Source organism: Podarcis muralis, chromosome 9 (assembly GCF_964188315.1).
Source record: "Podarcis muralis chromosome 9, rPodMur119.hap1.1, whole genome shotgun sequence".
NCBI classification, from domain to species: Eukaryota; Metazoa; Chordata; class Lepidosauria; order Squamata; family Lacertidae; genus Podarcis; species Podarcis muralis.
In genome coordinates this window covers 58,737,717-58,809,397 of record NC_135663.1, presented here as the reverse complement: position 1 = coordinate 58,809,397, position 71,681 = coordinate 58,737,717, and the positions used below count along the sequence as shown (strand labels likewise).

At 43.8% G+C, this 71,681-nt stretch overlaps 2 protein-coding genes across 4 annotated transcripts; one reads left to right on the top strand and one right to left on the bottom strand.

Moving 5' to 3' along the window:
• The first annotated feature begins 38,220 nt into the window (after positions 1-38,220).
• Positions 38,221-44,820, top strand: GNPDA2 (glucosamine-6-phosphate deaminase 2). The gene is made up of 6 exons (XM_028743801.2): positions 38,221-38,468; positions 41,471-41,572; positions 41,709-41,891; positions 42,388-42,572; positions 43,765-43,939; positions 44,479-44,820. The coding sequence occupies exons 1-6, from the start codon at positions 38,345-38,347 to the stop codon at positions 44,538-44,540; spliced, it is 831 nt and encodes a 276-aa protein (XP_028599634.1). The 5' UTR covers positions 38,221-38,344; the 3' UTR covers positions 44,541-44,820.
• A 900-nt stretch (positions 44,821-45,720) lies between these two features.
• GUF1 (GTP binding elongation factor GUF1) lies at positions 45,721-70,513 on the bottom strand. Of its 3 annotated transcripts, none has more exons than XM_028743797.2 (18): positions 70,430-70,513; positions 66,243-66,657; positions 64,660-64,771; positions 62,488-62,636; positions 60,855-60,935; positions 59,399-59,476; positions 57,185-57,268; positions 56,775-56,839; positions 55,055-55,258; positions 53,602-53,741; positions 52,586-52,709; positions 52,265-52,397; positions 52,046-52,189; positions 50,035-50,168; positions 48,936-49,037; positions 47,855-47,974; positions 46,553-46,589; positions 45,721-46,091 (listed from the first exon to the last, which is right to left on the bottom strand). In XM_028743797.2, the coding sequence occupies exons 2-18, from the start codon at positions 66,393-66,395 to the stop codon at positions 45,954-45,956; spliced, it is 1,998 nt and encodes a 665-aa protein (XP_028599630.2). In that variant the 5' UTR covers positions 66,396-66,657; positions 70,430-70,513; the 3' UTR covers positions 45,721-45,953. The 3 variants fall into 3 exon arrangements, with proteins under 3 accessions (XP_028599630.2, XP_028599632.2, XP_028599633.2); XM_028743799.2 differs by lacking the exon at positions 70,430-70,513 and adding an exon at positions 70,016-70,111; XM_028743800.2 differs by lacking the exon at positions 59,399-59,476.
• Between the last annotated feature and the right edge of the window lie 1,168 nt (positions 70,514-71,681).

Below are 71,681 nucleotides of genomic sequence, written 5' to 3'. Positions count from 1 at the left end.
ACACTAGGCGCACACCAGCTCCAGGGCAGCCCAGTCTTCTGCGCAGCTGTCTCCTCTCCGGCGCCCAAGTCCCACTCTGCCCGAACTTGGGTGGCTCTCTGGGCGGTGGGGCCTTGATCCCAGTCTCCCGACTGCCGGCGCTGCGTTGTTTCAAGGCAGCGCCGCTCGGCGGTGGCGCTCTGCTGGAGGGGCGCCCGAGATTATTGGGGGGGCAGAGCCCCCCCCAAACGAATTTTTGAGGGGGCTCGGGCCCCCTCAGGCCCCATGGAGTCGGCGCCTATGCTAATGTCTCTCATTTCTGTCTGAGTGAAACATATGATATGCACACTGCCTTAGGAAATTGTATGATTCCAATTTGTAAGCAACCTTTTCACATGGCACATGCCACACACATGGGAAAGTGGTTTTCTAAATGGATTTCTAAAGGCATCATTAATTATACTAATCTCCATGATTGGGGAACGGTGATGCAAAAGTTACCCCTGGATGCAATCACATTATACACACCTAGAGTTGCAGCCATGCCAGACACCTCTTGTGCTCAGATCGTGAATTGCAGTAAGAAAGCAACTTGCTGTCTGGACACAGGAAGGCCAACTTGGAATTGTTCACGTGTTCAGCAGATTACTTTTGATTATGCTCATGTGCCCTTACCAGATAGCTGGTTTTTCATGTGCAATCAAAGAAGTTGTAACTACATTTCCAGAAATTTATCTGATGCTCAATGCTGCCTCAGCAGACTGACATGGGTCCTGCCTAGTTGCTCAGTTTTAGAAAAGAATAGGCAGAGGTTGTTGAGCACTCCTTTAGGAATGTCTGCTAGACGTCTTTATGTGATACAAGAACACATACATGAACATGAAGAGAACGCAGTACCCCTGCTACCTTAACCTCTACTATTCTAAACTCTTCTTACAAAAACCAACACAGATAAAAAATAAATTTTAAAGAAATAAAAAATGGTGAGATGTAGTGATCAGGTGGGATTGCTATGAGGAATTATAATAAATATAGAGTAAGCCACCTGTGTCAGCAATGAAAGCATTGAGTTGACTGGGTTTAAACTATTTTGATATGATTCTTGATCAATCCACACCTCTAATCCCTGTTCCATTTTTCTTTCTTTACAAGTCACATGCACACTTAGGCAGGCAGGCTCCTGGGTTATCAAAGACAGTGGGCAGTTTCTTTGCTATAGCTTTTCTGATATGTTAATCTTAGGATGTCAATCTTAGGGCCAGGAAACAGGTTTCACATAAAGGTGATAATGATTGCTGTCCTCGTGGCCATCCTTCTTATCATATGTATTGATTGTTTATGACCTCCGGGGTTGCTGAATGCACTCCTTTGTAGTTTTCATTCATTTACCCAAAAGTATGCATGCCTAACTAGTATTTGTAGTTTAACTTTGTCCCCACGTGGGGTTTGTTGAAATGCTAAGAAATCTGATTGGTTCTTATGAACACTCTGTAAAAAGTTATTTTGTGAATAAAACGACCTGGGCTGAGGGGTAGAGGACAGAGATTATTATACGCACCCTTCCCAGAGTCTTGCTGGTTCAAGCCTGTGTGTGTATTCTTATTAATCAGAGTTCAATCCTTCCTTTACTTTGTGAACACCTCATCTATTCATCCAGGGGGGCTTAATTCTGAACTTGATTTTAATTGATTTGTTTAAATATTGCTGTATGCATTATTGTTATATATTTGTCCTGTGTAACTGCTTCTTACGGGTCTACTTTGTATTCATATACTGTACTTGCTATACTGTCTCTTTAAGCATATCGTCATTAGAAATACCTGTGGCTTACTTGATATATCCTATGCAAGTATCAGCATACTTGATATATCCTATGCAAGTATCAGCAGCTACACTCCTAGTGAGCACTGAACTGTAGCATGAATCTTACTTACATATTCTTGTGAAAAATATTGGGTAAGTACCTTTCTTTATACACTTTGTTTTCTATATTCTGGTTGTTTTTTTACAATGTCTATGTGGGTAGCTCAATTCTGTTATCATTCATTGGTTGTATGCTTTATATTGTATTTTCAGCTGATGAAGACTATCACGAAACAGTAGTATTCCGGAAAAACTGCCCTTGAGGCTTTTGGGACGTCTTCCATCGAAACTTTTGAAAAACTATTGAGAAAACTTTACTTTTTAGCCGTCTTCTGTTGAAACCTTTGAATACCCATTGTGAGACTGACCTTTGACGCATATCTTTACCACATGGTCTGCGCCACTAGTCTGTTACATTGTATATATGAACGCTAATAGATTTAATTCTACCTTTTGAATGAGACCATCATTCTATTATATATGTGTCAGGGCCACCCTAGGTCCCAGCTCACAAGAGACCAACGCCAAGTCCAGCTTATGTACAAAAGCTTTTATTGAAGAACATTGTTAGCTCCACATCCGAGGCGCGTGACCCCACGTCTGTTAGGCTTAGACCGCTGAAGTCCCTTCTGAATCAGTCCCGCCTCTACACCAGTTTAAGAGGCTTGCGCTGGACCACCTCTTCCTCTCCTTCCTTTTCCGCAGGGTCTTTCTGCCCCCCTGGGTTCCCTCCCTCCGGGATTCCCCAGAGGCTGAATCCTCTGACGCCCGCTCCCCCCTCCTCCGTGCTTTGGGACCAGGCTCCTCCTCCGGGCTCTCCTCACTTCCACGCGCCTCCACATTTGAACTTGGCGCGCGTACGCTGCTTCTGACCTTCCTTTTGACAGTTACACTGCTCTCGGTACTATTCTCCGCCCCTTCCGGCAGGACGTCTTGCCCCGATCTCCTTCCCCTCTCTGCTTCCTGCTCTGCTCCGTCTGACACACTGGGAACTCCACCCCCTTCACTCCGTTCCGGCGGAGAAGCCGGTCCCGATCTCCAACTCCCACTGGGGGTTCCCCTGCTGCTGCCCTGCTCCTGACTACTCCCCCCTGTGGCTCCCCTTGGCCTGACCAGGGGCGCTCCCTTTTGGGAATCCTCCGATTCACTGGAGAGACCCATGGAACCCCTCGACTCATTGTCATCTTCTTCCTCGTCGCCCTGGGATCCTTCCCCCTTGCTCTCAGTCTCCTCCCTCATCTGCGCCTCTCTCCCTGAACCCCTGACAATATGCTTTAACCGTTATTAGCCTACGTGTTGTGTCTATATTCCTGTGATTGGTTCTTGTTGCAATACAGGGGTTTGGTTTTGGAGCACTAAACACGGCTACACACCGTGTGCATGTTCAGTGTGAGATGGCACTAGTTGTGGGATCCATCTTGGGAAAGCTGGCTGGGAGAGATGCCTTGGACTTCTTGGCTCATTGCTGTGGGGGGCAAGCCCCTCTTGAAACGACCATGCTGTAAGATCTGGACTCCCTCCATGCAGACTGAAATGTGTACATGGGTGAGTAAACCATATTTCTTAAAGCTGCAACAGCCTCTGCTGTGTTTCAGTTCTCCAAAGGAGCGCAGACTGTACCTGAGTGCTTGGGACTGCCCCCCCAGGAGTCTTGCAGAGAGTGGGGGTGATACTTGACCTTTGAAACAGTATTTAGGTACACCGTCTTAAGAACAAATATATTCTCCTGGCTGTAAGCTGTTATTTTAATATTGTATATATATATAAAAAAGGAGAGACATCACCTTGCTGACAAAGGTCCGTATAGTTAAAGCTATGGTTTTCCCAGTAGTGATGTATGGAAGTGAGAGCTGGACCATAAAGAAGGCTGTGATTGCCAAAGAATTGATGCTTTTGAATTATGGTGCTGGAGGAGACTCTTGAGAGTCCCATGGACTGCAAGAAGATCAAACCGAGCCATTCTGAAGGAAATCAGCCCTGAGTGCTTACTGGAAGGACAGATCGTGAAGCTGAGACTCCAATACTTTGGCCACCTCATGGGAAGAGAATACAGTGGTACCTCACAAGACGAATGCCTCGCAAGACAAAAAAACTCGCTAGACGAAAGGGTTGTTTGTTTTTTGAGCTGCTTCGCAAGACGATTTTCCCTATGGGCTTGCTTCGCAAGACAGAAATGTCTTGCAAGTTTGTTTCCTTTTTCTTAACACCGTTAATACAGTTGCGACTTGACTTCGAGGAGCAACTCATAGCCTTTTTTTGAGGTTTTTAAAGCTTTTTGAGGTTTTTGAAGCTTTTCCAAAACTTTCCCGACACCGTGCTTCACAAGACGAAAAAATCGCCAAGATGACAAAACTCGTGGAACGAATTAATTTCGTCTTGCGAGGCACCACTGTACTCCCTGGAAAAGACCCTGATGTTGGGAAAGATGGAGGGCACAAGGAGAAGGGGACGACGGAGGGCGAGATGGTTGGACAGTGTTCTCGAAGCCACCAGCATGAGTTTGACCAAACTGTGGAAGGCAGTGGAAGACAGGAGTGCCTGGCGTGCTCTGGTCCATGGGGTCACGAAGAGTCGGACACAACTAAACAACAAATTAGTAGTATGTACACTTCTGTGAGGTAAGATGAGGGAAAGAGATGTTAAGTTTTCTCTGTCTAGATTGGACCAGAAATGGGAATTTTAATTGTATTTAAACTGAAGGCCATGTAATACCTGTGGTTGTCCTTAAGCTATTTCCAGAAGTACTATTGCTGTCTAGGGTGAAGTAAACAAGTGAAAGGCGCTGCTCCCCTCCTTGCATTTAATCTATCCACAACTTTTTCTGGGTTGAATCACAGGCACTAAAGTCAGACACTTCAACTTACTGTGGGTCACCATGGTTACAATTCAGCAAGTTATTTCTTTTTGTACCCAGAATAGTTAGTGGGTGGTGGGTGGGTTTTTAAAAAATCCTCTTCAGTTGAGATACTCTCAGGCCTAACTTGTGAGACATAAAAAAATAATAATAATCTGGCACGACTATAAGAAATGAAAATCACATGGAAGAAAAGATGAGTGCAAATGTAGGTGTTATGTAGAGAAATGAGTTCAAACTGTGGGAGTCACTGAGCACAGAAAATCTCTCTTTCGGGATTTTGAGAGAACATTTTGTGACCTGCATATCCATCTGTGCAGAAAGCCTGCTTGCTTTCCCAGGGAATTTCCCTTAAAAAAGAAAAAAGCCTTTGAGTAGTTTCCTTCTGTTTGCAATCTGGAGCCTGGGCTTATTTCAGAACTACTGTTCAAATGCATGAAGGAAAATGCCAGAGTTTGTGTTGGACCTCATCCCAATAGCATGGGTGCAAATCTAGGCTTGCTATACATCAGAAAAATTCCTGACATGTCCTGGTATTCGGGTGTAAAAATGGCAGTGGGTTTCTACAATGCAAGAAAAGCTCAAAGGGTGTCAGGAATTTTATAGGCAACCCTATATCTGAAGCTCAACATCAAAAAAACGAAGATTGTGGCCACTGGTCCCATCACCTCCTGGCAAATAGAAGGGGAAGAAATGGAGGCAGTGAGAGATTTTACTTTCTTTGGGCTCCATGATCACTGCAGATGGTGACAGCAGTCACGAAATTAAAAGACGCCTGCTCCTTGGGAGAAATGCGATGGCAAACCTAGACCGCATCTTAAAAAGCAGAGACATCACCTTGCCAACAAAGGTCCATATAGTTAAAGCCATGGTTTTCCCTGTAGTGATGTATGAAAGTGAGAGCTGGACCATAAAGAAGGCTGATCGCTGAAGAATTGATGCTTTTGAATTATGGTGCTGGAGGAGACTCTTGAGAATCCCATGGACTGCAAGAAGATCAAACCTCTCCATTCTTAAGGAAATCAGCCCCGAGTGCTCACTGGAAGGACAGAACGTGAAGCTGAGGCTCCAATACTGTGGCCACCTCATGAGAAGAGAAGACTCCCTGGAAAAGACCCTGATGTTGGGAAAGATGGAGGGCACAAGGAGAAGGGGACGACAGAGGACGAGATGGTTGGACAGTGTTCTCGAAGCTACCAGCAAGAGTTTGACCAAACTGCGGGAGGCAGCAGAGGACAGAAGTGCCTGGCGTGCTCTGGTCCATGGGGTCACGAAGAGTCGGACACGACTAAACAACAACAACAACAAATAAATCTAAATTAGCAATTCACTGTAGCCAAGAAGGCAATTGCTTTCATCCATAGCTGCCAAAGCTTATTTTCAAATTATCCTGTTGTTATAATTTAGCACCCTAAACCATGGTTGTTGCGAGGGGGCGGGAATTATAATGCATATACCTACAAACGTTACATATATGTTCTAATTTTTTAAAAAATCCCTGTGTGTTAGTTATTCTACAAGACATTTTTAAAGTATGTCGGTTGCAGGAATTTCAACATTCTCCAAGTTTGTCTTTGGTCACTGTTAATCCTGCCCCTTTCAGTGACAACTCCCCATTTATAAGATATCCTCCCCAAAGAGGCCAGTCTATACCCTTTTTGTTTTTCCAGAAGGCTTAGCTGATATGCTACCTGTAGCTTCTGGTAGTGAGAGGGCAGGAACAAAGCATGGCGACCAAACACCGAAGCCTCTGCCCCTGATGGTGGTCACCCATGTGTACCTTCCCCTGCCCAGCAGCACTCACCACCACTGGAATTGGGGGAGCAACACAACCACACCCTGCTAACCAGCTACCCAGAAACACTGATGCACCACTGTGCACCCCATATACAGCGGAGAGATTGGGCCACATAATAGTACAACTAAGGCCCAGAACTATACACGTTTCCACAGTCAGTGGATGTTAAATCCCCCCAGTTACAGACACTGATTTTGTTATGTACTGAAGTTCTCACCCTGGGCCAGCAGGGGGATACTGTAGATAGTTTTCACTCAGGTCCACACATGCAAATAAGAGATTGCAAGTGACGTTCAGTGATTAGATAGTTGCAGAAAATGGTTACTGTTGTGTTGTACTGGAGCTCTATATAAGCAGGCTGGCTGAACCAGTTCAATTCAGTTCTGGCCTGTGAATAAACAAGAGCCGTTTGAAGAATCGCTGTGTCGTCTGATATGTTCACCCACAACGTTAACAGAGTTGAACATTTTACCATCTCTTCTGGAAACCTGAATATTTATCTACCTGAAGCGTACCAACCAATGTTTAGTAACTGAAGTTTAAGAAGAGGAGTACCTATAATATTGTGTTTAAACCTGAGACATCTTAGTTACTTTAGTTCTAAGTTGAATTCTACCTGAAAGAACTCGTTTCCCAACCCACTTTTTGTCATAAACTTCCTTTGTTTAATAAAACATTTCCTGTTTGTTTAATCAACTCCTGCTCTTACTTCCGGATAGCCGTGTAATGGCAAACAGAGGGCAAGCCTGATTGCTCCGACGGACTTGAGCTCCGCAGAGGGAAGGGGTAAGTGTGTAGGCGCAGCACACACCCCAAAAAGCCTCAGGGGGTGCTCTGAGGTGTCTAGAGGTCCTGCAACCCACAGAAATGGCTTTCTGGCTGCTGCATCTACCTCTGTACCAAAAGGTGCAGAGTGGGGGTGGTGGCTGTGAGTGCGCCAGCGCACTATGCTCCAACGCAACTCTGCAGAGCGAATCTTCAAATTCCTGCCAACAGCGGACTATCTTTCCAAAAAGCTTTCAATGTAGACTCAGAAGGTAAAGAATTTGAATTTAAATTGGATTTATTAATTAGGCTCTAGATGGGAGGTTAAAACGGAAGTTCACCCCCATTTCTGGATAATTTACCCTGCATGGGAAAACTTTACAAGTGAAAAAGCTTCTGTTCTACTTTTGGATTCAAAGCGTCGTTAATGAAAAGTTTGGAACAAAAGCAGACTGAATCCCTTCTTTAATAAATCTTATTAAGACATGAACTTGACAAGTGATCTTGAGATTTTGGATTAATTAACCCTGAACTTGGTCTCTCTCCACGAGCTTGGAACTTGGAATCCAGATTTTTTCCTCATTTCTATCTCTTTTTATTATTATTTGGAACATGAACTTGAGATCCAGGATTAAAAGCTTACAAACTTGGGAGATGTCAGCTGGAGATCTTGGATTAATACATTGATACTGAACCTAAACTTAAAAGAGTGTCTTCAAGAGTTTGGAACTTGGAACCTATTAGGGCTATTTTTCTCATTTTTATTTCTTTACAGTGGTGCCCCGCAAGACGAATGCCTCGCAAGACGGAAAACCCGCTAGACGAAAGGGTTTTCCGTTTTGGAGGTGCTTCGCAAAACGAATTTCCTATGGGCTTGCTTCGCAAGACGAAAATGTCTTGCGAGTTCCTGCAGGGTTTTTTCCCTCCCCCCCTTTTTCCCAAGCCGCTAAGCCGCTTATCAGCTGATCCGCTAAACTGCTTAACAGCTGATCGCTAAGCCGCTTATCAGCTGATCCACTAAGCCCGCTAATAGTGCTAATCCGCTAAGCGGCTTGCTTCGCAAGACGAAAAAACCGCAAGACGAAGAGACTCGTGGAACGGATTCTTTTCGTCTTGCGAGGCACCACTGTATTTCTACTCTTGGAACTTTAGAGGTGATGCGAGACTCTGTATTTATTACTATATCCTGGATTTACAAGTAAGGCTGGTATCTGATTAAGCTAACTGCAGCAAGCTCAGAGAGCGATTAAAAAGCATATTTACAATCGTATTTGGATACTTATTGGAATTTAAGAGCAATAAAGTGGATCTTAACTGTGGCAAATAATACTGAACTAAAACCAGATGCGGAGACTCAGGAACATTCTACCATATGTGGTGGATATGTAGGAAAATACAGGTATTCTGGGAGAGTATACATGCAGAACTGCAAAAAATGCTAAAGATCTCTTTCAATAAAAAACCAGAGGCCTACCTCCTGGGAATAACAGATTTGGATATCCCACAAAAGAGGAAGGGTATCTTTTTATATGCGACGGCGGCAGCAAGAGTTTTGATCGCAGCAAAATGGAAGAGTAATGAAATCCCCTCTGTACAAGATTGGATCCAAAAGCTGACAGAATATGCTGAATTAAATGGCTTATCAGAAAAGATAAAGAATAAATCTAAACAGGAATTTGTTTCTAAATGGGAGGTTTTTAAAGAATATCTGAAAAATAAATATAGTAGTTTAAATTCTGTTGCAGCATTCGAGGAACTTCAGTAATAGTTGCTAGGTAGATAGAAGAAATTAGATTTATTGAGAATAAGTTTAATTATGAAAATGTGTATTGGCAATAAGTAATATGTATTTGAAATATGGAATAGACGGGAAGTTGGGTCTTTAGTGTTAAGACCAATAGATGTTTTATTGTTTGCCAAGAAAATTATGTGTCTATGGTTATTTTTCTAATTTGTGTGTAATTTTGTATTTGTGTTTTTTGTGTGTGTTTTTGTTATTGTATAAATAAAGATTTTTTAAAAAAAAATTAAAAAAAGACTGAACTAAAACCAGGGACAGACTTGACACTGAAGGAGATCTGTTCCATTTGTCATTATTGGAGACATTAACTGCTATTTTAAAACCTGGTACATTTAAATGGAGATCTGAGTTGTTTTGCAGATTCCTGTGGAACCGAAGAAAAGGAACTGTTGACCCATCTCCTCTGTTACTTTGAATCCTACTGGGAAAAATAGGTGGTTTCTTCTTTCAATTTTTGATTTTATGCGCTTTCTACTGTCTTTAAATTTTTAAGTTAGAGTTTAAGTTTGTGAACATATCAATTCATATTAATACAAATGTCTGATGGGAAGAGGGGACAGATGGTAGAAGATATAAAGGCTCTGTAATTCATGCAAACCAACCTTGGTGGCCTTGAAGTGCAGTGATAAGGTTTAAAATAGCTCTTCTTCCTTTGAGACAGACCTTTTGAGAACTGAGACTGACTGAAGGATTTTGGCAAACTAGAAGACAAAGGGGGAAACATCTAGACCGTTTTTTATATTTGGTGTGAGATTTGTTAACTATTTAAAGAGGCTAGGAAACTTTTAATAGCAATAAGGATAAAAACGTAAGAGGAATTAACCTGGAAACTCAATACTGTAAAATTAAAGCCTTTGCAGATGATGTAATCGTAACCACTGAAAACCTAGTGGAAAGTATCCAAAAAACGCTTGCACAACTGGAAGAATTTGGGAAGGTCTCTGGGTTCAAACTGAATCAAGGAAAATCCAAATTATTAACGAAAAATTTACGTAAGTCGGAACAAGAGGAACTGGAAAATACAACAGGTTTAAAGGTAGCCAATAAGGTAAATTATTTGGGGGTTTGGATCACCAATAAGAATATAAACTTATATAAGGACAATTATGAGAAGTGGAAGGAAATAAAAAAAGAATTTGAGACGGGGAAAATTGAATTTGTCCCTGTGGGGGAGAATATCCACAGTTAAAATGATGGTATTGCCAAAGATGATTTTTATGTTCCAAACAATACCTATAATTAGAGGCGTAAAGTGTTTTAAGAAAGACCTTGCCAAGTTTATTTGGAAAGGGAAAAAACCACGCATAAAATTTAAGCTACTAACAGAGTTGAAGGGAAAAGGAGGCTTTGCGGTCCCTGACCTTTAACTGTACTTTGAGGCAGCGAGCTGGACATGGATTAAGGACTGGATAATAATTAAAAACACAGAAGTCCTAGATCTGGAGGGATTGGATATTGTGTACGGGTGGCATGGCTACATAGGCTATGACAAGGTTAATCCCACAAAGGATTTTTATATTGTGAGAAGGACATTATATGAAGTATGGGAGAGGAGTAAAAAATCAGTAGTAACCAAAACACCATGGTGGCTGTCACCAATGGAATCTATGTCGGTTCACAGGATAAATATGAACAGTGATCGGTTAACATATAAGGATTTAGTAGAAGAAACAAGTAGTGATCCGAAAATAAAGGACCTAAGCGAATTGAAACAGAAGGGAATAACGTGGGTCGAGTACTATCAACTAAAAGCTGCCCTTGAAAAGGATAAAAGAACCAAAGGATTTGAAAAAAAAAATCCTATCTGGAGAAGGATATTTTATATAATAATCAAAAGACACTTTCCAAAATGTACAAACTACTTTTGAATTGGCAAAGAAAGGAGGAAGATATCAAATAAATTACAGTAAAATGGGAGAGGGACCTGGGACATACAATCAAACCCAATATTTGGAATGAATTATGGACTAAAAATATAAAATTCACGGCTTGCTTCCTTATAAGGGAAAATCTTATGAAAATGTACTATAGGTGGTACCTGACCCCTGTAAAACTTGCAAAAATGAATAAATCAAACAATAACAAGTGCTGGCGATGTAAGGAACAGATAGGAACATACTACCATATGTGGTGGTCCTGTCTAGAGATACAAAGATTTTGGAATATGATTTATGAAGAAATAAAAAGATTGATAAAAACTACATTTAGCAAGAAGCCGGAAGAATTTTTACTAGGAATGGTTTCAGATAATATTCCCAAAAACAAAACTAGGCTATTTATATATGCAACATCAGCAGCAAGGGTTATAGTGGCAAAACACTGGAAAGATAAAAATACACCCACTAAAGAGCTGACAGATGCAATAAGAGATAAACCTAAAAAATTGGTGAAATAATGGGAATGTCTAAATAATTATTTAGGGGACAAGGACTTAACAAGAAAGACCTGGCTATGTTTAGAATGATACCGCATAGAGAAATGCTCCCTGATACCAAGATGAGGGATTCCTTTGGAATGCAGATAAGAGAGAATTGGTAAGAATAATGATCTGTTGTGAACCTGACGGAAGTGTACAATAGATGAGCTTTCCTGCTTTGGCTTCCTTTTTCTTTTTTCTCCTATTTTTCTTTTCTTTTATCTTTCCCATAGTTGCTTATGTTCTGTGTCATGTACTTCAGTATTTTTTGTAGTTTTTTTCATTACTATTAAGGAATTTTCCTTTGTAATTTTGGTTGTCTCTATTTATATGTACTTGTTTAAAGCAAAATAAAAGTTTTTTTTAAAAAAGAGGCTAGGAAAGGAGCGAGTAGTACCTTAAGGTGCACAAAAGGTGGATTAATTTTTGCAGTCTATTTGTTTCATCTGAGTGAAAATTAGGAGTGGAAATGGCTGCCAAAAAATCCCCACAAACACCAACCAAGAGCAGAAGGTCTTCAGCTCAGGAGGGGGAATCTAGATCGGAGATGGCGGAGCTTTTAGCAGAACTGAGCATATACATGAAGATATGAAGGAAAATGTGAATGTTTTGGCAACTCAAATCGAAAGTAATACAAAATCGGTTTTGGATTTGACGGGCCAAATTAAAGAATTGACAAATAAAACCTCTGCTCTGTAAGTATTATGTATTCAGACTGGCTGCAGTTCTCACTCTGGGCCACCAGTATGCAAATGAAGGATTGAGAGTTCCTTTCACCAATTGGGTAGTTAGTTGGAATTCATTACTGTTACAAGTTATTGAGCATTATATAAGGCAGCCAGCTTTCACTTTTGTTCAGAGAGACTTAGAGCAGTGCTAACTGCTGTAATAAAGAGCTGTTGCTTAAAAGAGCTGTGTCTGTCGCCCATCTTTCCCACTATACAACACGAAGTATCAGTAAAGGGCATGGAGGATGTTATGTACTGAAGTTCTCACCCTGGGCCAGCAGGGGGATACTGTAGATAGTTTTCACTCAGGTCCACGTCAGTTATTTTAGGCGGGAAACCCTGGGTTGTTGTTGCTACAATGTTGACATCTGGCTGCCTATAAAAGCAGGCCGGCTGAGCTGTTGCTGTTCAGTTTCTGTTCCAGCTTACAAAATAAAGAGCTGCTTTGGAGAAATTGCTGTGTCGTCTGCCATGTCTACCCACTATTCAACACTGGCGACGAAGGTGGGATCGGTGGACATCAGAGCACAGCCAGATGCGGCCATCCTCTGAACTGAGCTGAATCACAGAGCAAAATCACTGAGCAAAATCACTGGACAGAACCAATTCAGAGCTGCCTGTTCTGGCTAGAGCACTGTGTTCCATCCATCACCCTTCACGCCGGCATCGGAATCATGGCTTCACTTGTGCCTCTACCGCCGTTTGCGCCAGCCTCTGAATCATGGGACTCCTACCTCGCTCGGTTTGATTGCTACCTCCAAGCCAACGAACTGACAGCAGTATCAAAGGAACGGAAGCGGGGCCTATTCCTCAGCCTCTGTGGGCCTGAGGTGTTTGAGACGGCCCGAGCATTGGTTGCGCCTGAAGCAGTCCAGGCAACACCATGGGACACAATCCAAGAGAAGTTCCGCAACCACTATGCGCCAAAGCCGTCCAAGATTGCTGCCCACCATGCATTTTACCACCGGAACCAAGCAGAGGGGGAGTCAATCAGCAACTACACCACTGCCCTCAGACAGGCTGCAATGCACTGCGAGTTCCGAGACTTAGACGATGCTCTAATGGATCGAATCGTCTGCGGGGTCCGGGACATCCATCTGCAACAGCGTCTCCTCGCCAAGCCAGACCTCACGCTACAGAAAGCCATTGAGGAGGCTGTGGCCTCAGAAGCTGCTGCCCAGGAGATCCGCAAGTCCAGCAGCCCGCGTCTTGCTAGGAAGCCAGTTCCAGTGCATCATGGAAGAGGCCAGCAGTGATGAGGCATCCTCCAGTGAAGATGATGACGTGCACCAGACAAAGCGGGAGCGCAAGAAGTTCCAACAGAAGTCCAAGGGCCAACCGGAATGTGCCAGCTGCGGAGGCAACCATTCCCGTGCCAAGTGTCGATTCAGAGACGCCATCTGTAGGAAGTGTTCCAGAAGGGGCCACATCGCTAAGGTCTGCCGATCAGCTCCGCCTGACACCCCCCCTTCACCGACTCGCAAGTCCAAGTCTTCACTGCAGTCTGCCAAGGAAAGCTGTTTCGCTCTCACCAACTGCCGCTGCCCATCTGGAACCACGATTGGCCAAACCGACTCGCCTACGCGACGCAAGCTGAACGTGCTCATTGAAGGAGCTCCATGTGACATGGAGATCGACACCAGGTCTGCTCTGTCCATCGTGTCTTGGAGCACCATCAAAAGACTGGCATCCAGAGTGTCCAAAAGGCAACTCAACTCTCACCGCGTACACCTGAGAGACTACCAGGGAAACGACATTCCCGTGGTAGGCGTTGGCCGGTTCCGGATTTTTCGGGCCTGCTCCGGTTGGTGGTGGTCGAAGGTCAGTGGCCAAGCCTCCTAGGGCTAGACTGGTTTGATGCCCTCGGCCTGGAAGTCACCGGCATCAACTGCATCTCTAACGCAGAGACTGAGGGTCTGGTCCGAGACTTTGCCGAGGTTTTTGATGGCACTTTGGGGCAATATACAGGTACGCCCATCTCCTTTAGCCTTGATCCACAAGTCGCCCCCATCAAGCTAAAGCCACGCCGGGTTCCCTTTGCTCTCAAGGCTAAGGTGGATGAACAACTGGATGAGCTGATCGCCCAAGGAGTTTTGGAGCCGGTTGACCACGCCAAGTGGGAAACCCCCATCGTCACGCCTGTCAAGCCAGACGGGTCGGTGAGAATCTGCGCTGACTACAAGTGCATGATCAACAAGGCACTTCAGCAGCACGCTTATCCGGTTCCTGTTGTCCAACACCTGCTGCATTCCCTGGGTGAGGGTAAGGTCTTCGCTAAGCTGGACCTTGCCCAAGCCTATCAACAACTGCCCGTCGATGATGCCACTGCTGAAGCCCAGACGATCGTCACCCACCGAGGGGCATTCTGTTGCCGCCGGTTGCAGTTCGGGGTGAGTGTGGCTCCTGGCATCTTCCAAAGCCTTATGGAGCGTCTCCTGCAAGGGCTTCCGGGCGTGGTACCATATTTTGATGATGTCTTGGTGTCCGCAGACTCACACCAGCAGCTGTTCGAGTGCCTTCGTGCCGTGCTGACCAGGTTCCAAGAGGCCGGGGTCAAGGTAAAGAGGGAGAAGTGCCAGATCGCCGTTCCACAGGTAAGAGTTCCTGGGCTATCTTATCGATGCCTCCGGCCTTCACCCGACTACATCCAAGATCTGCGCTATCCAGCAGGCCCCCATCCCAAAGAACAAGACGGAGTTGCAGGCGTTCCTGGGGCTGCTGAACTTTTATAACATGTTCCTGCCCCACAAAGCCATGGTGGCTGAGCCTCTTCACCGACTCCTCAGCACAAAGACGCCTTGGTCCTGGGGTCATCGGGAGACGGCGGCCTTCAACACGGTCAAGGCTCTCCTTTTATCGGACAGTGTGCTGGTACAGTACAGTGAAGCCAAGCCGCTGGTCCTTGCCTGTGACGCCTCACCTTTTGGCATCGGCGCTGTCCTTAGTCACCGTTTTCCAGACGGAAGAGAAGCACCGCTCACCTACTTTTCCAGGACACTATCTCCAACGGAATGGAATTACAGCCAGCTTGACAAGGAGGCACTGGCACTTGTGGCTGGAGTGAAGAGGTTCCATGAATACCTCTATGGCAGGACTTTTGACCTCATCACTGACCACAAGCCGCTCCTGGGCCTCCTCGCCAGTGATCGTCCAACTCCACCGGTCCTCTCACCGCGCATGCTGCGATGGACTGTTTTCCTGGCTGCCTACCACGACCGGCTCGTCCATCGCCCGGGGAAATCGATGGGTCATGCCGACACCCTCAGCCGTTGCCCTCTTCCAGCGTTTGTGGAAGACCCGGCTCCAGCTTCATCGCTCCTCCTGATTGAGGATCTTCCGGCAGCGCCTGTATCGGCTGCCACTGTGGCCTGCGCATCTGCCCGGGATCGCACCATCAGCCGTGTGCTCAACTGGGTGTGGAGGGGGTGGCCACAAGGGCCTTTTGCATCGGAGCTCCAGCCCTTCACAACCAGACAGCATGAACTCTCGGCTCATCGCGGCTGTCTGCTGTGGGGAGACCGCGTTGTGATTCCCCAAAGACTCCGTCAACGCGTCCTGGAGGCTGCACGTTGGCCACCCGGGAATTGTCAGAATGAAGGCGTTGGCTCGTTGTTACGTCTGGTGGCCTAACATGGACGATGCCAACACTGCCTGGGTGTCCGTCTGTCAAGCGTGCCAAGAATCGAGGCCTGCACCACCGGCAGCTAAGGGACACACCTGGGAGACGCCAAAGACACCCTGGTCAAGGGTGCACATCGATCTGGCTGGCCCCTTTCATGGCCGGACCTTTATGGTAGTGGTGGACGCCTATTCCAAATGGCTGGAGGTGGCCCTGATTCCCTCCACCACTACCGAGGCCGTCATCCGGGTGCTGCGAGGCCTGTTTGCAACGCATGGGTGTCCTGATGTCCTTGTCTCCGACAACGGACCGCAGTTCACGTCAGGAACTTTTGAGCGGTATCTTTTGGGACTGGACATCTGCCATGCCCTAACGGCACCCTTTCATCCATCCAGCAACGGGCAAGTGGAGAGAATGGTGCGCTCAGCAAAAGAAGCATTGGCGCGCCTGGACCGGGGAGACTGGCACAAGAGGGTCGCCAAATACTTGTTCGTGCAACACATCACCCCTCATGCGGCCACAGGGCGGAGTCCTGCTGAACTGCTTATGGGCCGCCGCCTCAGGTCACCGCTCGACCAGCTACACCCGGACTTTGCCGTGGCCGAACCCCCAGGCTGTGCCAACGCGCCACGGTCATTTGTTCCAGGAAACCAGGTCTTTGCCCGGAACTATGTGGGGGACATTCCTTGGGTGCCAGCCACAGTAGTGGGAGTCACTGGACCTCGCTCGTACCAGGTGGCACTCGAAGACGGACACTTGTGGCGCCGGCACACAGACCAGCTTAGGCGCAGGGTTGGGGACTTGGACACTACCGTGGTGCCCCCAACTGCGCTTGTGGCTCCAGAAGAGACACTTACAGATGGTGAGGCTCCACCTACACCTCCCTCGCAAACTGCCAGCATGGAGCCGAACCAAGCCGCTTCAGAGGGTCTGCCAGACTTACCAGAGACTCAGACCACTCCACTTGCGGAGGCTCCACCCACCTAGGGTCGCACCACAGCCTCAGCAAGAATTGTGTGGCCCCCCGGACTTGGCTACCAGTCCCCGGCGGTCTGGCAGAGTTTCCAAGCGCCCAACTTATTTAAAGGACTATGTTGTTGGACATGTATCACTGTTGGTCTAAGTATGGGAAATGTAACAGATATGCTTTTGTGCCTAATTAAACCATTACGTGTAGTGCTGTATATAAGGAAACCATTACGATTGTAACTAACGCCTCGGTGGGGAGGGGTGTTATGTACTGAAGTTCTCACCCTGAGCCAGCAGGGGGATACTGTAGATAGTTTTCACTCAGGTCCACGTCAGTTATTTTAGGCGGGAAACCCTGGGTGGTTGTTGCTACAATGTTGACAGCTGGCTGCCTATAAAAGCAGGCCGGCTGAGCTGTTGCTGTTCAGTTTGTTCCAGCTTACAAAATAAAGAGCTGCTTTGGAGAAATCGCTGTGTTGTCTGCCATGTCTACCCACTATTCAACAGAGGAAAAAACCTTTTAAAAAACTGCAATCTGAGACCCAGAACCCGAAAAAAGACCAAGAACTATTAAGGGTATTGATGGAACCTGCACCATGCAGGGAGCACCCTGGAACGCTATCGCAGTTTTGGAAATGAAAGAGGGAATTGGTTGTTAGGCGGAGAGGTGTCCCAGAAGAAGGGAAACAGGATTTAAGAGAATATTTAATTGAGGCATTTGTTGAGTTAACCTGCCACATGGAGGGAAAGAACACGCTGTAGATTAGACAGCTGTTGGATGTCTGTAGCTGGTGCCATAAGGGACGCCAATAAAGCTTGAGAGGACTGAGGAAAGTGACCCCCTCAACAGTAACATGTCATGACAATCACATGTGCCACCTGGGAGCTGCATCGAAGGCCATGCAAGGTCTTGGGCCATGCAAGGTCTTGGGACACGAAGTCTGCTGCTTTGTAAAAACCCAGAAGTTGAAGGCCCCTGCAGTGTGGGTGCCGAGCCCCACAAATTTTTGTGGGTACTCAGGCCCAATATAATTGGCATCAGTGCCCCTATGTGACCACTGGGAGCAGTAGCATGTCTCATATTTATGAGCTTCACCAACAACTGAGAAAGGACACTTGGTTCCTACATGAAAGGTGGTTCTTGTTGTTAGACCTCACCCTAAGCTGTTAACAATTATGGCTGTAGGAGATACTGCAGCCTGTTATTTTCCCCCACTGGAAATTCGTTTTGATCTGCTTTTTAGTGTTAAATTTATAATTAGAAAAGTTGTGTGCTTGTTTGTTTGTTTGCACCTTTTCTGTGTTGCATTGTGGACCTACTCGCAGTGAACCCCCACTCCGGAGCAAGGCCTGAGCCAAGGTAACAAACTGGAAAAGACAAACTTCTGGGATCATAAAAATTGGCCACAACAGTATTGATTCCAGGTGTATGTTCGATTTGGTTTAGGCACTGTAGGGAAAACACTGAAGCCTAATTTGCTTAATAAAATATCTGGCCTCTAGTGGGTGGATGCTAGTAATGCTGTACTCTGGAATTGGCAGATCCCTTGAGGTGGTCAGTTTTGAAATGGAGGTTATCAGTCATGGACCATCCAGATGTTTTTGGCCTACAACTCCCATGATCCCTAGCTAGCAGGACCAGTGGTCAGGGATGATGGGAATTGTAGTCTCAAATCATCTGGAGGGCCAATGTTGAGGAAGCCTGAGCTAGAACATGTGGTCTCCCATTCCTTTTTTAAATTTCTTTATTGCAAACACAGATACATCCATTATACATAAATAAAATGGGGGGGGAAACAAAAAAAACAGATAGCCATCTATTTTTTGTTCTTTTTCAAACTAACTTCTACATATGGAGTACAAGCCTTATGTTTGTTTTGTTTTATATTGATACAGCAAGAAAAGAGAAAATACAAATACCAAATTCCACACAGGAATAACCATAAACACATAATTTTCTTAAACGATAAAACATAAATTGGTCTTAACACTATAAAGACCCAACCTCCCATCTATTCCATATTTCAATTTCATATTACTTATTGCCAATACACTTTTATCATAATGGATAAAAGCCACTTAATGGATCCAAATGGTTTCCAGAGAGTGGTAGGGGATGCTTTATCCCATGTTGATGACCTTTCAGCTGACCTGCTGGAATGCGGAGTTAACCAGGGCTATTGACTGTTTGGCTCCGAAGAGCCCTCTCTGATTGCATGGAGCCCGGACAGCCCTGTGGTTTTCCACAGATCTGAGGGCAATGAAACAATCGTTGAGATGGCTAGAGCGCCGGTGGCGGAGAACTCATTCTGAAGCTGACCAAACACAGGTTAGAGCTCAATGTTGAACCCACCAAGTAGTGGTAGCGACGGCAAAGAAGACTTTCTTCACCGCCTCTATTGCATCTGCAGAAAACAGCAGGAGACTTTTTCAGGTGGTTCACAATTTAGCGGAACCACCTGCTACATTGGGGCCTGGCAGGGACCCCAAGATCTCCTGCAATGCTTTTGCAAAGTTTTTTGCAGATAAAGTCGCTCAGATTCAGAAGGAGGTATGCCGGATTTCAGTGGTTAAGATGAATGTATTGCCTAAGATGCTGTTTTTGTTCCAAACCCTCCCAATTATTTACAATGTGAAATGTTTTAAAGAATGGCAGAAAGCTTTATCTAGATTTATCTGGCGGGGGGGGGGGACCCAGAATTAAGTACAAATTATTAACAGATTCAAAACAAAGAGGGAGACTCTCCCTGCCAGATTTGAAGATTTTGAAGCTGCTGCTCTTTGCTGGGTTAAGGAATGGATTCAACTAGATAATGCAGATGTTTTAGATTTGGAGGGATTTGACAATGTGTTCGGATGGCATGCTTATTTACGGTATGACAAGATAAAGGCCCATAATGGTTTTAAAAATCATGTAATTAGAAAATCGTTATACAATGTTTGGATAAAATACAAAGATCTCTTAGAAAGGAAAAAACCCAGATGGCTTTCACCAATGGAGGCAAAGGCCCAGAAAAGTTAAATATGGAAACCAAATGGTTGAGATATTCTGATCTGTTATTGGAAGATAAAGAAGGATATAAATTAACACCATTTGATTGAATCAAGGATAAAATAAATTGGTTACACTATTACCAGATCAACGAACTTTATAAATTAGGTAAGAAAAATGGTTTTGCTTTGGAAAATGTAAGTTGTTGGACTGTAAAGTTAAAAACTTGTCTAAAATGTATAATTTATTCTTGGAATGGCATACAAAGGATGAACAAGTTAAATCTGTGATGATAGCCTGGGCAAGAGATGTAGGACATAACATGTTTGAAGATTGGGAAAGGTTGTAGAGGAAAGGGGTCAAGTTCACTGCAAGTACTGTGTTAAAGAAATTATGAAAATGAATCTATGCTGGAAATATAAAGAAAAAGAAGGTACAGTGGTGCCCGCAAGACGAATGCCTCGCAAGACGAAAAACTCGCTAGACGAAAGGGTTTTCCGTTTTTTGAGTCGTTCCGCAAGACGAATTTCCCTATGGGCTTGCTTCGCAAGACGAAACGTCTTGCGAGTTCTTGCGAGTTTGTTTCCTTTTTCTTAAAGCCGCTAAGCAGTTAATAGCCGCTAATGGGCTTGCTTCGCAAGATGAAAAAAACGCAAGACGAAGAGACTCGCGGAACGGATTAATTTCGTCTTGCGAGGCACCACTGTACCTTTTATCATATGTGGTGGACCTGCCCCCAAGGTGAAAGACTTCTGGGAGAAGATTTATAATGAATTGAAAAAAATGTTGAAATATACATTTCAACAAGGCCTAGGGGGCAGGGCCTGCACACACCGCCACAGCTTAAGAGGCCTGAGAGAGGCCTCCAGGACATTGCTGCTGCTGCTCTCGTGAGTGCTGGGAGGGCCGCTCCCTCTCCTGCCAATTCCATTGGGCCTAGGGGGCGGGGCCTGCACTCACCACCACAGCTTAAGAGGCTTGAGCAGCTCCCTGCAGCAAGTGACAAAAATAGTTTAAAATGTTTTTAATTTGCTGCACCTCAAATGGTGGTTTTTGTAATATATTTTATTTCTGCTTGGGGCAGGATAAATATTTAGTCAGGGTGGGGAGTAGTTTAATTTTAGCATAATTGCTTCTTGCTTTGTTTTTACTTTTATTATTTTGTTAAGTTATTGTATTTTGCTTTTTAAGGGGAAGGGTCAGGGCTGCCTAGGAGTGGGCCTCAGCCAACAGAATGGCTGGGGCAGGTTTCACAGGGGGAGGGATGTATTGGTACACCTGATCTCAGTGATCACGGGCAGGAGGAGTTATGCCAAGACCAGACCATGTCATTACCGAGGAGGCAGGCTTAGTAGTCATTTGAGGACTATCCCTGCCTCCAGGTCTGGTCCTGACCAGAAGGATACTGAAATCAGCAAGGGAAACCCACATTGTTGGACCATCCATCTCTGCTATTGGGTCCCCGGAGCACAGATTCACACAAAGCGGCGAAACGCCCTTGCAGGTTATTAACAGGATTTTATTTGAAGTGCATATATGCAGAACAAAGGTACAGGGCAATAAGCTCGCAACCTGCACACCCAGTCAGGGTGCGCCCCCTTTTTATACATTTGCAGAATACAATACCACCTGATTTCTGGGAAATAGTTAGAGCAACTTCCTATGTCCTTATATGGGCTCCCCCCCCCCTCTTTCCTGCAATGGCCTCACCAGACTCTCCACGCCACAGCAATATGCATTCCCGAGTCAGCTTATCTCTTTACAACCTTGAATAATAAACATCTGAGCCTGTTCCATCAATGCCAGCCTTGTTCTCCTGATGGACCTCGACACGTGTTCACATGTAAAACATGTGATTTACACTAATAGCAATAAGATGGGGCTTTGTTACTTGTGTTACCCTCCTCCTTTACAATTTGTCTCGTTTTCAGTCTCCCCTTGTCTGGGGTACAATAACATCCATTCAACTTTGCTCTTATCTTTTACCTGCCTAAGCCAGTCATTCTGAGAGGAGAAAATGCCTAAAAGGGTTTTTGGGATCATATAGGGAACAATATTCTAATGGCCCTTCAACATGACCTCAAAGTGTTGCTGTGCAATGCCAGGTCAATGATGAATAAAACCACTGCCATCCATGACCAGATTGTGGATGGAGGATTTGACCTGGCGTGTGTGACAGAGACCTGGTTGGATGAAGCAGATGGACCTGTCCTTGCTGCTGCTTGCCCACCAGGTTTCTCTTACGCACAGCAACCCAGGTCATGTGGGCGGGGAGTTGCAGCGATTTTTAGGAAGTCTTTAGTCTGCACCAGGCATCCTATTGGGAAGACCCAGTTTTCTGAGTGCATGTTCTGGAAGTTGGGCAATAGGAGCAGTACAGGATTCCTTTTGGTGTACCGACCTCCCCGCTGCACCAAGGATTCCCTGCCCGAGCTGCTTCAGGTCGTGGCGGATATGCTCCTGGAGACACCTAGTTTGGTTGTCCTGGGGGATTTTAACATCCTTGTTGACAAGACCTTACAAGGGGCCGCTCAGGACTTTGTGGAAAGCATGGCCTCCTTGGGGCTGTCCCTGAGTAAGCTTGACCCAACTCATAGCCGCGAACGTGTCTTAGACCTGGTGTTTACCTCTATGGATGTTGGCGATCTGACACTAACTAAAAGTGAAACAAATGAAGTGCCATGGTCAGATCATTTCCTGGTGCAACTGGACTTCTCCGTGACCCTTCCCCTCTGCAGGGAGGTGGGACCGATTCAGATGGTGTAGTGAAGTTAGGAAATCTCAAAATAATAACATTTTTTTATTTATACCCCGCCCTCCCCAGCCAAGGCCGGGCTCAGAGCGGCTTACAAGCAATAATATAAACAAGATGAATGATTACAACTTAAAAACAAAATTAAAATACATTAAAATAATGGAACATTAAAATATTAAAATGTAGCCTCATCGCAGGAGGAGAAGGAAAAGAAAAAAGAGGGAGGGAGGGAATCAAATTGGCTCCAAGCCAAAGGCCAGGCGGAACAACTGTGTCTTACAGGCCCTGTGGAAAGAAATCAGATCCTGCAGGGCCCTGGTCTCATGAGACAGAGTGTTCCACCAGGCCGGAGCCAGAGTTGAAAAGGCCCTGGCTCTGGTTGAAGCCAATCTAACTTCCTTAGGGCCTGGGACCACTAGGGTGTTGTTATTTATGGACCTTGAGGCTCTCCATGGGGCATACGAGGAGAGGCGGTCCCATAGGTACGAGGGTCCTAGGCCGTGAAGGACTTTAAAGGTCAAAAGCAGCACCTTAAATCTGACCCTGTACTCCACCGGGAGCCAGTGCAGCTTGAAAAGCACTGGGTGAATATGCTCCCATGGCAGAGACCCCGTGAGGAGCCTCGCTGCAGCGTTCTGTACCCACTGGAGTTTCTGGGACAGAAACAGACAAAACTTTGGTCAAGTAAGAAGCAAAGTATTATGGGAAGACCAAAGGCCATAGGATTTATGGGGGAATGTGTGTCCTTGTTACTTTAAAGCTGCAGACTAACAGTCTCTGAAAGTGTGACTTGCTTACCTAACAAGACTATCTGGGTGTGAATGAGTTATCAACCCTAATCATTCCGGGAATGTGTATCTGCTGAGTCTCTGAGACATAAGGAGGAACTCTTTGATCCAAGGTCCTGAGAACTAACAAGCTCAGCTGTCACAAGTTATTAGTCAACTAGCTGACCATTGGTGAATTAAAACATAATCAAGAATTTTGATTGGATCCGAGATCCATTTCCACGTGAGGTTTAGAAATAAAGACCCTAAGAAAGAAGCCGTGGGTGCGCTTTGCAATCCGCCTGTCTGTCAGTTGCCATCCAGACGGTCTCCCTACTGCATTCGCATGCGGGTCTTTGTGATGAAGATTCTTACCATCTTTGAGATGCAGATTCAACTGAGGACTTTGAAACCATTCTAACTTTAACTCTGTTCTCATTTTGTAAGTATGTTAGCTAGCTATACTCTACAATGTTATTTTTTCTCTCTGTTTGAAACGTTTAAGAGATGTGCCTGCTTTTTAAGTATGTTTAATCTTGTTTTTAAAATAAATTTTAAAGACTTTCTTGTTGTTCGGTGTACCATTATGGGGAAAAGCCTGAATCCAGACCCTGACCAATCAGCCACATACTGCATCTGTTGAATTTCTGCCTGCATTTTGTGGAAGCAACTTGCAGGATGGGGCAGCCGATAACTAGGAAGGATAACCTTCTCCCTTGGGTTAAGCCTTCTGGTGCCCCTGCTACAAGGAAGTGGTGGCAGCAACTAACCCTTTTGATGCGTTTTGTTCTGTGAAAAGTATATGCCTCCAGCCGTCATTCCTCTAAACATGATCCAGCTGGATAGTAGGACAGATGAGGGAGGGGCGAGTGGCCGAAGCATTACTACATGTTGGCAGCATTGTGGGATTGAGCTTCCCTACAGAAAGGCACTCTTGATTTTAATTGAGCACGTATCTCTTATAGGTTTCAGACTTTTTCCCCCCCTTTCTGGTAGACAGGAATCATGGAAGGCGGAGCCCCCCCATGAAAATACAATGCTAACGTTGGATCAATGGGGGCCGGGTGGAGAGAGTAACTCTCTTCCTACTGCAGCAGAACCCCCCCCAACTTCCAAGTCCCAAAGCGGATTCCTCGTCCTGGTTTTCGGGGGATTCCGAGGAGGAAGAGGGACTGGCGGACACCAGCCAATTAAGAACTGCGGGTGGGCGAGAGTCCTGCAACTCTCAAAGAGCAATGGGCGCGTTGTTTAATCAACAATTGTCACCTCGGGATGGCTTCTACATGTCCTAGAGAAAACTATCTTGTCTATGCTGAGCCGAAAGAAATTGAATTTTAAGCCAGTGAAGCTGTGGAGTGGGTGCCAGATCCAGTTGAAGGAGGATTTTGGTGCCGGGAGAAATTTCCATCATTATGGGCCCAAGAACCAGCCGGATGGCCTATGAGTATTGAGACTTGACACAACAACTGCAAGAAGCATCTGTAAGAAACTGCAATCTGGAGTGTCCATCACGTGACAGTCGCAGATCGGTAAGACGGCGTTTGCCTGCTAGCCCAATCCAGGTCTACTCGCCAGTAAGAGCTTGGGACACCCGTGGGGTGGTGCGACGGTACGAGGAGGTTGAACCTCACCCCAAACCCTCGCGTGGATACGCAGAGGACTGCCAGTGTCTGAATGGGAAGGCGCCTCGTTATTGTTATGCTCCAAGGTGCTCCCCTCTACAGCCCAGAGCCACAAGGAGTAATTTCCAGACCATCTCCTCCAGGGCTTGCTCTGAGCAACCTTCATTGGAGGGCAGTTCCTAAATACCAACCCCCCACGATGTCTTGAGTTACTTGACTCTCTTTGAAATAACTTGTCGGGATATGGGGGTGCCCTTGAAAATGTAGGTGCCGATTTTGCGCTCCTTAATTTGTGGGGAGTTAGTGATGGGCCATCTCCCTTTGTCCCAAGCAATGACTATGAGCGTTTTAAAAAACTGATTATGCAAAGGCATGGGCTTCATGCCGAAAATTATAGATGGGCCTTCGGAAGGGGGATAAGTCCAACCCCTCCGACAATATTTCTGTGTTTTCCGCGAAAATGCCCCAGAACTTTGACTTGCGGCTTTCAGCTGAAGCAACTGGTGTTTAAAAGAACAGTTTATGCACCAATTGCCCCCTAAGATTGTGAGCTCTTAGGACCAGGCGACAGAACTCGCAGAATCCTTTAAGCTGAACCAGTCCCATTTGGCGAATAGGGGACAGACGAGCGGGAATAGACCGACGGCATCAGCTCCTGCTGGGAGGTCTGCTCCTCCCGCCAGAGACCAAAGTAAGGCCACTCCCATGCCACCAGAAGACTCTTCTGTAGCAGGAGGGGAGTGTTCTACAATTTCTCCTAGTTCAGGACTGTGTTTCTATTGTAAAAAGCCTGGCAATGTAAAAGCCACTTGCCCCCAATTAAGTGAAAAGAAGCCTCAAGTTCTAACTTCAACTCCTGCTGTGCGACCTGCGACCAGAGGACGATTGGGAAACAGAACAGCAAAGTTCAGGAACTGGGGAAAACCAGTTGGATCCAGCTGGATGGTAGGACAGGTGAGGGAGGGGCGAGTGGCCGGAGCATTACTACAGATGGTCTGCCCCGCCACTTAATGGATCCAATAGGCTTTCAGAGAGTGGTAGGAGATGTGTTATCCCAAGTTGATGGCCTTTCAGCTGATTCCCTGGTGGCCCGCTGGAATGCGGAGTTAACTAGGGCTATTGACTGTCTGGCTCCGAAGCGCCCTTTCTGATTGCATGGAGCCCAGACAGCCCTGTGGTTTTCCCCAGAGCTGAGGGCGATGAAACAATCATTGAGACGGCTAGAGCGCCGGTGGCAGAAAACTGATTCTGAATCAGACCAGACACAGGCTAGAGCTCAACGTCAAGCCTACCAAGTGGCAACAGCAAAGAGGGCCTTCTTCACCGCCTCTATTGCATATCCAGAAAACAGCAGCCGGGGACTCTTTCAGGTGGTTCAGTCTATTGGAAACCACCTGCATCACCGGGGCCTGGTAGGGACCCCAAGATCTCCTGCAATGCTTTTGCAAAGTTTTTTGCAGATAGTCACTCAGATTCAGGAGGTAGATAGACTCCACCAGGGTGGTAGGGCCAGGGTGGGAGAGTGCTAGAGTTCTGTCTAGTCTTGTTGCATGGGATCAGTTCCAATCTGTTACCTCCGAGGATGTGAACAGGCTGCTTAGACAAGTGAAACCAACCACCTGTCTCCTTGATCCTTGCCCATCCTGGCTGATAAAAGCGAGCTGGGAAGGGCTGGGCGATGGGCTCTGCGGGGTGGTGAATGCTTCCCTCACAGAGGGAGCCTTCCCAGCCCTGCTGAAATAGGCAGTCCTTAAACCACTTCTTAAAAAAACATCTTTAGACCCGGCCAATATGGCCAACTATCGCCCAGTCTCAAATCTACCATTCTTGGGCAAGGTGATTGAGTGGGTGGTTACTGATGTGGAGCGTGGTGGTTAAGGGTTAAACCTCCTGAGCGTTCTGTATCTGGGGAGGAGCTTCAAACAGAAGCTGCAGTTTCTTTGTGTGAAGTTAGTTTCACTTTTCGCAAGAGCGAGATGTGTCCAAGTTCGGATGGAAAAGTTGCTTGTAAATAAACGCCGTTAGGAAGAAAAAAACAGTGTGTGGACTTTTCCTTTCCTTCTTCTCACATGGCAGCAACCACTGCTCAGCTCTGCTACTGCCTGAAGAGACCTTGCAGAGGAAACATACTGGACAGGCAGATATAATACAGCTGAACAACTCCAAGCACGCCTGGAGGATGCGGACCATTTGGATCCCTTCCAATCGGGATTCAGGCCTCACCATGGGACTGAAACTGCCTTGGTCGTGTTGGTTGATGATCTCCGGCGCGCTAGGGACAAAGGTGAGAATTGTTTCCTAGTTCTGCTGGATCTCAGTGGCCTTTGACACCATTGACCATAACTGTTCAGTTTCTGTTAATTGATTCTCATGGGAAACTTACAGATTCTGGCTTCGCACAATTAACTCAAGGCAGTGTCAATTTACTCTTGGCAGAAAGCCCAGGTCTGTTTGACCTAGAAACTACTTACTCTGATTGGTTAACGACCAGCACTCAACTCTGTTATCTAGGGGTTGCTAGCACAGTTTGGTGTGAGGTGTGTTAGGAGTTGGAGTAGAAGTGCTGTGTATGGTTTTGAGACTGAGAGAAAGAAAGGATTTATTTTGCTTTGATTTGTATGCAGAAACTCTGCTGGTTTTATTTTTCCTTTTTAATAAATCCTGTAAATAGTTATTCTGAGTCTAGCTGACTAGTCATTACCGCCGCAACTAGCTTCCTCGCTGTGCAGGAAAACTCTGCTACGTTTGGGCTAAAGCCAATAGGGCTATGCCTGACACTTCAAAGTTCCATGAATAACATCCTTCTGGACCGTCTAGAGGAGCTGGGTGCATACAGTGGTTCTGCTCCTTTCTCCTGGGCCATGTCCAGAAAGTGGTTTTGGGGATGAGTGTTCAGACCCTGGGCTCTCACTTGTGGGGTGCCTCAGGGTTCCGTCCTCTCCCCCATGCTTTTTAATATCTATATGAAGCCGCTGGGAGAGATCATCTAGGGGTTTGGGCTGGGTGTCCATCAGTATGCAGACGACACCCAGGTCCTGTGTGAGTGCCTGGAGGCAGGTGGAGGATGGATGGTTGCTAACAGATTAAGGTTGAATCCTGACAAAACAGAAGTACTGTTTTTGAGGGACAGGGCGGGCGGTTATGGGGGATTCCCTGGTCCTGAATGGGTAACTGTACCCCTGAAGGACCAGATGCGCAGCCTGGGAGTCATTTTGGACTCACAGCTGTCCATGGAGGCGCAGGTTAATTCTGTGTCCAGGGCGGCTGTCTACCAGCCCCACCTGGTACGCAGGCTAAGACCCTACCTGCCGGCAGACTGTCTCACCAGAGTGGTGCATGCTCTAGTTATCTCCTGCTTGGACTACTGCAATGCGCTCTACATGGTGCTACCTTTGAAGGTGACCCGGAAACTGCAATTAATCCAGAATGCGGCAGCTAGACTGGTGACTGGGAGTGGCCACCGGGACCACGTAACACCTGTCGTTCAGCCCGGACACTGAGATCCAGCGCCGAGGGTCTTCTGGCGGTTCCCTCATTGCAAGAAATGAGGTTACACGGAACCAGACAGAGGGCCTTCTTGGTAGTGGAGCCCACCCTGTGGAACACCCTCCCTTGAGATGTTTAGGAAATACTAGAAGATAAATGTTTTAATAATTAGAAAAGAGATTTGGCCAAATTTGTGTGGTCAGAGAAAAAACCAAAAATAAAACAAACTGATAGACAAGGAGAGAGGAGGATTTGGCCTCCCTAACATGGAGTCATGATGCGGTGGGTCTGACCTGGCTAAAAGAATGGATCAAATTAGACAACTCGGATGTACTGGATTTAGAGGGAGTAGAGACGAAATTTGGATGGCATGCCTATCTAATAGATCAAAAAGTCAAATTACATAAAGGCTTCCTAGGGCATATAGTCAGAAAGTCTATATATAAAATATGGGAGAAATATAAGAGACTCCTAGAACCGAAAACTCCTTGGTGAGCATCGCTGGCAGAAATTGTCTTAGTGAAAAAACTAGTATGAAAGAAAATTGGGCTACTTATAAAATGGTATTAAACGAAGAAAATGTAGAATTGGAATTAAAGGATTATACAGAAATTCAAGCTCGTATTAGTGACTGGTTCCAATATATTCAAATTAAGTATAGATTAGCGAAAGATAAAAAGTTAGGATTTGAAAAAGAAATATCAAAATTTGATAAAGACTTAATACAAGAAAAATTAAAATATATATCTAAATTGTATAATCTGATCTTAGAGTGGGAAACAGGATGAATTGGTTAAAGCATCCCATGATTAAATGGGCGGAAGATATTGGGGAAAATGTTATGTTTGAACAATGGGAAAAATTGTGGGAAGAAGATATGAAATTCACTATCTGTTATATATTGAAAGAAAATTACCTCAGAATACAACATAGATGGTATTTAACACCTGAAAGAATAGCAAAAATGAATAAAAATTATAGCAATGTCTGCTGGCGATGCAACACTGGAAAAGGTACTATGATACATATATGGTGGAATTGCTTAAACATCAAACAATTTTGGGAAACAATATATAACGAAATGAGAAAAATGTTGAGATATTCATTTAGGAAAACACCAGAAAGTCTAAAGGAAGAAGACAAGACATTATATTTATATGCAACAGTGGCCGCAAGGCTACTGATTGCGAAAAATTGGAAGTGGTATTATACTGACAAAAATAGAGTGGCTTGCCAAATTATTGGAGTACTACAATATATCCAAAACAATGGGAGAAATTGGAAGGATCTCAAAAGAAGATAGACAGCGATAGGAAGGTGTTTAAAGGGTACTTGCAAAACCATATTGAAAAATCAGAACTATTAGAATAAACAAGTTCCGTTTTAAGTACTGAAATACTAAGATGAATAACAATGTGTAATAGAAAAAGAAGCATGAAATTAGGTTAAAGGTGTGCAAAAGCAAGTAATAGAAGTGGAAAGAAATTGCAATTGAGCAGTTTGGAAGTTAACACAAAGGTGGGGTGAGGGGTGGTGGATGGTGATGGGAAAAGAAATCTGTGGGACTGAGTGTAGGTATGTTTGAACATTTTTAAGGATTGTATGAAATGTATGTTTGTATATTCGCAATATGTGTGTATTAATGCTGAATTATTTTAACAATAAAAACTTTTCCAAAAAAAAAAAAAAAAGTGGCAGGGAAAAAGATGTGAAGGAAATAAGCAACTATCCTATCTTTAAAAGACATCTGAAGTCAGCCCTGCTTAGGGAAGTTTTTAATATTTAATGCTGTATTGTTTTTAACACTTAACTGAAAGCCGCCCAGAGTAGCTGGGGAAACTCAGCCAGATGGGTGGGGTATAAATAATAAATTTATTATTATTATTATTATTATTATTATTATTATTATTATTATTATTATTATTAATTTATTATATTTACTAAGAAACCAGAGGCATTTCTTCTTCGAATAATAGGTCTGGAATTGCCCAAGATGTTAGACTGGTTTTGTATGCCACAACTGCAGCTAGAATTTTGTTAGCTAAGAATTGGAAAAACACCAACGGTGGAGGAATGGCAGATGAAGATGGAGCTAGCTGACCTGACTGGAAGAGTCCACGACCAGGAGGAGGAGGAGTACCAAAAGGAATGGATGAAATTCAAAGACTATTTAGTTAAATATGCTAAGATAACTTATTTGGAAAAACTGGCAAATGCCAGATAGGCTTAGGATTTAAATATGTGATGTTAGAAAATAAAATGTTTAAAGTTAAAATGAAAAGGAAGAATGATGTTAAGTGATTAAGTTATATTTTATGAGAAATTTGGTTTTGGAAAACTGTTACAATGATATACACTGAAACTCAGCCAGAAGGATTAGAGGAAGTCACCTTACAATGTTACTAAGATTGGATTAAGTACAGTTAAGATTTTTGTTTGTTTAAAAATTCTGGAAAATCAATAAAAGAAATTGGGGGGGGGGGGAGTAAATACAAGTCACCCAGGGTTGAGGAAACACTTGAAAATTGGGCTAACAGCTTCCAAGTTTTTTCCTGCGTAGTAGCTGCTGCTTATCTGAAGAGAGCGATGCATTTAATTGTTTATCAGTCACTCATCACGAGGATGGCCTATGCCATGGCTGGTGAGGCAGAGGCCATTCGTTAAGGTAAGACTTTCCAGAGAAATGCTGCACTGTTGCTGGCTGAACGCTGGGATCAAGTGGACCGATTTATTTGGCTTACATACGTGGGCCCTCATATCGAAAAGAAACCTCTGGACCAGGGAAAATTACAAAAATTAGACATAAAAAAGGATACACGCTGCGATTATATATATATATATATATATATATATATATATATATATATATAATCTCTGCACTAAAGGGAGAATGTGTTTTCTTAATAGCAAATATGCTCGTTTGTTTTCCCTCCTGTCCTCGGCAACTAAAAGGAGCAACAAGGAAAGGGAGAAGTACGTCAAAGCAAAAAGGCCCCATTGGAGTGTAATTTCACAAACTGGATGAAGGCCTATTAAATTTCCGCTGAGTTGATCTCTGCCTCCTACACCCAGATAGGTGATGGCAACTTTTTACCCAGCAGGAAAAAAATCCTGGGGATTTAAGAGAAGGCCAGTGACATAGCTGCCATCAAGCATGATGAGATTTTTTAGGAAACGGGCCTGAGAATTCTGGCATCTAGTTGGAGGTTGTGAACCCACCTGGCAACAAAAGGCCCGGCTGCAGAAACTGTAGCATAGATTGTGCTGGGAATTTAATAATGGGCCTGTTATAGGGAATGTTGCTGTTACTCCCAAGCATGTGAACATGGTTGTGCTGAATCACATCTTCACTCTAAAGTGTTTTAAAGACCACCTTTTTGGGCCTCTCGGGCCCTGAAGCATCCAGGAAGGTGCCCAACATCAAACAACACAGGCAGCACACATATATTACCTCATTATTCTCCTTAGCGCCAACCAGTTTAAATGGCCATGCTTTCCCTTCTACGATTATACTGTTATTAACAGATAGCAATCTTGAGGAAGGTTTCAAATTTGGTTTTCACATCCCAGGTTTCTCGTGAACCAGTTTCTGGTAATGCATGCAGTCAAGTCTGTAAGGGTACCCTGAGGTAGCAGAAAGAACAAAAAGGCCCTGGGCAAGATAAGCTGCTGGTCCTCTCCTGACTTGCACCCCCCCCCTTGCCACACCCAGTGGGTCTCCCCATTAGGCATAGTGCCCCAAAAGGTCCCTGGGGAATATCAGATGCTGGGAATATCAGTTCTATAAAGCCTCCCTGAGGGATTCCATCTACCAGTGAGGAAAAATATGGCTCCTATTCTCCTAGACCAGTAGTGATGATGTATGGAAGGGAGAGCTGGACCATAAAGAAGGCTGATCTCCAAAGAATTGATGCTTTTGAATTATGGTGCTGGAGGAGACTCTTGAGAGTCCCATGGACAGCAAGAAGATCAAACCTATCCATTCTTAAGGAAATCAGCCCTGAGTGCTCACTGGAAGGACAGATCCTGAAGCCAAGGTTCCAATACTTTGGCTACCTCACAAGAAGAGAACACTTTCTAGAAAAGACCCTGATGTTGGGGAAAATGGAGGGCACAAGGAGAAGGGGACGACAGAGGACGAGATGGTTAGATAGTGTTTTCAAAGCTACCAGCATGAGTTTGACCAAACTGCAGGAGGCAGTGGAAGACCGGAGTGCCTGGCGTGCTCTGGTCCAGGGGGTCAAGAAGAGTCGGACATGACAAAACGACAACAAATTCTGCTAGAACTTGAGGACTGAAGCGGACCAAGGGTGTTCTGGTGTCAGAATAGATGGATTTATTAGCAGAAACATTAGGAAGCAGCCAGAAATGGAGCTGATTGGGTGGGGGAGGGGTTTGTATACAGATTGAAGTGAACACAGAATAAAAAGCTATGCTGTGTGCCTACAGTTCAAGGCAAAATTAAACACCTGAGCAACAACCAACTCTAAATGCCAACTGTCCTTTAAACAGCTGATCTTAACACAGGGGAACAAGCAAGAGTAAAGCTGCAGGGGGGGGGGGGACCTATTTTTGTATTGCTTTGAACTCTTCACGATTAAGTATTCACAAGTCAACCCACATTATTAAACTGCAAAGATATACTGTTCATTAGTATTCCGGAAGTATCTTTAGAACTGCTTACAGTTTATTAACGACTTATAAATTGTTTGCTCTGAACGTTGTTTGCTTTTATTCAGTCTTGCAGGCTTCATGATCCCCCCAAGGGGATGAATGAAAGCTTTTGCTTTTGAACAAAGACAAATGCATAACTGTAGTGCTGATGAAGAGTGTGGTGTTGCAAATCGTAGGTCACTGTAGTTTAAACAAACTTATCAATAAGGATTATCACAAAACTATAGCAAGTCATGTTCTGCAGTTCAAGCAAACAACTTAAGGAAGGAAATTCTGGCTAATTTGCATTCCCCATCAGTAGAAGTAGTACTCTCTGTTCAGAGTACGACATCTCCCTCCCTAGCGCCACCCTCTGTCCCCGACCAGAAATAAAGGAGCACAGCCATTTTTGGGCTATGCTGTGTATTTCCACGTTGGCGAGGCAGTGGTCCAGATGACAGCACTGTCATCTCTAAGGTAATAAATGCCCTTAGAAAAGGCGGTATAGTGGTTGTCTGGTATGGTGGCTGTCTGCTAAGATAACAGTCCTCCCCCTTTAAGGCTAGCTTGTGGGTTTGTGTGGAAAGCTGTTAGCAATTCTGGAATAATAAGCTCAAACACAAGTGTTTCTCATTAAAGTATCAAGGCCAATATTGTTAATCCAAGGCCCGTAATGAGAACAGATTGATTCCTTTGGGGTGGGGGTAAGGGTGAACACCCATAGTTAACACCCTTAAATCTGGATTAGGCCTGGGTTAGGACTGATGGAAGTTCATCATGGATGATCAGTGCCTGTTCAGACCCCAGTTGGCATCTTGCTCTCCTGCTCATAAAATTACTTATGTGTTTTGTGTTAGGCAACCAGATGAGGTAGTTTTGCTTTAAAAGGTTTTTAAAAAAAAAAAAAAAAACTTTTACAAAAACTGACTTTGGGCTGCATTTCTGAACCTCCTGATTGTGACTGCACTTCATGTCCAACCAAGAATACCATGAATTTTCTATCCATTTCAGTGTGAGATTGACCTCCCATAGCAGAGGCATTATTTTTAAGTACAAACACATGATTGGGTTGGATGGTTGCCTGTCTAACTTGCCTACCCTGAAGGCCACCTCCAGGGTCTGCCACTTGACTTTTTGGGATGCTGCCTGTTTGGTATTTAAATCCCGGAAAAGGTAAATCAAAGCCTGGTAAATGGATTGTGTGCCATCTTTTAACTGGATGGTGAATTTGGAAGGGTTTCACTAATACAACTCCTTGAGTTTGTACGCGAGGCAATGATGAAATATGCAAAGAAGGTGTTGAATGGTCTCTTTAAATTTGAAGGTTCATTATTGTTCCACAAGATGTGTATTTAAAGGGCCAGAGCAAATAACATAGTTTTATAGCTGTGAAGCAGTATAGCAGGTGATGTTTGGCTGTGGTGATTAAGTTGTTGGGTATGGTATATAAAGAGCAGCACTTAGCTCTCTCAGTACCCTGGTGGTTGGGTTATGCTTATTGATATATTACAATTAATGTAAAAGGAGTTTTTGTTATTAAAACCTAGCTAAAGTTATTTTGCGTTCCTTGTAATGTGTGGTCTCCCCAGCACGCCTTCTGCAGTGCAACTAGTCTGCAAGTAGCCAACAGAAGATTGCTTCCTGTGGCCAATCACTTTATATATATATATATATATATACACGCCATCAATTTCCTCTACAGATAATGGGTGGCTTTTAAGGCAAAAGGACTTCTCAAACTGCACCAGCGCCAGCAATATATGCCGTATTCTTTATCGGTATGCCCATGGTGGCTAGTGTCCTGGGTTTGCTGCCCAGCCCTGGCCATTGATGCAGATCAAAGATCTCACATGGCCATCGCCTGAGCAGACTGCATCACTCTGCCTAATGGCTGCGCCGGCCATGTATAGAAGTAACCGCTGTGGCGCTTTTTCAACAGCCATGACTTAGTAAATTAATAAATGCTTAAGTCAAGAAAGAACTTAGAATATGAAGTTGAATGTATGTAAATACACCAAAATCTTGAGGGAGAATTTCCTGAAGAAATTAAATATTGTAGCTTAATCTAAGAAATGTAACATATGGACTGGAATGTTTATAAATATATCAAAACCGTGAGGATTTACTAAAGAACCCAGACTCTTCATGGGCAAACAGGTGACAAACACCGTCACCCTATCTTAACTCTTGTGCGTAACATCATCGACACTTTGTTTGATCAAACTTATTCTCGTTGATATCTACAGGAGCCTGGCTAAAGGAACATTTAAAGACTGTATCTTCCTTTTGGACACAATTTGAATGAGTTTTCTGTTTGTGGCTTCTGTAGTAGATCTTGTACATAGCTCTCTCAATTTTTGGATTATTAATTTAAGATTCAGAACGTAGAATGGGATTTTAGGGTTCGTGTGCCGCTTATGTGCTGCTTACTTTATACTGGTCTACTACGAGAATTGGGGACGCGGGTGGCGCTGTGGGTAAAAGCCTCAGCGCCTAGGGCTTGCCGATCGAAAGGTCGGCGGTTCGAATCCCTGCGGTGGGGTGCGCTCCCGTTGCTCGGTCCCAGCGCCTGCCAACCTAGCAGTTCGAAAGCACCCCCGGGTGCAAGTAGATAAATAGGGACCGCTTACTAGCGGGAAGGTAAACAGCGTTTCCGTGTGCGGCTCTGGCTCGCCAGAGCAGCGTCGTCACGCTGGCCACGTGACCCGGAAGTGTCTGCGGACAGCGCTGGCCCCCGGCCTCTAGAGTGAGATGGGCGCACAACCCTAGAGTCTGTCAAGACTGGCCCGTACGGGCAGGGGTACCTTTACCTTTTACTACGAGAATTGGCAGCATAGGTTCATTTCTTCAGAGCTTTTTCAACAGCAGCAAACCATTAAGCTATACACATCAGCAGGACTTGCGCATTTCAGGGCAAGCAGCATAGGCAGGGAGAACAAAAAGACTGCTGGTTACCTTAAGCCAATCATAATAAATTCCTACATTTGGCTTTTTGCACACTTGATACATATTCATTTTCTACAAGTTGCTCAGCCATTCACAAGCCTTTTCTGCCATCTGGTGGCTAGTATATATGTGTCACACAATTTTAAAATTTGTTTGTACATTTAAACAAGGCATCTGAACACTGGAAGCCAACAGGTACACCCAATAACTGAACCTAAAACTTAATCCTATCGATCAATGAAATTTTAAGCCAGGAGAGGGATCAATTTTTTTTAATTATGTTTGCATGACAGCAATGTACATAACAGAGCATTAATTCACCAATAATAATAATAATGAGGCATCTGGTGGCTGCACTTTTCTGAAGTCCACGGCAACTACAATATCTGGGCTGCAGAAGCAATAACATTACCTTTTAACCTTTGTCTTTTAATTCTCTATGGCCTTTTTGAGTAGGTGGGATGTTTTAAGTATGTATAGGACTTTGGGTCAAGATGGCACCTGGAAAGAGGATATTCAATCTGTTCAGCACTCTCAAGTGAACCCAAGATGCATAAATCTCAAAGGTGTGACCACAGGGTGTGTCTGTTTGGGAGAAGGGGAAGGAGAATCCTATACTGGTGGTCACCCAAGCTCAGTTGCACAAAGCCGCCTAAGACACCTAACGGACCCTAGTAAAACCTTCAAAGGAGTCAGGCAAGGGTGCCATTGGCCTCTCTACTATTTAATTTCTATCTAAATAACTTAGTATCTGCACTCAATGACTCAGAACTCCACCCGCCGAAGCTTGCAAATCAGCATATTTCGGTCCTGCTATATGCCGATGATGCGGTAATCCTATCTAGAACCCCCATTGGACTCAAAAGAGTACTAAGAAAGCTCGCAGCATACTGTGAATCTGAATGTCTCAAAATCAACTATCAAAAGACCAAGATACTCGCTTTTGAGGAAAAACCAAAGCTTAGAAGCTGGGAACTCCAAGGCCATAAATTAGAACAAGCCACAAACTACAAGTATCTAGGAACCCTAAAAATTCTTATTTTATGCCACTATAATGGATGCCCAATTTTAAGTCATGGTGATTAATCTATTAGTTTACAAATAAGTTTGTCTTATCAAAGTACTTTTCCCAGTGACAGCATAGAAAGGCAAACAATACCCCCCCAAAAAAACCTTTTCTTTTAACTGTACTTTGCTTTGAATGTTTGCTTTCATCCGCTATGCACACAGCTCACTGTAGTAAAGCAGCATGCAAATAAATTCAATTAACATTGAAAGATCTTCATTTATTGGCCAACCAGCAAAAAAATAATTAGGTACTGCATTTTCACCCCCTCCCCTAAAGCAACCTAGATTTACAAGATCCTGTCATGCAGCCCCCCTGAACTTTAAAATGCAGTTTCCCTCAGCTCAAGTTTGAGTATCCTATTTATTTTTGAGTCTATATTGCAAGCTGCTTGCATCATTAGGAAAAACCCCAAGCATTCACAGATTTTTTTGCAGCAAGGGTGGGGGGGCATAAGGCAATACAACTAAATATACAATTAGCTGCAGAGAACAAGTCTACAGCATATTTCCAGCATTTTGTGATTGCACCTGTTTTGAAGCCTGAGTAGCTATGCCTCTCAGTAGTTTTAAGTTCAAAGTCTGCCCTTCTCCCAATAAACTATGCCAAAATACTACTGGGCTAACCTAACACCCCCACATACACCAAGCAAACTAAGGATTAGGTAACTTCACAGGGTTGGCATAATATAGCCCACTCTCCAAGCTAGGTCCCCACCTACCCTTGCAAATACATGTAAAACAATCCAATTTTATCTGCATTGGCAGAGTATTCTTCCCTCGTTTAACAAACAATGGGGGGTAAGAAGGTTTGATTCCCCCTCCCAGCACTGCCTTTTCTTTTCTCCCTGCACTGTTTGAAAACTCGTCTAAAAAGCCTCCCCCCTTTCAAAGCAGCGTTTGAATCGCTCCTCTCCCTGCCCCTGCGCCCTCTAAACATGCCCAAGCTCGCACTCCGCACCCCAAACGCGAATAACACGTCGCTCCTCTGCCGGCAGGTATTTATAGCCGAACTTGCGCACGCGCGCTGGGTTCTCCGAGCCCCTTCCTCAGCGGCTCGGGGAAAAGGGCCCCGCCCCTTTCCCATAACCGCGGAACTTGCCGAAGCAGCGGCGGCAGAAAGGGGCGGGGCTCGCTCTGGGCGCCGGAAGTCCGCCCTCTTCCATAGGCCGGGTAGTGAGTTGCTGCTGCTGCTGCTGCTGTTTTGTTTTGCTCGCCTTGGGCGCCGCTGCTTCTCCGCTGCATCTTCCAGGAAGGAGGAGGAGGATGAGGCTGGTGATCCTTGACAACTACGACCTGGCCAGCGAGTGGGCTGCGAAGTATATCTGCAACCGCATCATCCAGTACAAACCGAGCCAGAGCAGGTATTTCACACTGGGCTTGCCAACAGGTAAATGAATGCAATTGCTTGGCACTTATATATTAAAAATTGCTGGGGTTTTTGTGTGTTTTTTGCCTCTCTCACACATCAGGGGCTCTCCCAGATGTCACCAGAGACATAACAAGGTGCCCTGAGTGAGGAGGACAAAATTGGACACACACACCCAACTTTGAGTTGCCACCTGTATAAATATAGATATTATTATTATTTTATTTTGTGGCTCCTTGGCTCTGCGCCCTGTGCAGGGGAACTCCCCTAAATCCAGCGCTCCTAGCACAGCGTCAGAGAATGAAAACCAATACTGTACAAGCGATTAAAGTTGTAAGAAAGGCAGATTCCAGCTAAAGGACAGGAATAATTTTCTGGCAGCATGTGTTGTTTGACAACGGAAAGTGCTCCCTCCGGAAGTGGTGGACTCTCCTTTCTGGTTTTTAAGCAGAGGTTGGATGGTCATCTGTCATGGATGCTATGGTTTCCTCTGTTGCACGGGTTGGGCTCATAGCTGTCAACTTTTCCCTTTTCTTGCGAGGAATCCTATTCAGAATAAGGGAATTTCCCTTAAAAAAAGGGAAAAGTTGACAGCTATGGTTGGGCCAGATGACCTTCGGGATGCCTTCCAACTCTACAAGTGGGCACCGAACATGACCCTGCGCTGTGCAGGAAGCCACTGTTCAGCCTTCAACAGCTTGTGTAATGTTGTGGGATAATTTTCTTCCGGCCAGGCTTGTGAGTTCCTCCCTCATCCTGCTTTCTATTCTCAACCGTGTGACACTCACTTCCCTTTTTTGTTTAACACAGTTAAAGTGGGTCCACAGATACGCACATATGCCAGAAAGCCCAATAGTCTCAGGACGGGCTGTAAAGGAAAGAACATAGGAAGTTTTTCTTTTCCAACTTCTCCAAACCAGCCCCCTCCCCAGGATCCAGATGCATTTTCCCAAGGGAAAATGGCAGGTGCACATACACACATGTACAGTGGTACCTTGGGTTACATACGCTTTAGGTTACATACGCTTGAGGTTACAGACTCTGCTAACCCAGAAATAGTACCTCGGGTTAAGAACTTTGCTTCAGGATGAGAACAGAAATCGTGCTCCGGCGGCAGGGCGGCAGGAGGAGGCCCCATTAGCTAAAGTGGTGCTTCAGGTTAAGGATAGTTTCAGGTTAAGTATGGACCTCCGGAACGAATTAAGTACTTAACCTGAGGTACCACTGTACTGCAAATTGCCTGTTCCCAGAGTAGCCTAATGAAAATGGCTTTTGGAGTTTTGTTACACATTCATGAGGCAAGAAAGTAGCACATTTTAAAAGTTTCAACAAGGTCCTGACCAGGTTTACTCGGAGCCAGCTACCACACGGTTCAGTGGGGCTTGCATCTGAGTAAGGGTTACTTCATATGTTGATTTCTTTCTCTTCCTGCTCTCCAGAGTGAGTCTGTTACGGAAAGAAGGGTGAGGGGGGAGAGCTAGTGACGGCCAAAAAAGATGGCTAGAAGCCTTGAACTTTGTGTAGCGACAACGGGTCCCTGGCTTTTGAAGGCGGGAGTAAGAATGGTAGGAGCACCTTCAAAGGACTGCTGACTCTGGGCTTCTAGAGAAAGGTTTCTTTGCTGGATACATTACATTCAGAAGAGCAGGTTCTATCTCTGTGGAGTCTCCAGAGCAAGTCAGCTTTGAGAATCACCTGTGTCTAGGTGTTTTTTGTGGGGAGCAGGTGGTGTGCAATCCTGTATGTGTACTGACTAGCTTCTAAATAAATGTGCATAGAATAAAAACCTAATAAAAGCCCTTCTGCGTCAGACCAGGGGCATGTATACTCTGGCAGCCTGCTTACCAATCAGAGTTGTCTTTCGGAAGCCTGAACATGTGGCCTCTGATCTTGGAGGTAGTGTATCTCTATAATAACCAGTAAAGGGACCCCTGACTATTAGGTCCAGTCATGACCGACTCTGGGGTTGCGGCGCTCATCTCGCTTTATTGGCCGAGGGAGCCAGCGTCCAGCTTCTGGGTCATGTGGCCAGCATGACTAAGCTTCTTCTGGCGAACCAGAGCAGCGCACGGAAACGCCGTTTACCTTCCCGCTGGAGTGGTACCTATTTATCTACTTGCACTTTGACGTGCTTTCAAACTGCTAGGTTGGCAGGAGCAGGGACTGAGCAACGGGAGTTCACCCCGTCACGGGGATTCGAACTGCTGGCCTTCTGATCAGCAAGTCCTAGGCTCTGTGGTTTAACCCACAGTGCCACCTGCGTCCCTCCAGTAGCACCTTAGAGACCAACTAAGTTCGTTATTGGTATGAGCTTTCGTGTGCATGCACACTTCTTCCGCTATTGCATGACAATCCTACACCTAGCTTGGCAACTTGTCCAGTCCTGTGACCAGCAAGTTGCTGCAACAAGTATTTATCTTCCTGCTTCTCTGGGTTACTGCTGTAGGTTGACGGTTCGAATCCCCGCGACAGGGTGAGCTCCCATTGCTCTGTCCCAGCTCCTGCCAACCTAGCAGTTCGAAAGCATGCCAGTGCAAGTAGATAAATAGGTACTGCTGTGGCGGGAAGGTAAACAGCATTTCTGTGTGCTCTGGTTTCCTTCATGGTGTTCCGCTGCACCAGAAGTGGTTTAGTCATGCTGGCCACATGACCTGGAAAGCTGTCTATGGAAAAACACTGGCTCTCTCAGCCTGAAAGCAAGATGAGCGCCACAACCCTATAGTCGCCTTTGACTGGACTTAACCGTCCAGGGGTCCTTTACCTTTTTTACCTTACTAATAGTAAAAGGTGGATGTTACGAGAGAAAGGCACATAGTGTAAGAATAAAGTAAACACATGTCCTATTTCCATTTGTGAAATACTGGAAGGTATAAATTGAGGTTTTGCCACACGTATACTCAACAACAACTCTTCAAACCTAGATTTAGAGATCAACTGGATTTGTGATTATTTTGCAATTTGTGACTACAGTGAAGGTATTTTTTTTCAGAGTGCATGAAATAACGAGAACTTGCTTCTTGCAGGAAGTACACCTCTGGGATGTTACAAAAAACTGATAGAATATCACAAAAGAGGAGACCTTTCTTTCAAGTATGTGAAGACGTTCAATATGGATGAATATGTGGGTAGGTTTGTCTTCAACGTTTTTTGCAAAATAGGGTGGGACTGGGTGGTTTACATGTAAACCTAGAAAAATTGTTCGCAGTCCAGTAATTGGATAACTAATGTAAATTGGCATTTGTGTTGAATCTTTTGTTCCAGGGCTTCCCAGAAGTCACCCAGAAAGCTACCATTCTTACATGTGGAACAATTTTTTCAAGCATATTGATATAGATCCAAATAACGCTCATATTCTCGATGGAAATGCTGCCGATCTAAAGGCAGAGTGTGACGCGTTTGAAAAAAAGATAGAGGAAGCTGGCGGAATAGATTTATTTGTTGGAGGTAAAAAATATATATATTATTCAACAGTGGTGGCAAAAAAGGAGTTTTTCAGTGCACACTCAAATCAGTAATGCATAATTACCAAATAAAATTCTGTGTGCAGGTCTACTCTGAATAATTGAGTTCAATAAGATTTACTCTCAGGCAAGTGGGGGGGGGGGATTGCAACCTAACAAAAGTATCTGGGTGGAACAAAAATAGTTGGAATGGTTTATTAAACAAGTGGGAGTAGCCTGTAAGCTTAATAAACACCATCTGTTTATATTACATATGCGCTCAGTTCTGTGCTGTGGAGTTGTTCAACTTGCAGTTTGGAGCACATCTTATGAACTAAACTGCCAAGATAAAGATATGCTTGGTGTTGTTCTGATGCTCTCAAAAGCAAACTATCAACTATAGCTTAGAATGAATGCCACCAATCTACTGCTGCATAAAGTTATTTAGTATTACCCGACATTCCCATCTACATTGTCTTCCTTGTGTGTGCTCTTTCAAGGCATCGGTCCAGATGGTCACATAGCTTTCAATGAACCAGGTTCGAGTTTGGTATCAAGAACGAGATTGAAGACACTAGCAATGGACACCATTCTGGCAAATGCAAAATACTTTGATGGAGATTTGGCTAAAGTTCCTACTATGGCGTTAACAGTTGGCGTGGGAACCGTGATGGATGCTAGAGAAGTAAGAATGTTTTTCTTTCTCTTCTGGATATTTTTGTATTGTGTTTGTTTTAGACAAGAAATGTATCTGTGAAGCATAGCAGGCCCATTTCATTGCAAAACAATGGAACTGCAAAATGAACCATTGCTACAAACATTCTGTGCTAATCATGCATGTTTATTTATTTTGTGTGGTGTAACTGATGATGTTGGTAAACAATTTTTTCCTCCCAAGTTGGACAAGGTGCTAGAGGTGTAATGTTATTCCCAATCCATTAGTATCCTTCTTACTGTCAATTAACATCCTGATTGAACTGAATAAAATAATACTCTCTAGATTTGGCTTCCTCTTGAGCCGATAATGCATGTAATCTCAGTAAAATAGATGCTGCTGTTTCACACTGGTCCTGCTAGCTAGGGATGATGGGAGTTGTAGTCCAACAACAGCTGGAAACCCAAGTTTGAGAAACACTGCGATTGTAGAAGACAAAATATTTTTCTCTCTCCAATTACAGTGCAGCCTTTAGGTGGACTACATTATTTCAACGGGGACACACTTCTCCATCTCAATCCTGTCAGGTTTATGTCCTCTACTGCCTGTACAAGGTCGACTTTGGCAGTGTCTTCTTACAGAAGCATAACACAGTGTCAGTAGGAAATGTGCGCTTAATATCTGCCATCTTCTTCTTCTTCTTGGGCGATCACTCGTAGCCGAGTAAGATTGTCTTCTATAAACACAGATTTTAACAATGAGTCTGTAAGTGACTGTGGAGGCCAATTCTGTACCCACACGTCCTTCCACAGTGGGGACATTGGTTCCCGGACAGGATTTGATCACAGTGTGGATTTGCCAAGCGTGCCTTCCTCTTAGCACGTTTCTCCCTTGCATCCTGAGTTTGAGTGTCTTCAAAGCCATGACACCTTTGGTAAAGGCTGTTCTCCAATTGGAGCACTCGCAGGCCAGTGTTTCCCAATTGTTGGTGTTTATACTAATTTTTTTTAGATTTGCCTTGAGAGAATCCTTAAACCTCTTTTGTTGACCACCAGCATTACGCTTTCCATTTTTAAGTTCGGAATAGAGTAGTTGCTTTGGAAGACGATCATCAGGCATCCGCACAACGTGACCAGTCCAACAAAGTTGATGTTGTCATCTGCCATAACAACAACTGTCTGCAGATCTTCCTTAGCGTAATTATGGTGCTCTTTTCTTCCAGGTGATGATTCTAATCACTGGCGCGCACAAAGCTTTTGCCTTGTACAAGGCAATTGAGGAGGGAGTCAATCACATGTGGACAGTTTCTGCTTTCCAGCAACATCCTCACACTATCTTTGTATGCGATGAAGACGCCACCTTAGAACTAAGAGTTAAAACGGTCAAGTATTTTAAAGGTGAGCTGCATTTGTACACCAGGCTTCTGCCAGAGTAGTCTCCCCTGTTCCCAAGTTATTTTAAGGAATAATGGTTTACTTATTTTTTTAATACACACACACACAGCAATTTATTCCTTGATCGGGTGTTTAGAGGTACAATGGGCCAGTGCGTCTGGCAGTTAGCCAGGTTGGTAGTTTGAGCTCACCCTTCCAGCTTTACAGTTTCATGATTCTTGAACCTCGAAGTGCAAATTTGCCTATTAGTACTGCAGAATTTCCTTGGTATTGTCTTTAATCTGGCTTGCATATGTACTTCTCTCCATGATCCCACTTCTCTGTTTGGCCCAGCTCCTGGCTGGGGCAGGCAAGTCAGATGGGCAGGGTACAAATAATAAAATTATTACTGTTATTATTCCCTTCCCTGACAATTGGCCCTGGTGACTAGCAATAAATGGGAGCTGGATTCCACAGCCTGTTGATAGAGAGGATAAGAAAAGACATAGAATGATGGTTTATCTACACTGAAGCATTGCTAACGTCGATTCTCTTTTCTCAAGGTTTGATGCATGTGCACAACAAACTCGTGGACCCACTATACAGTATGAAAGAGCAAAACTGAGGGAGAGGATCAAAGTTGGACTCGTCTGGCTGACCCTGGCAGTGGTTTTAGGTAGCAGATGAATGTACTGCTATGCAATATGCTGGAATACTGGCTAAAATGGAGAATCTAAAGTACTGTGGGTTTTTGTCTTTGTTCGAAAGGTCCAAATGTGCAAACATACATTCCTCTTAGCACTGTTACAAGCACTGTTCTCTGCTTTAAAGGTAGCTCTAGACAAGCTGTTTGCAAGAGGAGAGCTCTGTGTAAATTCAAGTATATATAAAAGTTCTTTTTGTCACGGGCTGTGTAATTTTAACCTACAAACTGGTAATTGAGCACTTTACTTTGAGAGACTTGCACATAACTGTCAGACCTAAACCTCAGCAGCTGCGTGCCTTAAAATATACACCTGGGAATCCGCATGGGGCACAGAAATAAGGTGAAAGACTTTTCATCCCTAAGCTGCTGGTCGTGTTTTGTTGAATTCTGGAGGTGTAGCCAATATTGGCCTTTTGCAGCAAAAACAGCAAGGAAATTATTTGGCACCTTGAATATGAACCTGGACAGTCAAGGGGTGTGTGTATGTATATCTTTGTCTTTCTGCTATAACACTGTTTCATTAAACGAAGCTAGATTTATGAGGGTTAGCTGCCCTTCCTGCAAGGCGGAAAAAAACTGAATTATACACATCTCAAAGTATTACCTCCTTGTTGTTAACTTTCCATAAAAATGCCACTCTCTTGTAATTCTAGCTTAAGTAAAGCTTAACATAGCTATTATGCTGTCTAAAATTCAATTGATGCACAACCACTGGTGCGCACACAGGTCCTTTTAGACCTGGGAGAGGGAGGAACAGGCTTATGCATGCTCTGCCAATACGCATAGGGGGCAGGAATGGAATCCCTGCGCAAAATGGTCACTGCCTCTACTGTACATAATGCGTTTCACTAAGGACCTCGATGGTGCAGTGGATCAGCGTGTCTGGCTGTTAACCAGAAGGTTGGAGGTTCGAGGCCACCCAAGGATGGCTGTGGGCGGGATTGCTCCATTGCAATGGGGGTTGGACTAGATGACCCTTGGGGTCCCGTCCAATTCTACAATCAGAGCATGTCAGGAATGCACGTGGAATAAAAGGTGGCATGCAAAGTTATGGTGGCCGATAAGTTGCAAGATCATAACGCCATCATAAAAAAATTGATTACCAGCCAGAATGCTTTATTAAAGAGTTGCAGGCTTTCTAGCCACTCGTCATTTATAAACGTTCTTGAAATCAGAACACTTGTCAAAAGTGTACATTTACATTCATGACATTTCAGAGTCTTGAGTCGTATGTACACACAGGGTATATCGGATTCCAGACAGGGCATCCACACTGTAAACACTAGTCTGTCAAATATTTACTTTTAAAAATCCGTAATTGTGGACTTCCAACTACTTGTCAGTCTGTCTCTTTAGAACACTTATGAAGGCATCCTTTGGCACTTCCACGTTTCCGATTTTCCTCAACTTCTTCTTTCCCTCGGCTTGCTGCTTTAATAGCTTCATTTTCCGTGTAATATCTCCTCCGTACTGTTTAAAGGGAAACGAACAGGTTATTTTCTCTATGTTTTACAATATGAATATCTATAATACTGGCCGGCATACTCTGGTCAAAACATTTCTACTGTTTTTCAAGTACCCAAGGCAACTAAAAAGACAGATAAATGTAAAACTGCTACCCTGAGCTTTGGGTGAAATAAGTGGCAAAACTCTTATAAAAACCAGATCTCTTAACTTCACACACTGTGGAACTGCCACCAAAAGCAAACTTGTCATATTTACTGAATGTGCATGTATCAACATGAACCTAAAACATAACAGAAAAGCAGGAGTATATTGCTTAGCACCAGTACCTACAATAGAGGAAGCAAAAAACCGAGTTGGGGGGGGGGGGGCATGATCTATGATCACCAGACGTTACCAAAGGAAAAGGAAGGTGATTATCAGTCAGTCTCTCTCTGCCCCACAGAAAAGAAAAGAATGACACTTACACATTTTGCCAGGACGTTTTTTCTATAAGCTTTCACTCTGGAAGAAATAAGTTTCAATGCTTAAACCAAAGTGCATTTTCACAAAATGCCATGCAAAAATATTACATGATGTCACCTAGTGCTATATCACAAAAGGCAACTCAATAATCGGCATGTAACCTCAAATGAAATCTGTTTTCTAGTTCATTTTAACCACTGGGTGTCAGCCTTACTCCATGGCTACTTTCCCCATATCCAAGAGGAAAACTGGAGAGATTCTAATACAGTGGTACCTCAGGTTACATATGCTTCAGGTTACATACTCTGCTAACCCAGAAATAGTACTTCAGGTTAAGAACTTTGCTTCAGGTTGAGAACAGAAATCGTGCTCCGGTGGCGCGGCAGCAGCAGGAGGCCCCATTAGCTAAAGTGGTGCTTCGGGTTAAGAACAGTTTCAGGTTAAGTACGGACCTCCAGAACAAATTAAGTATTTAACCTGAGGTACCACTGTAGTCTGCTATGTGCTTCCTAATTACAAAGTGATATGACAGAAATATAATTATATTTCCTTTCATGAGACCATTCCTTTAATTCAGAATGGGAAGTTATTTGGTTACTGCCTCAACTATGCCCCGTATTCTGCATTCTATGTGGAACTACCCTTTCAGACAGTTCAGAAACTTCTGGTGATCCAGATTGCAATTGCAGACGAATACCAGCCACCTAAGGCACAAAATATACCTCTTTAAGAAAGTCAAAATTCTGGTTAGTCTCCAGGCTAAAGGCAAAGTGCTGATCTTTAAAGTTATGAAACGGCCTGGGTCCAGGGGATCTTTGTGAACAGCTCTCGTTCCAATATCCTTGTATGTTGAGATTTTCACGCAGAGCCTTTGTCTAGATGCCTTCTCTGAAATAAAGCTGGCATCCGCTAGAACGAAAGGAGACTAATCTGAAATGCTCTTGAAGTGGGTAGCCTAAATGAAAGACCACACTGATTTTAACTTTAGTTGTAACCTTTTAAGAGACTAGAACAGGCATAGGCAAACTCGGCCCTCCAGATGTTTTGGGACTACAACTCCCATCACCCCTAGCTAAGAGAACCAGTGGTCAGGGATGATGGGAATTGCAGTCTCAAAACATCTGGAGGGCCAAGTTTGCCTATGCCTGGACTAGAATGTCGTTTTCTCAAGTAAATATTGGAAACAACTTTAATAGTTACAAGTGATAAAAGGGGGAGGGGAGGGACTTTTATTCGGTTTGCAATACTAGCACTTGTCTAACAAGTGACTTTTTTAGAACAAAGCAAAACACAAAACAACTCACGTTTCTCTCGCAATGACTTTTTTCCCAACAGCTGCCTGAATAGCTATCTCAAATAGCTGTCTTGGGATAACATCTTTTAAACGTTCACACAGAGCTTTCCCAACAGTGTATGCTTTGTCCCTTAAAAAAAAAAAAAAGAGGAAAAGACCGGGATGTCAAAGTCTAAAACAAGGTTTACAATTAGATTTTCCCATTTAACTATATAAAGGGGAGAAGGATTAATGTTCCACAAAGAAATGGAATCGCTGAAATGAAGAACTCGTGTTCTGCTGGAACAGCACCAACCTGTACAATGAAACTGAAAATCCAAACAGGTAGTTTTGGGAATGTAAGCAAAAGCAGGAAATTGCACTTCAGGCACAATCCTGTGGTACCTGAAAGGGGTCAGAAGATACTGTGGGCCTTCTAGTGGCATTTTCTATTATTCCTCTGCTGTCAGTGGGGTCAAGGGTTGGGTCAGATCCACAAGCCTTCCTATTACTTACAACATGGACCTGATAAGTGAGCCCCTCCCAATGTAATCAATGGGATTTTAGAAAAAGAAGAAAACTTGCTACAAGGAAAAAAGTAAGCCTGCTTTCTGCCCTAAAAGGTAAAGGACCCCTGACAGTTAAGTCCAGCCGCGAACGACTCTGGGGTTGCGGCGCTCATCTCGCTTTACTGGCCGAGGGAGCCGACGTTTGTCCGCAGACAGTTTTTCTGGGTCATGTGGCCGGCATGACTAAGCCACTTCTGGCGAAACCAGAGCAGCGCACGGAAATGCCATTTACCTTCCCGCCAGAGTGGTACCTATTTATCTACTTGCACTTTTTGGCATGCCTCCGAACTGCTAGGTGGGCAGGAGCTGGGACCGAGCAACGGGAGCTCACCCCGTCGCGGGGATTTGAACCGCCGACCTTCCGATCGGCAAGCCCTAGGCTCAGTGGTTTAGACCACAGCGCCACCCGCGTCCCACTTTTTGCCCTAGTGAGTGTAAATCCAGCAGAGTTTAGGGACTGGCAATTCTTCCACCACGTACATACCCACACCATCTCTTAAAGATACCCTCTACAGACTAGGGCTGCATTTTTAGTTTACTTACTTATGAACAATAGTTATGAGCTCTTCTACAGGGTTCCCATTTAAAAGAATATCCATTTTGATAAGATCCGCAGGCTGGTATCCTGCATCTTCATAGTCAAAACTGAAGAGGGGGGGAAAAAACATTAAATTCATCACTCAAAATGGCTTCGGCTTTTTAAAGACAGTGTTTTTAATATAATACTTGCATTAATTCTTCAAATAAAGATACAGGTTTTTTGTACCTCAGTAAAAAAGAAAAAAAAGTCCCCTTTGCAAATAACAATAAATACATGGCCTAGTCTTAATCATATATAGATATAGAGCTATTCCCAGTTTAGTATATTAAATTCACCCAGTTATATAGACACTGATTCGATAAGTCATTGCTCTTCCATTTCTATACAGTCAAACCTCGGTTGTCAAGACTTCCAAAATGATCGACAACCAAGGCATGGCTTCTGATTGGCTGCAGGAGCTTCCGAAAAACATTCGAAAACCAGAGCATTTCCTTTCAGGTTTTCGGTGTTTGGGAGCCAAAACGTTCAAAAATGGAGGCGTTCGGGAACCAAGGTTTGACTGTACTTGAAATAATCTCAGGAGGGTTTTCCCCCTTTCAAAATATTCTTCCAGTGTTTACTAGCATTTGCTAGAGGACTTAAAATAGTGCAGAAAGGAAATAACCTGCTTATGTCCCACAAGGCCTTAAAGACAGCCTCCCCCACCTATTTGTCCTCAAACGTGTCACAGGGAAACCTGAGGAATAGACTGCATACACATATACTTGCAAAGAAGTCCCACTGAACTCAATAGGCCTCACCTCAGAACAGACATGTATAGAATGGTGCTACAAGACGCATAAACTTGCCCATTCTGCCCCACAACAGAGGCAAAACCATTGTATTCCTCAAGTGGCTGGGGCAACCCAGTCAGATGAGTGGGGTATTATTATTATTATTATTATTATTATTATTATTATTTCATGCACTTTGGAGAGACTCCACCTCTTCTGCAAAACCTTGAAATTCAGTGGGGACTGAGTACAACTGGAATTCTGAAAATCCAACAAATAATGAATGTCCCACTTTATTTTATTTTATTTTAAAAATACATTACTGTACCTGGCATATCCAGAAGAGAGGGATTTCAGAGCATCGTAGAAGTCAACGACAATTTCATTCAGTGGAAAGAAATATTTTATCATGACTCTGTGGTCATCAATGTATATCAGGTCCTTCTGAATAGCCCTTCGAGTCTGGCAAGCAACACAGTAGTTCTGACAGTCAACTAGAATTTCTCATGATATAAATCTTCAGTAAATATTCCATTCTAAAACATGATGGGTGAATTTTAAACTGAAGGACCGATATTACCGGGACCTGGCAAATTAACATAACTAAGCAATAAAAGCTCCAGTGTTTGTTTATGGAATAGATATTTATTTTCTCATCTTATTTGCACATTCTTCTGTGAGTCTTTCTCCTGACTACTCACATTTCTTATTGCTAAGGTACCAAAAGTTTCATGAAAATACAGTGGTACCTTGGTTTAAGAACAGCTTAGTTTATGAACAACTTGGATTAAGAACGCTGCAAACCCAGAAGTAGGTGTTTTGGTTTGTGAACTTTGCCTTGGAATAAGAACATGTTTCGCTTCCTGTTGAGTGTGTTCCATTTGTAAATTGAGTCCCCCGTTGCGATGGGAAAGCATGCCTTGGTTTAAGAACGCTTTGGTTTAAGAACAGACTTCTGGAACATTAAGTTCATAAACCAAGGTACCACTGTAATGGAAAGCTATTTTGCTTGATCTCCTATAACTTTGCCTGCTGGGTGAGAAATGGCTTCAGGAGACCAAGTTGTACGGAGTGAAATAAATTGTAATTTAAGATGGTAAGCTAGTTAGGACAAAGTCCCATCTATTTTTGCTGTGCAGAGCCTCGATAATCTGGAGAACTGGCTGACTATCATCACATATTTTGAAGGCTCTTAGTACAAAGAAAGGGAAATGAAACATCCTATCCACTGAGGATAAGACTAGAAATAGATTATAGTACTAATATAGCTCTAAGTATGAACCTTAGAAGGGACGCGGATGGCGCTGTGGGTTAAACCACAGAGCCTAGGACTTGCCAATCAGAAGGTTGGCAGTTCAAATCCCCATGACGGGGTGAGCTTCTGTTGTTCAGTCCCTGCTCCTGCCAACCTAGCCGTTCGAAAGCACGTCAAAGTGCAAGTAGATAAATAGGTACCGCTCCAGTGGGAAGGTAAACGCGTTTCCGTACGCTGCTCTGGTTCGCCAGAAGCGGCTTAGTCATGCTGGCCACATGACCCAGAAGCTGCCTGTGGACAAACGCCAGCTCCCTCGGCCAATAAAGCGAGATGAGCGCCGCAACCCCAGAGTCGGTCACGACTGGACCTAATGGTCAGGGGTCCCTTTACCTTTACCTTTTATGAACCTTAGAAGAAACTGCACTTAATCTAGGAAGTTCAGCCCTCCATCAAGAAGCCTAAGGTAGCGGTGGCATCTTCTTTCTTGGTGATCAAACAAACATTTGTAAAGGATGTTTTGTTTGAGAGAAGTCATCGGACAAGACAACCAACTGAGTGCCTCCATGCTATGAAACTCAGCCATAAGGGTTTTCATATATCTATCCTGTTGCTGCATAAGCCTAAACATATTTATCAACCAATTCCATATTTTAAATCCACATTTGTTCATTTAATCAGTTAACCAGTTAAATGAATAACTATGGTACATGTAACTTCCTCTCAACCAATTTATACATATACATGGATTTTATTTGAAGAGACAGAGTACTACAGTGGCTTAGAGTCTGAGCGATGACAGCCGGGAAGTTGTCAGCTGAAACTTCATCTCCATCACAAACTGAATATATAGCCTTAGGCCAGCCACTGTTATTTCAGCTCAATTTCCAATCTGTAATGAATGTTAACAAAGAATATCCCCCAGAATCCTCTGCAATAGGTGAGGTTCTTCAGCAGACAAGTGGCTCTCTAAGAGTGTGACCGGCCCGTTAAAATTAACGTTTGGCTCGTTAAAATTAAAACTGCCTCATTTCATCTCAACCCTGAAGACAGAAAGGAGACCCAAGCTTAAAAAAAATTCACTAACCTGGCATAGACTTATTATTTTTCCAATATATTCATCAGGTGCTATGATAGTGCCCAAAACTGTAGGCTCCAAGTATTCTGCCACTACTGACTTGTCAGGAAACTTGTCAGGATTTATTATAGTGATCACCTCTTTTCCATGTTCCTACAAAAGGTAAAAAAAAAAGTCAGCATTGCCCCTCCCCGATTTCAAAAAGCCAAATCAAAACCATGCCATTACCTTTATCAATTTTGCTGAGGAAAGAACGGCTTTATAGGGTACGGTGGGTGCTGTCAAAATGACAGATGCGTTGTACTCTTGTTCCAAACGCTGATTAAAAACTTCCATATGCAAAAGGCCAAGAAAGCCCAACCTGTAAATGCAACGTTTACATGGTACTCAATCTTCCCTGTCAATCACAAAGTGCTTAAAAATATGTCGTTCCCCCCCCCCCCCCCAAAAAAAAGCACCAACTAAGCATGTTAAACTTCCTGGCCAAAGGAAATCAAGAGAAAATGTTTGTGCTTTGTGGCGCTAAAGATTGAATATTGCAAGTCTCACCTCCATCCGGCTCCCAAGGCAAGGCTGCTATCACGATGAACAGAAACACTGGAGTCATTAAGAGTCAGTTTTTCTACAGCACTTTTCAGGTTGTTATATTCCGACTGGTCTACTGGGTACATTCCTGTCAATACAACACAGAACTTGGCTGGTAAAGGCAGCTGATCCTCATATATTTCATCCAGCATTTTCTCTAGAACCACTTAAGACGCTTCTCTGTAAGAGACAGGTGCCAGCCCACAAATAATATACCAGGTTCTTAAATTATCAGTCTTCAGTCTTGTTTCACATAAGGGCTGAATTCAGTGGTTGACTGAGGAGTAGGCAGCTTGAATAACTTATCCTTCTGGGAGGAGGGGAAGAGAAAGATCAATTGCATGAACATAAGGATGTCTCAAAAATATTCTCCTCCTGGAAATTTTACATTAGAGTAAACTGACTGAAATTTTCGAAGGTACCCGTCCGTATGAGGAAATTGTTCCTTGAAATTAAATCTGATCGGGTAAAGCAGTTTATCTGAATAACTGTGAAAAGGCATAGCGATTCACAAGCCTGTACAAAATCACTATTCTGTCACCAAAAAATAAATCACCTTTCCCAAGCTGCTGCTGTAATAAGCAGTGATCTTGATGGACACTGAAGCACTACCTCACCTAATTTACAGAAACCCACCATAAACACAAAATGAAAGCATTGTCAACAAGAAGATTCTGCGCTCTACGTGGGGCTACCTTTGAAGGTGATTCGGAAACTGCAATGAATCCAGAATACAGCAGCTAGGCTGGTGACTCGGAGCGGCTGCCAGGACCATATAACACCAGTCCTAAAAGAACTACATTGGCTCCCAGTATGTTTCAGAGCACAAAAAAGTGTTGGTGCTGTAACAGGGGTACAATTTATAGAGGGATCCATGGAGTTCCTGTTACGGTTAACGACGATTCCTAAATGCACCTAAGCACTCTACCAGTATAAGTAAACATGAAAGTACTTCCTATCATTGAATGTGTGTGCCTCACCTGCAAAGACCATGGGTTTTGCCGACTTAAACCCGGGCAATGGCTCCACTGGTTGGTTATGCAAATAGATTGTATCTCCTATTTGGGCCTCTTTGACCTCTTTCATTCCAGCAATGAGATAGCCAACCTGGCCGGCATATCTAAACAAAACCAGCATCATGTGGAAATATTTATCACATTAGATATTTCAAGCCTTTTTTCTTGGCAAGAAGAAGCTGTTTAGGGATTTAATCGCACATTATCAAATGCCTACAATTATGTCAAATCCTCTTCCCCACATTCGTGTGCTGCAATCTTTACGAAACTTGCTACACAGCCTTGGCAAATAAGACAGGAAGCAGAGCATTTTACTCTTGCCTGAAATGTTAATGTAATAATAATAATAATAATAATTTATTTGCACCCCGCCCATCTGGCTGGGTTTGCTTCCAGCAAAGATTAAAAATACATTCGTCAGTCAACAGTGCTTTGTCCAGGGACAGAGGCACCATGAAACAGCTCCTATATGCCATCATGTGACACGAGTGGTGTTGTGGTCTAAACCACTGAGCCTCTTGGGCTTGCTGATAAGAAGGTCGGTGGTTTGAATCCCCACGATGGAGTGAGCTCCCGTTGCTCTATCCCAGCTCCTGCCAACCTAGCAGTTTGAAAGCATGCCAGTGCAAGTAGATAAATAGGTACCGTTGTGGCGGGAAGGTAAATGGCGTTTCCATGCACTCTGGCTTCTGTCACGGTGTTCTGCTGCACCAGAAGTGGTTTAGTCATGCTGGCCACAAGACCCAGAAAGCTGTCTGTGGACAAGCACTGGATCCCTCGGCCTGAAAGCGAGATGAGCGCCGCAACCACATAGTCGCCTTTGACTGGACTTAACCGTCCAGGGGTCCTTTACCTTTTTATATGCCATTAGCCACTTCCCCACGCTGAGCTAATCAAGAAGATGCTTCCGCTCTGCGTTTTGCCAAAGGAAAGTGCAAAGCTGATGGGAAATCAATCTTACTGCTGCTGGCAGTAGCAATCCAGATCAGTGTTTCCCAAACCTTGGTCTCCAGCTGTTTTTGGACTACAACTCCCATCATCCCTAGCTTGCAGGACCAGCGGTCAGGGATGCTGGGAACAGCAGTCCCCAAAACAGCTGGAGACCCAAGTTTGGGAAACCCTGATATGGATACAGTGGTACCTCGGGTTACATACGCTTCAGGTTACAGACTCCGCTAATCCAGAAATAGTACCTTGGGTTAAGAACTTTGCTTCAGGATGAGAACAGAAATTGTGCTCTGGAGGTGCGGCAGCAGCAGGAGGCCCCATTAGCTAAAGTGGTGCTTCAGGTTAAGAACAGTTTCAGGTTAAGAACGGACCTCTGGAACGAATTAGGTACTTAACCCGAGGTACCACTGTATTGACAAAGGCCAAATAAATAACAGTTTCTGATTTATTTCAAACGCTTGCAACTTACAATTTGTGCGTTGGCTGCTCGTTGGGTTTCAGAATTCCCACTTCATTAACTTCATAAACCTTTTTCGTATGAGCTGATGCTATCCTTTGGCCTTTGCAAACCTCTCCACCCAACAGTGCAATATTGGCAATCACACCCCTGTAATGATCAAAGGTGGAGTCGAACACCAAAGCCTTCAACGGATCCTGTGTGCTGGCGCTGGGCCTGTTATAAGAAAGACATATATATCACGGTTACTGTGTAATACATACTGAGAGTTATTTTTCAGTACCAAATGTCTGTTTTCCAAGTGCTTGCATAGATACAGTTCCAGTTACTGTAGCAAATAGCAACACACACTGCACGCAGAACATTGAAATGCCTTTGTTTCTGCTTTATCATCACGTTATATTTATCAGAGAAATCTACTGATCTGAATTCAATCAAGAATTCAATTCAGACTGAAATTCCCAGGTTTCAAAAAGGGTTATTTATGTTTTTGTTTTAATTTTCTCTATTTTGTAAACTTATGTTTAGTGTAAACTTTATTCTGTAAACTTATGTTTTTTGTAAAACTTTAATAAATATTTCTTAAAAACAAACAAACAAAAAGGGTTATTTATGTATGCCACTTTAAGGGACGCGGGTGGCGCTGTGGGTTAAACGACAGAGCCTAGGACTTGCCGATCAGAAGGTCAGCGGTTCAAATCCCCACGACGGGGTGAGCTCCCGTTGTTCGGTCCCTGCTCCTGCCAACCTAGCAGTTCGAAAGCACGTCAAAGTGCAAGTAGATAAACAGGTACCGCTCTGGCGGGAAGGTAAACGCCGTTTCCGTGCGCTGCTCTGGTTCACCAGAAGCGGCTTAGTCATGCTGGCCACATGACCCGGAAGCTGGACGCCGGCTCCCTCGGCCAGTAAAGCAAGATGAGCACCGCAACCCCAGAGTCGGTCATGACTGGACCTAATGGTCAGGGGTCCCTTTACCCTTTACCTTTATGTATGCCACTACTGTGGCCCGTGTTTTGTTAGCCCCAAAATGGAGAGCGAGTGAGGTCCCAACCAAAGAAGAATGGCAACTTAGGTTGACAGAATATGCACAACTTGCAGACTTAACATACAGAATAAGAGAACAAAAAGAACATTTAGAGAACGTTTAGAGAAGACTGGAAAATGTTTGTTGAATATATGGGGGGAGATTGTGTACACTTGAAAACGTGGGCAGCATTAAGATAAACTCAACAGTGTAAATAAGTTTTGATGGATGCAATAATGGAATACTGAATGGTACAGTTTTTGTAAAATATGCAGGGATTTATGATATGGAAAATGAACCATGGAAAGAGAAGAAGGGAAGTTACTGATATCTTAAGGATGTAAAATGAGGATTTTAAATTGTAAAACTGAAAATTTGAGAGCGAGAGAGAGATGTTAACTAACTAAATTAAGGAGATTATTAAAGAGATGCAAACATGTAACTGGCTAAAGCAGATGGCTCAGCGTAACTGCAAGACAGTCCATTTCTCAGTCCTACAGTGGTACCTCCGGTTGTGGACGGGATCCGTTCTAGAGCTCCGGTCGTATCCCAAGGTTTACACAACCGGAGGAACCGCTTCTGCACATGCAGCGAAACCTGGAAAAATACTTCCAGGTTTGTCGCATACGTATCCCGATGGATACATAACCGGAGATGAATGCAAGTAGAGACACCAATGTATATAAGATGCCAGAAAAATAAACTTACGGAGGGATTCGTTCAATAACTTCCTGAAGTATTCTTTCGACATTTGTTCCCAGCTTAGCAGAAATCTAAAGCAAATTAAAAAGTGAAAGAGAGCGTACGTCAGTGCACACTAAATAGTAAGCTGTTGTCACCTCAATACATTATGCTTCATGCAGTTATATTTGAAAATGCTTTATGCTGAATAGTAAGCAAATACATTTCTTCAATGATTACAGGAGAAGGAAGCAAGGCACTTAATTCTGGGGGAAGTGCTGAGTTTCATTTATCTCAATGGAGCTTAATTCTAAGTAAACACTGTGCACTGTGAGAATATAATCATTTAATAAAAATAACCTGGTAAAGTTTCCATGTAGGAGAGTTTTATCAACAGCTACCACCCACATATTTATACACCAGAAAAGGTGTCTTACCCTAATACAGTCGCCTTTGGGGATATCAAACACCGTTTCAATTTGATTTTCCACCCGCTCAGGGTCTGCATTCTTTAGATCAATCTGCAAAACAAAGTTATTGTCGGAACAATGCACCCAATGTAAGAGAAGTCAGAAGTAAATTCTGTTAGAGCAAAAATGAGAGAAGCTTTAAAAATGTGCACTGCATTTACACTTGCACTTTCCTTATCTTTTCTAGCAACCTGGGAAGTTTTTGTGACTTTAGAATAAGACTAGGGACCTGCAGTCAAGAAGATGGAGTTTGTTGAGAGCAGTTTATTCAATATTGGAAACCTTGGGTTCACTGTCACTGTATTTTATTTATAAAGCACATAAAATTACAGTGGTGCCTCGCAAGATGAAAAGAATCCGTTCCGCGAGTCTCTTTGCCTTGCGGTTTTTTCGTCTTGCGAAGCAAGCCCATTAGCGGCTTAGCAGATTAGCGGCTTAGCGGGCTTAGTGGATCAGCTGATAAGCGGTTTAGGAAAAAGGGGGGGAAAGGGAAAAAAACCTGCAGTAACTCGCAAGACATTTTCGTCTTGCGAAGCAAGCCCATAGGAAATATGTTTTGCGAAGCACCTCCAAAACGGAAAACCCTTTCGTCTAGCGGGTTTTCCATCTTGCGAGGCATTCGTCTTGTTGGGCACCACTGTACCAGGCACGGGACAAACCATTTTTAAAAAGACAAACCCTCTGCCTAACGCAAAGGGAAGGGTAAGGGAGGGGATGCATAAAGGGGGAAACCACAGAAAATGTACACCCAGAACCAATAACCAGCTGAAGTATTTGTAAAAGAAAATGCAGGGCAGAATAAGCAGGTTCAAAATTCTGTTTTTCTTTCGACATCAGGAGACAGATGTGAAGCATAACCGTGTGCATGTTTACTCGGAAATAAGTGCCACAGTTTTCAGCAGGGCTTACTTCCAAGTAAATGCACAGAATTGCAACTTCTGAGCTCAAGGATAAGGCAGCACTGAGGAAGTAGGAGGCCTACCCAGAATATTAAATTGAGCACAATATAAAGAATAAGAGGGATCACTTAGTGGTGCTATATGCTCTTAATAATAATAATAATAATAATAATAATAATAATAATACATTTCCAAGCACAATTCAAAGTGTTGGTGCTGACCTTTAAATCCCTGAACAGCCTCGGTCCAGTATACCTGAAGGAGCGTCTCCACCCCCATCGTTCAGCCTGGACACTGAAGTCCAACACTGAGGGCCTTGTGGCGGTTCCCTCACTGCGAGAAGCCAAGTTACAGGGAACCAGGCAGAGGGCCTTCTTGGTAGTGGCACCCGCCCTGTGGAGCGCCCTCCCACCAGATGTCAAAGAAAACAACTACCAGACTTTTAGAAGACATCTGAAGGCAGCCCTGTTTAGGGAATGTTTGACGGACTACTGTATTTTAAAATTTTGTTGGAAGCCGTTCAGAGTGGCTGGGGAAACCAAGTCAGATGGCCAGGGTATAACTAATACATTATTATTAATTATTATTATTATTATTATTATTATTATTATACCCCGCCCATCTGGCTGGGTTTCCCCAGCCACTCTGGGCAGCTCCCAACAGAACACTAAAAACTTCCCTAAACAGGGCTGCCTTCAGATGTCGTCTAAAAGTTAAATCGTTGTTTATTTCCTTGGCATCTGATGGGAGGGCCTCTTGTGTGGCAGCACCTACCCTTTGGCATGTGTCCTGAAAGAACACTAGGCTGGCAATTTCAATATTGGCATTTGGGCACCTGGTTACAACTTGTTTGTTCACCCATCCCAGGCTTTCCCTGCTGGATTGGTGTTTATGTGGATGCATCAATCCGACCTACAGATTTGTGATGTCCTTGTTTCACTAATGTAATTTCATTGTGGATTTCATGCTGACCACTGCCATGATATGATTATTATTCCTTAACCCCGGCAGGTATAGAGATTTCTGAAAAATAAAACAAATGAACAATCCATGGGAAAGAAAGAGGACGCTCATAAAGGACCTTAAAAGTTAAGTATATGTTGACAAAATGATGTAAATCAGGGAAGAGACAACTACAGAGATGACACACAACCAGAATGGCCACTTGCCCTTCTGTGGGTGGCCTCTGTCACAACTGCATTTAGAGGTGCTGAGTGCAAGTTGCTATTCTACAGTCAAAAGTTATCTAAGATTTTTTAATACCGTGCATGGCAAGTATTACCTTATTTATAACAGGAATTATTGATAGCTGTGCTTCAAACGCAAGATAAAAATTTGCAACCGTTTGAGCTTGAATACCCTAGGGAAAAACATCATTATTAAACATTTGAGAGTTTGTGAATGTAGTCTCTCTACCCCATCCCAAATTGTCCCAAAGGGGAAAAAAGACATGGCTATAGCTCAGAGGCAGAGCGGATATTTTCCAAATCAAAGGTCCCAGGTTTCAATCTCCAGGTAAGTTAGGAGAGACCCTTGCCCATGAAATCAACTGGTCATGGAAAATTGTTTATGTAGCAGTAGATGTTAGAATCACAGAATTGTATGCTGGAAGGAACCACAAGGGTCATCTAGTCCAACCCCCTGCAATGCAGGAATATTTCACCCAACATGAGGCTCAAACTCAAGACCCTAAGATTAAGAGCCTCAAGCTCTATGGGCTGAGCTATCACAGCATAACAGGTTACCTAATCTATCACCCCAGTTATCAAGCAAAGGTAATATCTGCAGAAACTCAGAGTGTTCATTCAGAAGGCTCATTATATCTAGTAGGGCTTAGTCTCTTGTGGGCTGCAATACAGTACTCACTTATTTGGGAGTAAGTCTTGAAAGACCTACACTGGCTCCCAGTACGTTTCCAAGCCCAATTCAAAGTGTTGGTGCTGAGCTTTTAAGCCCTAAACGGCCTGGGCCCAGTATACCTGAAAGAGCATCTCCACCCCCATCTTTCAGCCCGGACACTGAGATCCAGCGCCGAGGGCCTTCTGGCGGTTCCCTCGCTGTGAGAAGCCAAGGTACAGGGAACCAGGCAGAGGGCCTTCTCGGTAGTGGCGCCCGCCCTGTGGAACGCCCTCCCATCAGATGTCAAAGAGAAAAACAACTACCAGACTTTTAGAAGACATCTGAAGGCAGCCCTGTTTAGGGAAGCTTTTAATGTTTAATAGACTATTGTATTTTAATATTCTGTTGGAAGCCGCCCAGAGTGGCTGGGGAAACCCAGCCAGATGGGCGGGGTATAAATAATAAATTATTATTATTATTATTATTATTATTATTATTATTATTATTATTATTATTATTATTATTAAGTCCCACAGCACTCAATGGGGCCTGTTCCTGAGGAGACGTCTATTGGATTGGATTGTAAATGTGTTTAGGATTGTAGGCTAAGATCCCTAGCACTCGTAGCACCTAGAGACTCATAATATTGGACAACACACAGGATCCAACTCTCAGAGCCAACAATCCCATAACTGGCTCATCAGAAACTGCCTGTGGTGGAAATCTATCTGGTCTTTTCCATATTTCTTAAAAGTTATCTACAACGATAGACGAATCTGCCCTCAAAACGTTTGGAAGAGGGAAACTCTTCATTGCTCCAAGAAGAACAAAGATGAGGCAGAAGTTACTGTTGTCAGTCACACCTCAGACAGCAAAGATAAATGCTTTACAAACCCTACCTCATTTGCATCCACTACAAGCAAGACGCCTTGACAAGCAGACAACGACCGTGAGACTTCATAGCTAAAATCTACGTGGCCCTGTGGGGGGGGGGGGGGGGAAACAAGCGATGCAAACATTTCAAGAACTTGGCATCTCAAGGTCTGGTTAAAAAGACCATCAAAAGAACACCATGAAGTCATGTAACCCACTGTCTGACAACTTACCAGAAAGCATCGAATCTAGCTTCTGCCATTTTGTGAATATCGTCAAAATCAGTGGTTCCCAATTAGGGGTCCGCGGACAACACCCCTATGCCAGAGACTCACTTATCTGGGAGGAACGGCTCATAACATCAAAACGGCAACCCACCCCCTTTAGGAAACTAGTTATGAAAGCTTCTTGACCTGTATTTAATTAACTGTAGTTCCTGAAGAAATGACAGAATTTTTATTTTGTGGGGAGGAGGGAACTAAGTATAGGAGGAACTAAGTATCTACAACCTGGTGTTCTCCGTGATGACTACAACTCCCATCATCCCTTACATGACCATTGGGCCAAGATAGCTAGGGTGGATGGGAATTGTAGTCTGAGTTATCTGGGATGCTTCTGCATGGGGTCTTAGGCCGGTGACACCTTGTATTTGTACTTTCTTTTGAAGAGACTGCGAGAGTCAACAAATTCCTCCCTGTGCCGAGCAATGAAGATTTCTGGATGACTCATCCAGTTCATTTGCTTCAATCTTTCTAAACCCCCTCATTAACTCAGCTTCTCCTATTTAATAAATTAGTTGCATTAGTCTAACAACTGCAGTGTGTCCAGTGATTAATTGCAGCTCTGCTTCGTTCCTGCCTGATAACAACGGAGCTTTATCCAACCCCTAAAGCAGGCATAAGGATTCCTCACCACTAATATACCAGAACATGGTACAGTGGTACCTCGGGTTACATACGCTTCAGGTTACATACGCTTCAGGTTACAGACTCCGCTAACCCAGAAATAGTGCTTCAGCTTAAGAACTTTGCTTCAGGATTAGAACAGAAATCATGCTCGGGCAGTGTGACGGCAGCGGGAGGCCCCATTAGCTAAAGTGGTGCTTCAGGTTAAGAACAGTTTCAGGTTAAGTACGGACCTCCAGAACGAATTAAGTACTTAACCCGAGGTACCACTGTATCCCTGCATGGACTGAGCCGCACAACCAATTCGGTGTTACTAGATCACAGCCATGGATTTGCTCCAGTCTGCGGTTATTTATATATTTATTTTACAATATTTACACGCCACCCAATTATCTGGGCAGTTTGTTGTAAAAAGTGAAAACCAGAGGGTTCCCCCCCCCCCCAACTGTTGGCTGTTTGCAGAACAGACCCACTGAAATGTATGGGCATGACTAACTTCGGTTCATTCATTTCAATGGGTCTCCCCTCTGAGCAAAACAGACAACCCTTAAAGTAAACAAATAAAGCATACACTTAAAAGCTAAACAAAATAAAACCAACAGCAGAATAAAACCAAAGTAAAAAAACCAGCAACAAGAAGTAACAATAATGCAAAAAATAATAATCTAGAAGCATTCAACATTTTCTTTTTCAAAAACAATGACAACAATAGTTCAATTTCGTATTACTTCAGCCACGTTGATGATTAACTTACAGGTGTATCAATGAGATTTAAGAGGTAATTTGTTCCTTTGTGGTTATAAATCAGAGAGGCAGTCTGGGCTTTAACGGTGATTCCTCTTTCTCGTTCCACTTGCAATTTATCCAGCACCTGTTTGTTATGGTCTGTTTTGGCAATGGTTCCTAGAGGGTCAAAAATACTCCATAATTAATGTACATTGTGATAAGCGTCCATTTTTGCATAGCCATATTTGCAGATTCATTTGAATCTCTTTAGTTAAGTAATCCAAGCTGGCTTGCCCATTATTCCTGGTGTCCCCTTTTATCCCTCTTAATAAAGACACAAAAGACCTATGGCTATTTAAAAAACAACAACAACCAAGATCAATTTTCATGTGTTATCTTTCTCAGTCTATTCCTATCAAGAAAGCTAGGGTTCCAAAGTTTAGCAGAGCAGGCAGACAATACTCAGGGAAACTTGTCTAAAACATATTCGAGCAACTGACTGGTGAAAGGGCTACTCTCAAAATTGATGCAATATATTGTTAATTTTGACACATGAATTTCAGAGTTCTAGTGGCACAGCCCAGATGCCCAAACGTTGAAGTGCAGTCTCAATAGCTGTGTCCTTGCCTTTCCTAGTCCTGTCTTAAACTCCAAAGTACATGTAGTCCTGACTTACCAGGACTTCTCTATAATCAGAGACCTAAATAGGTGCTATGCAAGAAAATGGTAGGAAGGGAGCTGGATACATTGTCATCTGTAGAGATGCTAGTCTGTATAGAAGATCCCTATGAAAAAGAAGAGCTAAGAGCTGCACACTTTCAATGGACAAAGGCGGATTCGGCAAACAAGGCAAGTTACACAAGTCATATGTGTGCATATCATATGTTGCCTCTGTGACTTTGAAAATCTCAGAAAGTTTAGCTGGTAGGAGAAATGTGTATACTTCTTTTGGTAGGAAGGTTAACACGTTTTTTAAATGCAAACTGACTGCCGTTTCACAGAACAGATGTCCCCCAAATTAAACACAATAAAATAGAATGGAAACTTTAGCGTCCCACTTCTGTGACAAAAATGCACACTCAGGTAGTGAAAGAAAACTTACAATTTACGAGCCATTACCATAAAGCGTTCTATTTTAGGTATGGAAACGGTAAACATTAGAAGTATTCTACTGAATGCTGAACAATGGTCAGCATAGAAAATGAAACTGGTATTGGAATCATAATTGCTGTGCATAAATAACGAAGATGAAGGCGATTACCACAATCTGTGAAGCAGGTCCTGGTAGCCATTCCATGGCCTACAGGTCACCTCACAGTGGAAAGAAGGGCTTTCTCCCTTGTGGCATCTCCCTTGTGTAGATCAGGAAGCTGCTAAATGTTATTTGCTTCCAACAGCTACAGAAATCAGACCTCTTCACCCAAGTTTTTCCTGACTATTAATAGGGCCTCGCTATCATAACTAATTCTGACGTTTCATTCATATGGCTTTTATTATTATATTTTGTCTTATGTCGCTGTTTTACATGTTCTGCCTCGGTATTTATTTTAAATGAAGTGTGGGAACGTCAAGGATAGCAGGAAAGGATATATTGAATAAGTATTATCCTTCCTTCAGAGCAGATTCCCTTCAATATAGCAGGAAGCTGGTTTGCAGATTCATTTGAATCTCTTTAGTTAAGTAATCCAATTTGGCTTGCCCATTATTCCTGGTGTCCCTTTTTATGCCTCTTAATAGAATAAAGACACAAGAGTCTTTCCTTAAAAGTAACAAGAAGTTTACTCACGTTTCAGTTCACAATTTGATCCCTGAAAGGCAGGCTTGACTTAGTAGTTACATAACAATCTGTGAGTTCATCTCACATGTAGACTGAACTCATATGCTGCTAGCTGGGAGCCAGCAGACAGCAAAATTACATTAAGAGAACAAAATGGCTGCAGGAGAGCAGCATGGCAGCAAGCAAGAGAGAGATCCAGAGAGAGAAAATGGCTGTGTGACTCGACTCTTTTATGGAGGAAACCATGGCCATGCCCATCTCCCAGATCACATGCAGGGGGAAGACACTCCAGACCAGTGGAACAGGAAGTTACCTGTTGTGCCCACTCTAGGGAAATAAGGAATGTTGTATTTGACTGTTCCAATGGATTACATCCCACAGGCAGTACCCAAAGAAATAAAGCATACTGTAAAATTATCTCACCTGTTATCTCCAGCAGCCTATCTGCTAGAGTACTTTTCCCATGGTCCACATGAGCTACTATGCTGAAATTCCTAATGTTTTCAACAGGAAACAATGACATGTCCACTGTATCCTAAAGCACATAAAGGAAAAGGGTCACAAATCATGAATAGTCTGGGGTGGTGGACCAATGTATTTGCCAATGTATTTATACTCTCGTTAAAAACCTGAAAGACACCATTTTGCATTTTTTGCTTCAAGGTACAAAACTGGGAGGAGGTCCAGGCCAATGAAAGTTTGCGGTTCTGATGCAAAATCCCTTTAGTGCCCTTACAGCTTTTGTTTTCCATCTGCATTAATAAGCAACAAATGCATGGGCAAACAGAAAGGTTGTTAAATTTAAAAAATAGTAATAAAATCAGTGGCTGTCTTATTTCAAGGGATTGGGGTGATTTCACAAACTGGGCACCGTAACAGAAAAGACCGCCCCTATGGTTGGTTACAAGATGCAACTTAGGGCTTTATAGCTCAACAAGAGTAACTTAAACTGTGCTGTTCTTTCCAAAGTAGTGCAGTTTACATTAGGCAACTAGACAGTAGCCAAGTTAAAACACCTGGAGAACACTAGTCTAGGGAACACTGAATTATATTACACACACACAGTGTGTTTTAAGTTGCAGCTTGTAACATCTCAGTTAAGAATTACTATTCATCACCGCATACACATACAGTAGCTACGCAGTCAATTAATAGTCACTCTTAACCGAGATGTTTCAGGTTGCAACTACATGCTGTGAACCACTCTACTGTTGTGAACTCATATGTTGCATACAAATTTACTAAATAACTAAAGGTAAAGGGACCCCTGACCATTAGGTCCAGTCGCGGACGACTCTGGGGTTGCGGGGGTCAACTCGCTTTATTGGCCGAGGGAGCCGGCGTACAGCTTCCGGGTCATGTGGCCAGCATGACTAAGCCGCTTCTGGTGAAACCAGAGCAGCACACGGAAATGCCATTTACCTTCCCACCGGAGTGGTACCTATTTATCTACTTGCAGTTTGGCGTGCTTTTGAACTGATAGGTTGGCAGGAGCAGGGACTGAGCAACGGGAGCTTACCCCGTCACGGGGATTCGGACTGCTGACCTTCTGATCGGCAAGTCCTAGGCTCTGTGGTTTAACCCACAACATCACCCAAGTCCCTACTAAATAAATATACCAACTCAAAACATAAATAAACTCAAAACATACCTACTTGGAAGATACACTTCACTGAAATGAATGAGACTTACTTCCAAGGTTATGTTCTTAAGACTGGGATTTTTGATAAACCTTTAACCCCCCTGATACTCATTTAACAAAAAAAAAAGTTGGAGAAAAACATCAGGTGGCCACGGAGTATCATTATGTTTGCAAAGTGGTAGCAGGAATTAGCTACCTGTTGTCATCTACTTCAGAACCCAATCCAATGACTTGGATTGCAATTTGCTATGGAATTTTTTGGCCACCCATTTACTTCTCAGCTACAATATTTACAAGGTGAACTTAATCGTGCTGAACTCAACCCAATAACAAGTATTTTATAAGCAGACAAGACAACTGTCACCTTGCCAGTCTCGGAGGAATATCGCCTGAGGAATGTGATGCGATGTCCGGGAGACTTTTCCAAACCCAGATGAAGAGACGAAAAAATGCCAGCATGATATGACCTCTTGAGGCAGACAGCAAGCCATAATGCCCTTTTCATAAGCGCAGACATGCTTTTAGGAGAACCAAAGCAGTCACCGTCCAGAGTGTGGTGTGATAAGCAAAGTGCTCAGAACAGGGCATAAACGCAGCCACTGGCTGAACATAGCTTTCTCGCTCCTATAATCAGTCAAAGAAATCCTTAACAAAAATACATTTCCAAAAGTTGGAGAAACTTGGTTTTATGAAGCTGTGCATGTGTTCTCTGTACAGGGCAGAAAGATCCAAGGTTTACAGTGTTTATTCCCATTCTGCATCAAGACATTGGGCTACACCTGTGAAGAGAGAGAAAGCTTGAACTTAGTTTTTTTAGCAGTACACTGAACTTGTTCTCAAAATGTGCTCCTTTCCCAGCTGCAACCAAAACACTAATGTTTGATAAGAGAGAACCAATTTATGAAGCAGTCTTGAAGTGACAGACCTTGCCTGTATCAACTTACATCCTTCATTGCAAAGGACTTAATTTTTGTCCTAACAGTTAGGTTTATTGCAACTCAAACTCATCAGTGCTCTTTCTTTCACTTCTGCCCACCAGCCAAAGTATTAGATGCGTCCTTGAAGGATAGGCCAATCAACAGTTAATTGCCAGGGTAGCTAGGTAGAAACTCCCAAGTCACAGCCAATATTCCTTCAACTACCAAATGATGGTGGGATAAAGAAGAGGGGGCAGTTGCTTTGACACCCTATTTGTAACCCTTCCTAAGCTTTGGTTAGGCACTGCTGGAAACAGAATGCTAGACTAGAATAAAATTGCTAAGCTTTTGTTATTTTCCTCATGCCTTCTATCATCCTGACCCTCGTGCTCCATGGCCATTATTTTTAAATGCACATTATTTTAAATTCTGGCAGTCAAGAGATGTAGGCTGCCTGTTTACAACAGCAGAAATGAGCATTATTTCAGAATACTCTCCCGTGGCTGGACTAAACATAATTTTATGCGACTTGAGTTTCATAGTCCACTGATCAGGAATTTGTTCCACAAGTCTAAATGCATGGCCTATTAACTATTTAATAGACTTCTGTGTAGGAATCAATCTACACATTATGCAGAACACAAGGGACCTGAAACAAAAAACATTGTTCCAGGCAGTCAGCTATGACCTCCAACACAATACTCCATTACTGCTCACATCCCATTGACTCTTTTATTTCTCAGCAGTCTGTCATCATCTATAGACAATGAACACACTCAGCCTTCACTGGGCTTTTTGGGGGAATCTTCCCCATTAAGGTTTTAAAATACTGTATGAATTTCTGCAATCCAAACTTGCTGTTATCTCCCTCTTGTATGTGGGTGGTGTCCTTTTGGGTGCATAAGCATTTTAATATTGGAAACGGGAAATTATAGCAGTAGAGCAAAGCAGTAGAATTCTAGTGGGGGACAATATTTTTTAAAGCATCTCCACATAAAACAGGAAGTCTCTGTGTGTGTGTTTTCCTGCATATGCTAGTTTAGGGGCAGGCATTTAAAATGGAACTCTCTTTTTCTCTCTCTGCAGTCTGAAGTAGTACAGTTATACCACATTCTGCATAATGCATAGAATTGTTTCACAGCTGGTGTAGACATAATGTTTATGGTTTTGTTCGCATCAACACGGGCAAGGCAGCAGCAAAGTGGGAGCACACAGTAGATTGCATCAGCAACTTCTATGATAATAAAATATACATTTGGAACATCCAAACCTGATTGGATGATGATTTTTTCCATGTTCCCACTATGTCACACTGCTCACATATATCATATTTATGACAGGGTTTAGGCAGGTGTAGTAAACATATGAAACAACTTGTAGACACATCATCCTTGTAGGAAATCTGCAACACATAAAACTTCCAGAGAAGCAAAGCTACGCAAATTCAGAGACATGTCTCCGACTTGCCTTCTTCCATTACAAAAGGCCACAGACAAGTTATATCAGAACTCTCTAAGCACCAAATCTGGACAGTCATAATGGGACAGTGTGGGGAGCTAAGGCTGGGTAGGTTACTTCAAGACTGGATTAGCTGTATGTGGGACTTGATCCGGAAGCTGCAGTTAGTGCAGAATGCTGCTGCACAATTGCTGACGGAAGTGAGGCTTGTCAGCATTTAACACCTGCGCTCAGAGATCTGCACTGGTTGCCTATTTGCTACTAAGCCAAGTTTAAGGTGTTACTATTCTTAAGGAAATCAGCCCTGAGTGCTCACTGGAAGGACAGATCCTGAAGCTCAGGCTCCAATACTTTGGCCACCTCATGAGAACAGAAGACTCCCTGGAAAAGACCCTGATGTTGGGAAAGATGGAGGGCACAAGAAGAAGGGGACGACAGCGGACGAGATGGTTGGACAGTGTTCTCAAAGCTACAAACATGAGTCTGACCAAACTGCGGGAGGCAGTGGAAGACAGGAGTGCCTGGCGTGCTCTGGTCCATGGGGTCACGAAGAGTCGGACACGACTAAATGACTAAACAACAGCAATTAGTCTATTCAGCCCTTAACTGCTTGGGAACAATTTACCTATGAGATCGCCTTACACTACACTTCGGTCAGCCGAATTAACACTGTTACAGGTGCCACATAATACCCGTTCTGCTTTGTATGAACTCAACCGATCAGTATGGCAGCGCCTTCACTTTGGATCTCCCTGCCTATTGAGATCAAGTTGGTGTGTAATTTTAAACTATTTTAGTATTTTATCTTTTTGTGTGTTTTAAAGTAGGGTTGTACTTTTTTCTTGATTTTACTGCTTCATCTTTTGTAAACCGCTTTGAAGCCTTTTTAGTCTTTTTTTTACAATCAAGTGCTGTGAATAAATCTTATGAAAGATCCTGGTTCAAATCACGAAGCTCTCTGGGTGAGCTTGGGCTGGTAGGTCACTACGTCTCTTCGCCTCACACACCTTACAGGGTTGCTGTAAGGACAAAAAGGGGAGGATGAGATAAACACACACACGAAGGAGAGAGGCACTGTATATAATACAGTGGTACCTCAGGTTACAGACGCTTCAGGTTACAGACTCTGCTAACCCAGAAATACAGTGGTACCTCGGGTTAAGTACTTAATTCGTTCCAGAGGTCCGTTCTTCACCTGAAACTGTTCTTAACCTGAAGCACCACTTTAGTTAATGGGGCCTCCTGCTGACGCCATGCCGCTGGAGCACAATTTCTGTTCTTATCCTGAAGCAAAGTTCTTAACGTGAAGCACTATTTCTGGGTTAGCGGAGTCTATAACCTGAAACGTATCTAACCTGAAGCGTATGTAACCCGAGGTACCACTGTAGTACCTCAGGTTAAGAACTTTGCTTCAGGATGAGAATAGAAATTGCGCGGCGGCAGCAGTGGGACGCTCCATTAGCTAAAGTGGTACTTCAAGTTAAGAACAGTTTCAGGTTAGAAACGGACCTCCAGAACGAATTAAGTTCTTAACCTGAGGTACCACTGTAAATGGATGAAAAGTCACGCGCAGCCTTTGCAAAGAGTTGCTAGCGGGCCCTTCTGCAGGGACAAGGGCAGTCGGAGGAGGAGTTTATATAGAAATTATGGAATCGTAAATTTGGAAGGGACCCCCCGGAGGGTCATCTCGCCCAACCCCCATTGCAATATGCAGGAATCACAACATGTGTTGGTTCCCCATCCAAGGAATGTGAAACCATACCGGATCCTGCTTAGCTTTGCAAAATGGGCTGACAGTTTCATGGCTGCACATGGTTCGTCTCGCCATCCTTTCCATGCTTACAATCTCATCTGCACTTGACATGGAAGTACACGGATAAAAGCAGGACAGAATGCACCAAAACAAATTAAAGCTTCAGTGACAATTAAAGCCAATGTTTTATTAATCTATTCGAATATGGGATTCTTCACTTAGCACTGCCCACTCTTAACATTTCTGCACTAGCCCCAACTTTACGGTCTTTCGCGTGGATTAGAAATAAAATAAAATCCTGCATCACTTATCACAAACCCCAGAGTAACCCCTTGCCGCCGCCTCATTTAGCACCCCGGGTAAGATACTGGCCGTCCTTATGAAGGCAAGCGGGGAGAGAGAGAGAAAAAAGGGATCACCCACCATTACTAACTCGGACATCACAGACTTCCGAGACCCTTGACACGGAACTAATCGATTTGTACCGGAAGTGAGAGGCGGAAATAACTATGCTATATTTCTTATCTCTATGGGATTTTCGGGGCGCATAGAGATAGAAAAAAAGAGTCGTACATCCATATAGCGCACGGTTTACAGTTTTGCTGTTTTGATACGGCTGTTTCTCCACTTAACACAGTCTGGAATAAGAGCAGTGCCGGATTTACGTATAAGCTAAACAAGCTATAGCTTAGGGCCCCAATCTCTTGGGGGCCCCCAAAAAAATTAAAGGAAAAAAATATCTGGATGTACATTTCCAATATACAAGATAGAAAACAAATAAAATAAAACCTACATACAGCAAGTGTTTTGTGTTGTGTAGGCTCCTGTGATATAAGTCATGGGCCCCGCCTGGCAGCCTGCTCCCTAAAGTGTCACTGGTTTGCTATTATTATTTCATGTGATAGCAAGTTTCTAGAGACTAGATTATGAATCTTTGTAAATTGTGTTTCCAATGGAACTTTTGTTACTGCCAAATGCCAACGTGTTTGCGTTATTAAGTTTCTTATGAATAAAAAAAAATCATTTTAAGTTGGAACTTAATAATTATTTCACTATTGATATCCTTCTTCTTAACTGTATTTCAGTTCAACAATTACTTGGATAAAATACATATTTTGTTACGTGCAAATGGCTTTAGATACCTATTAGGTCCATAAATTACCATATAGCATATATTCAACACAAAAAACAGCGACAATTCGTTGTTGACAAAGGGCTTATAGAAGCGAAGGCCCCACGTGGAGTTGTCACTTTTAATCCCTGCAGGCGAGAGAGAGAGAGAGAGAGAGAGAGAGAGAGAGAGAGAGAGAGAGAGAGAGAGAGAGAGAGAGAGACGGGGAGGAAGGGTATCAAAACTTACCCGGAAGTGCGCTTCCAGGCTATGAAATGGCAGTCTAACCCTTTTAAAAGTCTACAGGCTATACGCGAGGAGGGGAGGGGAGGGGCGGGGAAAAAAAGGAAGGAACCTACCGCTCTGCGCAGTAAAACTTGCTGCTCCGAGGGAGAGGAACGTACTGTGCGTGCGTCGTTGGCACTGGGAAACCTCTGATTGGCCAAGTTATTGGGCAGGGCTGTCCTGGGGAGAGGAGAGGTTCTTGCGGCAGAGGGGCGCATGTGCGGGGCCATGTGCTGGGTATTACCTTATTTGGCGGGGGGCGGGGGGAGTGTGACCTGT

Excerpts from the sequence above, each read along its gene's own strand:
- GNPDA2 (XM_028743801.2), top strand. The coding sequence starts at position 38,345 with ATGAGGCTGGTGATCCTTGACAACTACGACCTGGCCAGCGAGTGGGCT. Across the intron at positions 41,573-41,708 it reads CAATATGGATGAATATGTGG|GGCTTCCCAGAAGTCACCCA; the intron begins GTAGGTTTGTCT and ends CTTTTGTTCCAG. Across the intron at positions 43,940-44,478 it reads AACGGTCAAGTATTTTAAAG|GTTTGATGCATGTGCACAAC; the intron begins GTGAGCTGCATT and ends TCTTTTCTCAAG.
- GUF1 (XM_028743797.2), bottom strand. The coding sequence starts at position 66,395 with ATGTCTGCGCTTATGAAAAGGGCATTATGGCTTGCTGTCTGCCTCAAG. Across the intron at positions 64,772-66,242 it reads ATTCCTCCGAGACTGGCAAG|GATACAGTGGACATGTCATT; the intron begins GTGACAGTTGTC and ends TATGTGCTTTAG. Across the intron at positions 52,398-52,585 it reads GCCTTGGGAGCCGGATGGAG|GTTGGGCTTTCTTGGCCTTT; the intron begins GTGAGACTTGCA and ends TTGCATTTACAG.